This window comes from Styela clava, chromosome 10, assembly GCF_964204865.1.
Source record: "Styela clava chromosome 10, kaStyClav1.hap1.2, whole genome shotgun sequence".
In the NCBI taxonomy this organism is placed as follows: domain Eukaryota; kingdom Metazoa; phylum Chordata; class Ascidiacea; order Stolidobranchia; family Styelidae; genus Styela; species Styela clava.
The window spans coordinates 7,733,211-7,804,850 of record NC_135259.1 but is presented as its reverse complement, the minus strand read 5'-3'; the positions used below and the strand labels follow the sequence as shown (position 1 = coordinate 7,804,850).

General features: G+C 34.8%; 8 protein-coding genes across 10 annotated transcripts; 2 read left to right on the top strand and 6 right to left on the bottom strand.

Moving 5' to 3' along the window:
• The first annotated feature begins 3,536 nt into the window (after positions 1-3,536).
• LOC120337292 (uncharacterized) lies at positions 3,537-13,594 on the top strand. 2 transcript variants are annotated; one of them, XM_039405039.2, is made up of 15 exons: positions 3,537-3,812; positions 4,814-5,112; positions 5,513-5,627; positions 5,718-5,841; positions 6,232-6,397; positions 6,641-6,797; positions 6,909-7,001; positions 7,882-8,072; positions 9,393-10,006; positions 10,663-10,738; positions 11,070-11,180; positions 11,380-11,506; positions 11,854-11,977; positions 12,364-12,522; positions 12,768-13,594. In XM_039405039.2, exons 1-15 carry the CDS (start codon positions 3,652-3,654, stop codon positions 12,936-12,938), a joined length of 2,688 nt encoding a protein of 895 aa, XP_039260973.2. In that variant the 5' UTR covers positions 3,537-3,651; the 3' UTR covers positions 12,939-13,594. The 2 variants fall into 2 exon arrangements, with proteins under 2 accessions (XP_039260973.2, XP_039260974.2); XM_039405040.2 differs by lacking the exon at positions 9,393-10,006 and adding an exon at positions 8,649-9,178 and having other exon boundaries at positions 3,538-3,812.
• A 480-nt stretch (positions 13,595-14,074) lies between these two features.
• LOC144428146 (uncharacterized) lies at positions 14,075-18,621 on the bottom strand. Its single transcript, XM_078116908.1, has 2 exons — positions 18,356-18,621; positions 14,075-18,240 (listed from the first exon to the last, which is right to left on the bottom strand). Exon 2 carries the CDS (start codon positions 16,644-16,646, stop codon positions 15,228-15,230), a length of 1,419 nt encoding a protein of 472 aa, XP_077973034.1. The 5' UTR covers positions 16,647-18,240; positions 18,356-18,621; the 3' UTR covers positions 14,075-15,227.
• Positions 18,622-26,632: 8,011 nt separating this feature from the next.
• On the bottom strand, positions 26,633-43,365 carry LOC120337311 (uncharacterized). The gene is made up of 8 exons (XM_039405070.2): positions 43,009-43,365; positions 41,679-41,841; positions 36,642-36,754; positions 34,716-34,818; positions 33,921-34,040; positions 30,628-30,783; positions 29,723-29,856; positions 26,633-29,029 (listed from the first exon to the last, which is right to left on the bottom strand). Exons 1-8 carry the CDS (start codon positions 43,263-43,265, stop codon positions 28,582-28,584), a joined length of 1,494 nt encoding a protein of 497 aa, XP_039261004.2. The 5' UTR covers positions 43,266-43,365; the 3' UTR covers positions 26,633-28,581.
• A 3,869-nt stretch (positions 43,366-47,234) lies between these two features.
• On the bottom strand, positions 47,235-51,025 carry LOC120337337 (uncharacterized). The gene is made up of 6 exons (XM_039405106.2): positions 50,892-51,025; positions 50,464-50,596; positions 50,170-50,242; positions 49,323-49,452; positions 48,519-48,643; positions 47,235-48,134 (listed from the first exon to the last, which is right to left on the bottom strand). The coding sequence occupies exons 1-6, from the start codon at positions 50,953-50,955 to the stop codon at positions 48,027-48,029; spliced, it is 633 nt and encodes a 210-aa protein (XP_039261040.2). The 5' UTR covers positions 50,956-51,025; the 3' UTR covers positions 47,235-48,026.
• LOC120337342 ((R)-specific enoyl-CoA hydratase-like) lies at positions 51,003-52,427 on the bottom strand. Its single transcript, XM_039405112.2, has one exon. The coding sequence runs from the start codon at positions 52,156-52,158 to the stop codon at positions 51,646-51,648; it is 513 nt and encodes a 170-aa protein (XP_039261046.2). The 5' UTR covers positions 52,159-52,427; the 3' UTR covers positions 51,003-51,645.
• Positions 52,304-53,169, bottom strand: LOC120338088 (SOSS complex subunit C-like). Its single transcript, XM_078116806.1, has one exon. It carries the CDS (start codon positions 53,015-53,017, stop codon positions 52,679-52,681), a length of 339 nt encoding a protein of 112 aa, XP_077972932.1. The 5' UTR covers positions 53,018-53,169; the 3' UTR covers positions 52,304-52,678.
• A 369-nt stretch (positions 53,170-53,538) lies between these two features.
• LOC144428106 (large ribosomal subunit protein eL38) lies at positions 53,539-56,445 on the top strand. Its single transcript, XM_078116807.1, has 3 exons — positions 53,539-53,676; positions 53,863-53,977; positions 56,305-56,445. The coding sequence occupies exons 2-3, from the start codon at positions 53,873-53,875 to the stop codon at positions 56,413-56,415; spliced, it is 216 nt and encodes a 71-aa protein (XP_077972933.1). The 5' UTR covers positions 53,539-53,676; positions 53,863-53,872; the 3' UTR covers positions 56,416-56,445.
• A 2,632-nt stretch (positions 56,446-59,077) lies between these two features.
• LOC120337299 (bile acid-sensitive ion channel-like) lies at positions 59,078-68,614 on the bottom strand. 2 transcript variants are annotated; one of them, XM_039405050.2, is made up of 9 exons: positions 68,324-68,614; positions 67,337-67,472; positions 64,985-65,191; positions 64,304-64,511; positions 63,858-64,044; positions 61,757-61,893; positions 61,095-61,202; positions 60,694-60,833; positions 59,078-60,015 (listed from the first exon to the last, which is right to left on the bottom strand). In XM_039405050.2, exons 1-9 carry the CDS (start codon positions 68,517-68,519, stop codon positions 59,793-59,795), a joined length of 1,542 nt encoding a protein of 513 aa, XP_039260984.2. In that variant the 5' UTR covers positions 68,520-68,614; the 3' UTR covers positions 59,078-59,792. The 2 variants fall into 2 exon arrangements, with proteins under 2 accessions (XP_039260984.2, XP_039260985.2); XM_039405051.2 differs by having other exon boundaries at positions 60,698-60,833.
• Positions 68,615-71,640: the final 3,026 nt, after the last annotated feature.

The following is a 71,640-nucleotide window of genomic DNA, read 5'->3' as shown; positions in this document are numbered from 1 at the left end:
GTTGGAACGTGAATTCCAATCCATTCAACGTTGTTGTAGTTGAGTCCTATTTCTGTATTTTCACCCGCATCCGTTTTGAAGAATTATGCGCAATCTCCCAGCTTCTAGTAACTGCACAACCAAAGTAGTAAAGAGGCAACGAGATCCTTAGAAAACAAACTGTATTCATCATTCTCCACATATGAGTAAAGGGTTGCTACAGCACAGAAACTTGAAGACCAACGATAAAACTAATTTATAACGACACGGATGCACTATAAATAAGCAATGAAATAATGATAATATACCATTCACAATAACAAGAAATAATCGCCAATACTAAATAGGACCTAATTAAGCTAAATTTATATGGCAGATTTCACGAAACGCGCACCCTTATGATTAACTAAATCCAGGGCAAATCTCGGACCTCCTGAAGTATGCGCACCAAGATGGCGCACAACCTGAACTCAGTTTGTGTACCAGGTTAGGGTTCAGGTTGTGCGACATCTTGGTGCGCATACTTCAGATCTACCCAAATCTCAATATTAAACGACACTTTCCACAATTCCGCAGTGTCGTATAGAACAAAGAATCAGAAAAGCGTTATCTTAAAACCCGGGGAAAAAGTTTTATTTACCGTGGCACAATAATGAGTCACTGTCAACAGGAAATTAAGATAATAAAGATAGAACATAATTTGTCGGGCATTGTTAAGATAATAGAGAAATATTAAGGGTCAAAAGTGTGAGGCGCGCGAGGTCAAATCTAACAAACACCATTAATACTGAAACGATCCATAGGTCCACTCACGTGTCCAATAAGCTAGAATTTACTATTCATTTTGAAGTCTAGTTCTGCATAGGTTGTACAGTTGTGTATGCTTCAGAGATAGTTGAAAATGTTGTTCTCTCAAATCAGAATAGAACTTGCCTGCAGTTGCAGTAGATTAGTTAAAAAAAGATTTTTTTTAGATATATACTGATGCAATTCTGTATCGCATTTGGATTGTTGTAGCTGTATGGTGCCCTTCCGTTCTTGTCTTTAAATTAATAAATTTATAATTCCATTGTTTTTGGCAACGTTAAAAAACTGACTAATGAAGAAAACTACCTCATTGGAAGAGAGGCTAGGCAATATTCAACAAATAGACTTGCTCGTTCATACAACAGCGTTATGACTGTTAAGCCTTATTTTGTTGAGAATTGCTAACAAACTGAAGCACATTGACTCTTATTTTTAACCACGACAAATTTTACATAAATTATTCTAAACCTTTGACTACGTGTTTATATGTGTGCGTATCGGCGACCTGAGGGCTCAGCTATAGAAATATATTTTCTCATTTTGTTAGATGTTTCATTTCAATGCGATAGTTGAATGCAAAGAACATTTGAATTTCGTCTGTGCTAGTTGTTCTAATGCAGAAATTTGGTTAGCTTGACTTTTGCATGGAGTGAATAAATTAAGAATAATCAAAAATCAAAATGTGCTTTTAATTAAGAAATGTAGTTGGCTGGATTAGTCGCATGTTATCATTGTTTATACGAATAATTTATGAAATTGCGCCTATCAAGCTTTACTACCCAAAACGTTAAATTTTAAGATTTTATAATTTGGATTAAACTCTTTCGGTATACATTGTTGTCGTTTATATGTCTGCAATTAAACTTTATTTGTTGATTGTTGTTTGTTATGCTAAATAAAGATAATCCATCTATTAAAATATCACAATATATATTCAATCCGTTTTTATTTATTTGTACCAAAACATTTTTGGTATAGATAATGGGGCCTAGACATATATAAGAAAATACAGAATTATGTTTGTTATCTGGCCCAAACGACTGCAGTAATTTCTCGTTCGACAATTCGATGCAATCGCTATATGTGTTCGATATTCAGACATTTTAAAACAACTATTTCATTTCTCATCAATTATTTATATGCAGTTTGACTACCGTTTTATAGGAGAGAAACTTTTTGATAAAATCTCAAATTTTCATTATGCAATTGACAAACTTTAGAAATAGGCAGTACCGTAGATATACTAATTAAACACTATAGATAAGCGAAGACAACGATTAAAACGGGAGAGTAATATTCCAAAAGCAAGCAAAGATTGAATTGTACGATGGCAAAAATAGGCAAAATCGAATAGCTGATTTTTGTTATTATTTGAAATAGTATATATTATTCATTTCATATCAACTTCTTTGGTGTCGTAATCAGATGTTTTGTTTCAACAACGCGATTACCAACGTTTTTGGTGCATTTGTAGATGTAAGCAAGATTAAATACGCCAATTTTTAATATCACTTCGTTCTCACTTCTAAAACCTTAAGATAGTCTTGTTTTTATATGAAGGTAAATACAGAACGAGGCCCCTGACGGATCTTATTACAAATTATTCCAGATAAAAACATACTGTAAAAAATCCTGAATTGACATTCAGTTGCCAGGTTGTCTTTGGCATAGAATCATGTGTGAGGCAAATAAATTGGTTTAACGTGGGAATATTGGAATAAATCATTTCATACTTTATTTAACTAGGCTTTTGTGAGTATTTACTTGTTTCAACGTACGCTGACAAAAGTAATGTACACCAATTTCAATGTAAGTTATTTTATAGCTTATACATACATTTCAGCACCAAGTGCGCCGATGGAATTGTCAAGTGAGTTCCGAATTTCAAAATAGTTATTTGACGTTGAGTTTAGATAGAATTTTCCAAAATAAAAACTTTGAAACATATTGTTGTTACACGAAAATGGTCGTAAAATTGTTGCTTTTCAATATAATATCACGGAAGCTTGCCGATCAGGTTATCGGTCCAGTATAGCTGCGGGGCATATTTATTAATAATATGATACACGTTCGTTATATTATAACACCCTGAGGGGTTCGACGCAGAAGCAACACCGCGCGATAGAAATCTGGAAAACTATTTTTCTGTGATAATTGAATGTCTATTCTGAGGGTTAAGAACTTGCGACAAAATGTACCGATTAGAAATTTTGATTACAGTGCTCGCTTTATGAATTATTCAGAAATATACTCAATTGCATGAGTGGTTTTAAGACAGAACATAATAGAAACTAAAGTACCAAAACTGCCTTTACTGCATCAAAAACGGGAACAAAAATACAGATGTATGTCTTCTTGCAACTAAAGAGCACATATGCAAAACGATTAGGTGAATAGGTATTAGAAAATATACTGTGTGCTGGAAGTTGGTATAGAAAATCATTTATGTAGTTGACAAGATTTGAAAGATAGTTAAAGCAAATATATGCTCTACTATCACGAGCAGGGATAACTTCATATAGGCAGTAATTTTTCAGAAAAGCGTGTATTCGTATAGTGAACAGTATTATGAGTAATGAGATATAGATATGAAGCTTTCATATTTAACTGCGAGTACTGGGACCTAAAAATCAAATATGGACAGGCTAATTTGATTGTCTAGTTTCTTACATACCGGAATGAAAGTTATTTCACGTATAATCTCATAGAATGTTCAAAGTATAACATTTTAACAAAAAACAAATTCTTTCATTCTAGTAACTACTAACAACATCTAAACTTCGGTATGAAATATATAGGAAAATCTTGAATTTTACGAACAAATTGTTGACATTCCATAAACTAAAAAATCCCTATTTGAAGAAGATGACGTTGCTACAGAGAATAAGCAGAAGCGCCAGAAATGCATTGCTGTTGTGTCCACGTTCATTAAGACTAGGGGGAAGAAAACGTAGTCTCAATATTCTTATCTTCATTGTACTTTTATTCACATGCACCGTTTACATTACGGAAAAAAAATCTGTGAGGTGAGTGAAAAGGCATTCTCCCGCATACAAAAACGAAAATAATGGTAATTTTTTGATGACGATATAAAGAAAAGAAATACTACATACTCATTCGGTGATTTTCATATACATTCAAATTTTCTTCAGATGCTAAAAATATGTTTTTTGGTATGCACGAACTCATCATCGATTTTTGAAAATTATGCAATGGCCCTGAGCATAAAACAAAATGAATTTGACAGCATATGTGTTTTGCAGCCAACCATAGATAAATACCAAATTTTGCACTACCTGTTGGTGTAAGGCAATGCCAAGAGAATTTTTTATCAGGTTTGAAATGCTAATTAATGTAATACTGATGAACTCAGATTTATTCATTAAATGAATACGAATTTCATCATAACACGTAAGAGTACAGACGATTTGTTTACGTATTTTTGTTGAATTATTCAAATACCAAAGTTTTTGCGATGCCCGGGGCTATGTCAACTTGTCTAACTTTAAGACATCGATAGCAAAGAATATCCATTTTCCTGGAATTAAATTAAATATTCATTAATTCACGTTCGTACTTTTATTTTAACTGTAATTTAGCTATACAAACATGATTCTTCTCAAAGAATACCATGGCGTTATCTATGTTGATATTCAATTTCGAAAAAAAAAATTCTGTCATCAGTTATATCAACGTTAACCTAAAATACAGCAATACAAAAAATTGGTTACAGGTAATGTGAAATTTGAACTGCTGTTGTCTTGGTGTTTCATAATGAGGAAAGCACTGTAAATTTTACTCTTATGGATCCGGCTTTTTGAAAATGTAACAAGCAATTATGCTTAGATGAACCGTAATCACTTGTGCTCCGAATAGCTTACTTACTTAGTTTGGCGCACCCAGCATGTTAAATGCCCCAGTTGAACGCATTACTGAACAAAATTGGGTTCAATTTTTTTTGTTTATGTGGTACCGATGGTCCATTATTGACTAAAATCAATGTCAATCACACCTTCATTTTTAATAGAACTCAACTAGAAGCAGAACCTCCAAAACTTGAAAAACGAGCACATATTGAGGAAGAACAAACAGAGAAAGTAGAGCAGCCGCAACAACAACAACAAGAGCTTGAACAACAAAAACAAACACCAATTACTTCAATCACCAGTACTTCAATTCTTCTTGCGACAAGCCCAATTGTTAAAAAAGAAATTGTTAAAAAAGTAGATGTAACGCGACAAATCGAAGCAGTTGCCGAAAATAAAGAGAAAGATAAGATATCACAAAAATCTCTGGAGAAATGTAAAAAACGATCGCCAAAGCTGGGTGAGATAAGGATGAGCTGTATATCATTTATTCTTCAAGTGTGTGGATAAAAATATGACTTTATATATTATATTTGAAAGCTACAACTTTTTATGAAACTATTTATAGAACTATGTTTTTAAAATTATTTTGGGAATAGTATAGTTAAGCCCAAGCTGCTTACAAGAATATAATGACGCTATTAAACCGTACTTACAATATGTTACACACATATTCAATCTGTACGTGTATTAAACAATCTGAAGAATTTACCTTTCTTTAAAAAATCCTTGTAAAAACCTAAAAATTTAAACTGATATAAAAAGGTGATTGTGACACCTTTCATTCTTGCAAAGAAATCCATATCCTTTGTTATGGTCACTCTTACTATATATTTATATTACTATGTTTTTCATTTTAGTTGGTGACATGAAGAGCAATCCCAATATTACACCTTCGATGGAAGAAGTTGCAAAACATGTTGGACCAGGTTTATCAATTGGAGGGTGTTATTCACCGAAAGAATGTATAGCTTTGTAAGTATTGTAATAAGCAAAAAGACAGGAAGTATACTATCCGACCCCTGATGTTTACTTTTTTTGACTTGTATATGTAATTTCTTCAAGGCAAAAGGTAGCAGTTATAATTCCGTTCAAGGACAGAGATGCACATCTTAAAACGTTATTGTATCACTTACATCCTATGTTGATGAGACAACATATCCATTACTGCATATACGTAGCAGAGCAGGTAAGTACAAAGTTGTTTAATCCCTTCCTCATTTTTGTAGGTGATATTGCTATGAGTTATTTAACTATCTGAGTTTGTACAGAATTTCAAATAAATCTATTTCCCTAAGGGCTATTACCAGGAAATCTTTTGCAACGTAATTTTCTCTTTTACACACAAATCGAATAAAAAAGGTTATTCAAGTCATTTATCTTTTCCAGTATTTAACATTAATTAATAAATAGATAATAGGTTCAATCATTTATTATATTATTACTGCAGACAACAATTGAAGGCCGTTTTTATCAAAAGCAATTTATCAAAAAAGTCGCATGAATTTTCACTGAACGTAAAGGCTTGGGGCAATCTTCAAACAACAACAGTTTTATTCCTAAATTCTAATTATTTTAGTTTGATAACGGTCAATTCAACAAAGCTACAGTCATGAATGCTGCTTTCGAAGAAGCATTGAAGTTGGATGATTACGATTGTATAATTTTCCATGATGTTGATATGATTCCTGAAAACGATAGAAACTTTTATATGTGTGCTGATCAACCACGGCATCTCTCTCCTGGTGAGCATTATCAAATAATATAAACACATTTTATGTAATCCTTCACGCATTTGATTTGTACCGAGTTTTCTTGGATGGTTTAAAAGTGCTGCCATCTGCATGTAAAGAAGCACAGATTGTTATGATAAAAACTGAGTATAATAAATCGATGTTCTACATTTTATTATGTACTTGCTTACCAAAAAGATAGCGAATCTCGCAGTAAACAAACCGACATTTAAATACAAATTCTTATCGTCCCAGCAATCGACAAATTTCAGTATAAACCTCATTATGGAACTGAATTTGGAGGAGTCACAGGAATTACGCCATCACAATATCGTAAGGCAAACGGGCACTCTAACCGATTCTGGGGTTGGGGAGGTGAAGATAACGACATGGAATTCAGAATACAACATAGGTAAGAGTTATATTACTTTTATATTTAATTAATATCAATTGATTGTGTAAAGTCTAATCTTTTAATAAATATGCACTCTATTGATTAAAAAAACTATCTACCGTTTTGCAGGAATATGACGATCGTTCCTTCTTCGCTGAAAGTGGGGAGATACATGATGATTCCGCATTTACATCCGTGGAAATTTAGTCCAAATAAATATCCGTAAGAAAAGTTTTGCATAATTAATGTAATTAAAATTCTGCTGACGTTATTTAATGTTAGTCTAGTCCAGGGTTTCCCAAGCTTTTTTCAGGACGACACCAAAGACAACTTTCAAGTGTCCAGTGCGACCCCAGGTCTATATATAATTTCTTCATGAAACTTCGGAGCTTCTTTCACTGGACTTTTGAGTTTGGTCATGTGGTGATATTAGGTAAAATAAGCTGAAACCAAACAGTGATGTCGCAATAAGCACCTACATTTTCTATAGCATAGGCATAGAGCGATGCCTATATGCCTGTTTTACAGTAAGACATGGTACAAGCTGCTAAATTTAACAAGATTTATCAAATCTTAGATGTTTTGTACATTCATCCTCCACCATACCTCAGCGACCCCACCGACCTCATGACCTGTTTGCGACCCCACCTACTTATCACTCCGACCCACTTTGGGGTCGCGACCCTTGTTTGGGAACCCCTGGTCTAGTCAGACAAAGCAAAAACAACATAGTATTCTTTTTGTGTATTCTCTCAAAAAACGAAACAAAATGGGACTAAATAAAAATGAGGCTACATGTTAACAGTTAGATGATATTTTTATCTCGACGAGTTCGTAGATTTAAAATACAATTATCAATTGTTGAAGATTTTAAGTTAAGTTTACCAGATAAGTATACACTTGCTATCTGTCGAGATAAAAAAATTCTAGACATTTCAATCTTAATGATTAGTTAAATTTGAATGACTTCAATTGCATAGATTTTTCTGAAAACAGATGACAATTTCATGAACAAGAAACCCTTTTGCCAGTTTTATAGAAACATTGAATGAACTAAAAAAAATACCTAATTGTTGTCTGATTAACTATTAATTATTTTTAGTTTCAAACTAAACCTCACAAGAAAAACAAGAGCAGATATTGACGGGTTATCAGATTTGCAATATCGGTTACTTGAAGTAAAACGTTTTCCAATGTATACAAAATTAATTATTGACATCAGACGAATTCAAGTAACAAAACTGACGCTGTATATTGATGGCAGGGCATCAATGGATATAGACCTGTATCCAGGTATGTATTTGCAATTGCGAGAAAGTCTTAATATATAATCTGCATGTGAATAGTCTTATTCAGCCATGGGACATGGTCGTTGGATTTTGACGTCCAAACCCCATGGTTGAACAGAAACCTACGTCATAATTGCACCCTGTTTGCTTCCATTAACAAATCTTCGTTTGCTTTGCGCCAAATGAAATCGCAAAACTCTTATTTGATTACTAACCTTCTTTTTTATGCACTAAATTTATTAAATTTGCATGCATCCACTCAAACTATCCAAATTTGTCATCTTAAAATTGTACCTTGGTGTCGATGTTTCTCCGCGGCTAGTAATACTATTCTTCGATTTAAGGTAAATCAAACGCGTTGTTCCCACCCGATCCTGGATAACCGTAATCCACCACTCACATTTCTCTTTTGCTTTGTTTCTACTTCTGCAATTTTGTTGTTCATTATAATTTCGTAGCTTGTATTGTTTGTAATGCATCATTTATTGTCATCATCATTTATTATCATTAACTGTTTGCTTTACTTATCTTTTCTCCCTTCCGATCAAACCCCACTTTACCATTATACCTACCCTCACAGGACCGTGTCGTTATGAGAAATTTCCCGGGAAGTATCTGGACTTCGTCATTGAATTAACAGAGAAAAAGGAAGCGCAAAATATTTCACTGTGGCCTGGTACCGTCCGAAAAGACGGCAAATCTTCACTTATAAAAGATAATTTAATTGGTCCAGATGGTAGAAAACGACGGTTTTCAATGTTGCATGATCTCAAACAAGCACAAGACCTGTGCGACAAACTTGTTCCTGAGTGCTCAGGAGTTCAACGTGAAAACAAACAAGAGAATTATAGTTTAAGGAGGGGTAGCATTCCTAGACACTTGGTTATAAGTGGCCCGTCCGCGCCAAAACCTCCTACAGTATCCCCCGACGAAAATGGAGACGAAAGATTGTCAGCTGAACGACGCCGATACATCTTGCCTGAAAAGTATGCATACTTGCGATATTGTCCGGGAGAATTTTCACAGTTCAGGCCGCACAAGTCAGCGTTCATGTGCACAGATGTTTCAAAACCTTGTCCACATCACTATTCATTCGACTTGCATTTTCAAGTGAGTAAATATTTGCTTCGATACAAAAACATTAATCAATATAAATTTTTTTAGAGATTAGATTAAACCGCCCGCGCCGCCATGATTTGTAGTCGAGTGCTCCTTCATCGCATCGCTATTTTTTCTACTAACACTTTCCGGGTGCTTGGGTGATTGTATGAAATTACTATTGCATAACAAAAAGTATAACTTTTAAGTTATATACGTGGTTCAGATGATATTGACATCCGTCGTTGCCGATGGGAAACATATATCAACAAGACCCTTGAGAAGCACGACCGAATTGACGACTCCGATTATTCATACCCAAACCTGACGGCAGCGAAATCGGCTTGCGACAAAATGCAAGCATTATGTGGAGGAATCGTAAAGGAAGTAAACGGGATCAAATACACGTTACGCAAAAAAGGTCCACCCAAGCACAGTGATAAAGAGCTTATCAGACTAATTATGTCCCGTCCAAACGTTAGACTGATGGGTGCATTGGGAAATGATATGCGGCTTGGTTGGATGAAATTGAGAAAACAAGCTGCAAGTGGAGACTTTGTAATAAATAAAGATGGCAAACACCAAATAGGAACTGATACGCGTTTAGTTTTAGACCCAAGTGAAGTTTTAGAAGACGGTGTTAAAAGAATCCCTACACTCAATGAAGTGCTGGCTAAAAATACAACAGCATATGTAAAATACTGCCCTGGTTTTTATGGAGCACACCAGAGTTTGCCAAAACCTCTGAAACAAACGATTCCTCCCGATATAACCAAATGGGTTAATGAAAACGAAGGAAATCATTTTAGACACTACTTCGCTTTTAAGATTGATATAGAGGTATTTGATTTTTAAGTTCCCCATATAAATATGTTGATTTATCTGGTTTTTTAATCTCAAGTCAGTCTTGTGTAAATCTTGCGTAAAGGCTTTTAGATATGATTTTTATAAAGATCGCAAAATATGTTAACAACGAATACAATTATCATGAAGTGCTGATTTAATTGTGTTACTTTTTCTGCAGATTTTTACATATCCCTCCCAAATGTGCACTAATTAATTCAATTTATTACGCGTACGCATTTGCACGTGTAAGAGATGCTTAACTATAACAGATAACAAATGCAGACTTTTTACAACGCACTAAAACTAAATTGTTTCCTATATGATTGTTTTGACGTGTATTTCTTGTAGTAATGCCAACATCAAATTCTTTTTTTTGTGGACACTGAAATGTCCAAACCAAACGAAAACATACCATCTATAGTCAAATTTATTCACACATCTGAATGTCAGCACTTCGATGGTTTCTTGCAAAAGTGTAAATTATGGGTGATTAATCACAAATATAGTTATTTAAAAAATAACTACATACAAAAATGATTGTTTGCCTTACGTCTTGTCAACTTTCCACTCAGATACCGCTTTCAGACGTTTTCAAATCATGATGCAATAAATGCATGTTGATTAAATGTTCATATTTTGTTTACGAACAGGTCGTCTTAAACCCGTCGGAATATCTATATTACACCGATGAAAAGCATTTCGAATCTCATCTTGAGAAAGGAGAAAGTAAGTAGCCCATTGTTATATTTTTTGAACATAGATTAGACGAAATACGATATAAAGAGTGAAAACCCATCTCACTGGATGCACATTTAGTGAGATAGCAAAAGAAAAATTTACGTCATACCATTAAATAGATAATTGAACACCATGTCCCATATTTAACCTAATAATATTATTCCCAACATTTCAAATCATAAACATTTAACGATTTCGATTTTAATATTTCACTTTTTAGATAATTTTATAGGCAAATATTATCGCATGCTAATTTATGTAATTACCTGAAAATAAATCCATTACGCCCTTTATTGTAATAAATGTGATATTTTTCTAGATCATTATACGTTCACTTGGCCAGGGAAGAAAACGCCAAATTTTTCAAATCCCGACATTCCAAAGAAGTACAGCTTCCGAACACCTGATTTTGCAATTCCAAATATACCAGGTAAATTATATATTACAGTAAACATACCGGTTGATGGTATATTTCGATGATCACTTGCGAAAAAATATGACACGCGAAATCACCAAGAAATAAAATACTCGCTATTTGAGTTGCGGTAAAAAACAGTTATTTTTAAAAAATATAACACATTATAATAGGTAGGCTATGCTATGATATTTAAAATCGATCTTTATCTCAGGAACGTATGCAGTCGAAAGCAAAATTGTTGACAAATATAGACAGCCATACTTTCAATGGAACTGGTGGTTTGAAGTCACTTCAGGAGATCCCGTTGTTGATGCTCGCACAAGAGATGTATATTGGAAGTAAGACACATATATTTGTATTTTATAATAGAAAAGGAAATATTGGCATCCACTACCACCACGTGAAAACTAAGAAAGCATGATTCGAAACTCAAAAAAAACAACTTGAATATGAATGAATCACAGATATCGTTACTTGATATATAGGAGTAGTCCACGGACTTGTAGTAAAAACTAGTTGATTCGTATAAAGTTTACGACTGGAATCAAGTTATTGTCTCGTTTGCCTTGAGTTCTCGGAAAAGACATGATGACAAACCTAGCCAATTCTACACAAAAATATTATTTTAAATTATTCTTGCGATTTCAAAGTTCCGCTCAGTAAATATTTTTTTTGTCGTTTCAAGGAAAAAGATGACAGAAAATATGATTCGAAGTAAGGCCCAACGCCACGAAGAAGTAATGAAGGAAAAAGCCAGAAGACAAAGGCAAAATCAAGCTGAATATGAACGCAAGATGGCTGAATTAAAGGTTGAATTTAAATAACTATTATTCAAAACTGTTTTTGTTTTCTATAATGTAGGTTAGTTAGGTTATATAAACAAGAACAAAAATATTTATGTTTATTCCCGAGGAAAAATCATAAAAAAAATTCATGTCCTCGGAACATCTGCATTGTATCCAACCTAGGTTTACTCCGATTTATTTGTTAATTTGTGAATTGCGCCGTTACGTTTGCGCAAAATCTATCTGTTTGTTTTTGTTCCTATACCTAATACATCATAAACCACACTCATTCCCCCTATATATATATATAAATATGTCGTGTCTTCTCTATATGGAAAAAATGAATTCCAAGCATAATGTTAAGTCAAAAATAAATATCTATCTAATATCAAACATATACTTTTCCAAAGCAACATCCGAGCAAGCCAAAACCACCGGTTGTTCACCGCGACGGGAAGAGTGGAATGCCAGAAGGAATAGCAAAATTAATGGAAAAGGTTCAAAAAGCTGTGAATAACGGAGAAGAAAATCCCATGGACATGATTGACACACATGATCCAGTGTTTCAGGTTATAATAACATGAGAGTATTTTCTGGTTTTATATTAAAGCCACAATGTAGAATAAAATTTATAATTCATTTTTACCTCGAGCAGTTACCCTCAAACACAACAGCAGATTGGTGCAATAAATACAATCGTTTATTTAGTATTGCAATCCAAAATTTTACATTTTCAAAGTAATTCAAAGCTTAATTTGATTCCATGCTAGAATTTAGTTTATTTTTATATTCATTTTGTTAAAAAATAATTCAGAGAAACGTAGGAAAAATACAAGAAGAAGAAAATGATCATGATGCTGAACCAAGGCCGACATTAATCAAAACAACTAAAAAAAAACTCGTCCGAGTGGCGGTAAATCAAAAACAATTTCACATTCAAACTCCAAAAAAGAAGAAAGAAGATACAAACAATAACATTGTGTAACCAGACATGCCTAAATAAAATAAAACATACACAAAATAGCAAAGGGATATTACACGACGCCGAGACGAACAAAAACATGCCAAGAGAAGAAGAGTCAGGAAGTGATGCGTTATGTCCATTCAAATTCGATGTACTTGAAATTCAGTTATACTTATAACTACAGAATGATACGCGATACAAACAATGCTGCATTTTTTGAACATTTGAACTTATTTATATTCAATTTGATGTGAAAAGGTACTATACCATAAGGCCACGTAATAGCAAAGAATAGTTGAAACTTGATGGGTGATTAAGGTGATGACTCCAGGTGGCCGTAAATTAAAATACATTTCCGATCATTTTTTAATGTTGAACAAACTTTATGTTGTTAAATGAATACGTAAATCTAATTCACTTTATTTTATGCCAAATTTTTTTTCTTAATCAAAATTTATGTTGATAAATTCAGCGTTTCATCAATATTCACACTATATATATATATATATATATATATTCAAATTTTTTTTTGCCAAAATTGAATTATTTGATGCCAATGATGGAGTGTTAAATATTTAGCCGATAGATTTTTATTCTATGCTTGAAGGGGCAGTCATGATTTGCTGTAATCGACATAAATACTTGACTAGAACTTCAAATACAAATGCAATGCGTTACTGAAACTATATTCAGAGGTAATTGAGTACTGGAACGAAGCAACTTGCTTGCAGTGTTGGGTTTTTTCAAATTGCATTTAGTGAACAGTAACTCAAAAATAGAATGTATACTAAAATTACTTTGGTTTTTAAAAATCTTCAGATTATCCCCGACGACAATGACAATAACAAACGGTAGCAACTTTCTTACGAGGATTCAATTCAGTAACAACTGTTTTTAAGCATTAGATTGATTGAATCTTCTAATATTTCCTCCACGTGCATGATTTGTTGCAATCGCATATAATGCGCGGTAGAGTACTTTTTATATAAAAAATTATATTTTTTCCATGTTTTTCCATCATGGTATTTCGAAAGGGCGCAATTTATCATTAATATTTTCTTTTTTGAATTAAAATGAATCAGTTTTGAAGACATTTTTGTCACATTCTAGGCACCACATTTCTTGAGTTAGCTCCACGGTAATTTTCAACCGATTTCCCCCTATGTATAATACACACATATCGAACAGTAACAATCGATATTTTGTGTGAAACGCTTTCGTAAAGTGTCAAAAATCGTAAAAATTATAAACTATCCCCAAGACCGAGAGATTCTTTAACTAATTTTCATGTATTTCATAATAATGGAAAAATTGACAGATATAAATAGTTATTTTCGATTGAAAAGATTTTAAAAGCACAAAAATTTGGTCGTTGAAATTATCAAAAATTGTCTGGGAGTTTGATCTTGGAAATGAGTCAACCCTAATATGCATTCGTATATATGCATGACATTGACCAGTAAGCTAAACACTACAGTTGGTGAGACGTTTACAACGTGATTCGAATAAAAACACAACTCAGGGAGCGTAAATGTACCACATCATGATTAGCAAGAGAATATTTTTGCTTCTATCATAATAGGTTTAAGTTCAATTTGCTCTATGTCTGTTCAACTATTAAGTCGTAGTTGCGCCATATCATTTTAGGTAAAATACCTATCTCTTCACCTATTTACAACCTTAGTTCTCATATACAACTTATAATTACCAAGAGTCATCTACGAACGCAAGCTAATAGGGAGGGCGTAACAAAATTTAAGCAGATATTGATTCTATATATTCCCACAAAACAAAGAAAATCAAACAATATTCTTGATTCAAAACCTCTCATTATGTGTGTTATTGTGAACAAACAACTTTGATTTTGCTTCTTATTTATATTGTCTATGAACTTTCAGCGCACTAGCTATTCTACAGAGCGTAATTGATTATTAATTTAACTTTTGTGCAACTTTTCAATTTAAGCGTGACGTGATGGCTTTTTGCCACATTCAAGAAAGTACGCGGTAGAAAATACAAGCTTGAACATCAACTAACCTTCAAGTTCGTTTCAAAATCATTTTTATTTCAAATAAAAGTGTAAAAATTAAACATATCAATAGAATATACTATACAGATAACACAATTCGGATGAAAAGTCCATGTTATATTACGCAAATTGAAATCCGAAGTGCAACTAGACTATTCAGCATAAAGAGTTTTACGCGCTCTAGCAATATATTACACCAAACTTTATTATTAAAAAAATAGATGAATAATGCATATTGCATAAGTAAAAAGATTCCTCTGATACATGGTGTGTATATATAATCAAGTACCAACGTCTTTTAACGTGTATTTGGTTCCCATAACAGTATTTGACCTTTGACTAGGACGACGACTGTGCTTATGCCGTCCTTGTCGCGCAGAAGAACGCCTGTTGCGTATGGAGTTTCGAAATTCTTTTTGTTGATGAGACGGACAACACCAAGGAAATAACATCTGCCTCCAGTTTGCAAACGTGTAGATGAGACATAGCAGATTCAATGAAACATTGAGGTTGTATAATAAGCTTAAAGCGAATATAGGTAAGTCATCTGGCAAAAATATAGACACCACGCCTCCGACTACATCTGTGGTAATTCCAACGGTCGCGCCGTGGAGAACTCTCCTGATGCATTCCATCAGTCTGTCTGATCTTCTTGATTTCACCACTGGCGCTGTAGTGACCCGAGATTCAGATGCAGTATCGTCGACTCTTGCTTTCACTTTAGTTGCTGAATTTCGCCTTTTCATTTTATGGACAATGAGCGGATACAAAAATAGTGATGACAGTAAGACTTGAATAGTGACCGTGCAGGCAATTAGAACTGAAAACGGGACGTACGAAGGTAAGTTTTGTTTTTTTGAAGCTGCACAAAATCCCTCGTAGTTTTTGTAGTCCCTCCACCACATGTATAAAGCGAGAGTTAGGGCAAGAGTAATTGGCATGATTCCATAAGCTGCATAGCTCACAACTTTTAGCTTCTTTGATTGTAGGGGTTTCAGCACCGGATTGGAGTAGAAAGTAAGTTGCCTGAGCCATAAAAATACGTGACAACAATGAAGGGACACTGCAGTGAAAGTAATCATTAGTTTGGTTAAAATATCGCAAGCGTGGTCAGACCAATTTCCCATAAGTATAAGACTCTGTTCGGTAACGCAGCGTAGTACGACAGCAATGACGCACACAAGTATGCTTCGCAGGAGCCATTTTCCTTGATTAGTTTCCTTTTTTCTATGAACGCTTATAATCTGCCCTTGCGTAAAATTAAATTCTGGTTTCACACCAACAGGACTTCCAACAATCAGGTTGCTGTTGCTTTTTGCACTCTCAACACTAATTTGTTCGTTATAAGGTATTTTTACCGGATTTGGATTGAACGTGTCATCTTTTTGTGATCCGATTGAAACGTCTGGGAGTTTTTGATTGGTATTTTCATTTGATGAACACTTAACCTGAGAAGGAAACATCATACTGTCTCTCTGTCGCTTTGCCAACCTTGAAACGCTTTGACTTCTCGCATGCTTTATCAACACTGCCGCAATGTAGATAGAAATCGCAGTTAGGCAGCAGGAAGTTGATTCGCAGAGTATCCAAATTGGTAATAAGTCCTCACTTATACTCAGCGGGCTTCTTATTCTGTTGCTAGAGATACCATCGTATGCTCGTGAATTAGTCTCCAGCGGCCATGTCGAATTGACCGACATTCTGAATTGGCAATAAAATATTTTTTGCCAGGTATTGAGAAGTCGAACAGTTAATATGTCCGGTTTTGTTGAATTGCTAAACCTGCTGTGTTTCTTCAGGTGTTTTAACACACAGTTATGAAATATACTCTCTTCAGTCGCTAATAAAATTGAAAAATATTTCTGGATATAAATATATATAAAAAAAATAATTTCAAGGTTTAGGAAATTGTAACTGAATAACTAACGTTTGCAGATATATTTCCGCCCTATCCTGAATGTATTAGTGCTTGCATCCGCGCGCTGCTTGTGCGGGATGCAAACGCGACTAAAGATGTATTCAAATGTGTATGAAAAAAAGTTTTCTGACTGTTGTCTATAAAATTATGCAAAATTATAGAGAGATTTGGTTGTCACAATTTAGACAAGGTAGCCGAGCTACAGGAAGTGAATAAGGAAACCATGGTTTTAAATAAGGAAGTTGAAACAAATATTCTGTCAACGGTTTTATTTAGTAATATCACAAATCTGTCCAAGTTTCACCTCTGCTTTTCCTGATAGTCACTACAATTTGTTATTGCTGAGTTTCACAAGCTTGCCTACCAAAGTTCGACACTAGTGCAGTGGTTCTTAAACTTTCCTGATCCATCATCGCCCTCCCAAAGACTCTCAACAATTCATGTCCCTGGTCCTAAAATTAAATGATTAAAAAACTAGTTTTGTTTAAGTGGTACCCATCAGATATTTTATTTGCCACGTTCAATAATAAAACGCCAACAAACGACAAATCGCAGTTAATTTACTTTAAATTAATGTAGTCACCGCGAATGACACTTGACGAGAGCCTTTGGGACCCCAAACGAACACTCCCTGGTCCCCGGAGGGACCGAAGGGCAGGTTTACGTAACCATACACTAGAGGTGTGCCCTCTCTCCCCGAACTTCAACCAGATTAGGTACTAAGAGTAAGCGTACATTACAATTACATAAGTCCTCTAATATCGTAAAAATATAGCTATCTGCATGCGTCATATTAAAAAATGAAAAATAACGTCAAAATATTTCAGAGTACGTGCTACAACCAATACTGTTTTAAATGACTGATGCGTCTTCGTGTTCATTGTTTCTCAGAAATAATTTTGTATGGACACTAATTTGACAACATGATCTATATATATCTAATATTCAGTTCTGACCATAAAAGGTCGCCAATATCCATCATACCACATAATCTTATACGTCTTTAATAAATGCAAATTACTCATAATAACTAAAAATATTGCTCATTAGGAATGATTTGATTAGTAGCAGTCTTCTTGTGTACAAATATGCCACCCCCTTCGAGTGATAGAAATTGTGTAAGACATGCCTTATGATCTACATATAGAAAATATAATATAATCTCGACGAATACCCTTATTTGTTTCAGTCACACGTCACGTCAGAAACACGCACGAAAGCAATTGTTCATTCCATTCATCGATGCACTGCGACAGCACAATGTAAGACGAATTGAAACGCTCAAGTATGACAGCCAACTTTACGTGCATGATGCATGATATTAACGTGTCGAGCGCTTTTATCACGAATTCGTAAAATATTTTCTCATGAACTCACTGAAAAATAAAATATCCCGTTCTCCATCTTGCCTTTGAAAAGTGGCGTCATGTAACATTATCCTAGAATCTTTCGAATTTTATACCGAGTATTGGTTTACTTGGCGAATCTTACCTTGAAGTATACCAAGTATCCATTGCGTCGTTTCAAATAGATTCCGTTAACTGCCAATACGCAGTCAATTGAATTATATTTCAATCTTCTGATGTTTTGAATTTCCGCATTATCTTATAAATTGTACAAAGCATTTTCAACATATCAGCATTTTGTAATGTTATAAATATAACTACACCTCACAAAGATGCTTCCCCTCGCATTTTCTAATATATTGTACAAACCTTATTCAACATTTCAGCATTTTCCGATGTTATAAATAAAACTACACCAACAAAGATGCTTCCTCAATTACTCTGAGCAAAGAACATGGGCCCACGCATCGATACATTACTGATTCCGTTATCTGACAATTGGATTCGTTTGACAATTTTGTTTTGTGTAGTTAATAAGCATATCAACCACGTGAAAAACAGCTCATTCTCTAGGTGTCTATGAATTGCCATAATTTGCTTATCGTGTTGATAGAACACGGCTTTAAGCGGTGGGCGTGAAAACATCCGCTTGTTGGACATGTAGTTGTTTATGGAATTTTCGAAACGCCTGACAATATATTTTTATACAATTTGTACAATTTTTTCAAAAACCCGTTATGATCCTTCAGTCAAACGCAAACTTCAAGTCGTTATGCAATATAATCACTATAAACTCAAAATAAAAGCATCTTTGATTTTAAATCTATTCCACACGATGCAATCATCTGTTATTCGGATGACCGCTCAATCAGATTATATATTATAAAGAGATAAGTTACATAATACAATGCAGTCATACATTAAATAACAACAATAACATGACTCGCTTATTTTTATGGCTCGATTTGAAACTGTGTCAAAGTTTCTTATTTTAGTTGTTAGGAATTTTGTTGCAAGACATAGTGATATAATAATCATTACTCTATGATGTAACTCCAAGAACACGTATTGCACCATTTCCGTATGATCTTATTTCATACAGTCATATTATAATACTGACTGCCGTTCACTGTTGTTGGAGGTATGACTTGTACTGATAGTGTTTGACCGAAATAAAAAAGTTTACCCCGGGAAGATTTTTCATAAATCATGAGTTAGAATGACTAGGTTTTATTACGGAAAAGTTCTCATCATTGTCGTAATTTAGAACGGCTGCTGAAATCTACTATTCATACAAATATTTTAGGGGCATTACCATGTGTAAGATTATAAAGAAGAATAATCAATATTCGAATTTATATAAATTGTAAGGATACATTAAATTGCACTAGTCGAAGGGGAAAAAATCGTCGACTACGTCATACGAAAACGTTTGTTCAATTGTGCGCGACAGTGAAGTCACGTTCATCGACACAAGAATAATACGACTGAATATATACCAGTGGTCGGCAACCTTTTGGAAGTGACGGACCGGTAAAATATGGCCAAAATTTTGACGGACCACCTTTATATAAACGAACTAAGCCTATGTAATAAATTCAAACGCGTTAGAAAATATATGTTGACAATATACACAAAAACGAAGGTGATGATATTTATTGCGAGATCGGCATTTGCGCTATTGTTTCCAATCCGTAGATTGTATGAAGCATGGTAAATATCGCTATTTTCAGTGATTTTCAAACCGCGAAGCACTTTTTATATCATGAATTTTTCACGGAACAACAAACGAAAATTTCCAATTTCGTGAAAACTATCCGAATAAGCAATAATCACTGTCAGGTTTCGCGTAGGAATAAAATTACAACAAGACCAATGACTCAAGTTGTAAGAAGACGTAACAAATTCATTACCTCGGAGAACAAAAGTACACTGAACTGACTGTTCGTAGCCGTTAATAGCAATGCAATTTTAATATGATATATTAACTTGTTTAGATGAGCACGCATCGTTTATTTTGGTCTGAATTTAGAAAAGGCAAACACCTAGTTCTCCTTCAACGGTCATCTTTCTGGCGTCTAAAATCCTACTTGTACTTCTACCATTAAATGATTTTATCGCTTATTTAAGGGTATTCTACGAGTCGGGTTTGCAAACTTCAAACTGTTTCAAATTTTCCCAGCTTTAAGCAACTTTTATAATTTACATTACGAAAACGAGTCAATGTTCCTGAACATGATTGAAAATGGGGGTCTGAGCGATGATTAAATTTAAATTAATACGTTGCCGTTTACATTTAGCTGTGTAGTCATTGCTTCAACTTTCGGAAATTCTTGCAAACATTTATCACAACAAACAAAATCTTCTTGAAAACTGTGTCATAAAATATGCCAAAATATAAAAAAGAATTTGAAGACAACAACACGGAACACCAGCTTTCAATCGTAAGGTTTGTAGATATTAGATTGTATATATGTTATAAGGGTCTTGTATGTTTTTAGGTCACCTTTCTGCGGACCGGTAGTAACCTTTCCGCGGACCGGTGATGGGCCGCGGCCCGGTGGTTGCCGACCACTGATATATACGACTCTGATGAATACATAATTCACATGTGATGAGTTCAACTCCCAAACTGCGGTTCAGATTTATACCTCAAGCCATAGGCTACCCCATATTTTCTTATTTTTCCGGTGTGTGCTCCAAACTTCTAATATGAGCTATAGAGCCGAAATCCAAAATTTGAAGTGTTTATTGATAAGGAGGTTGTGTTTTTAAACTTCAGGTACCAGAGACCGGAATTACTGATTTTGAATGGTGGCAATCCAAGTCAAAAAACCTCAAGAAAGCTGAAAACCTCAAGAAAGCATCAAGTTAGCTATAAAATTTAAGAGAACATTAAAGTAGGCCTAGATTGTGCATATTTTTTTGTGATCAAAATTTTGGTTTTCTTAAGATAAAGTCAGGGTTCCATTATCTTTGAACCCGCGTACATTTGAACCCGTACATCTGAACCCGTAATTTGAACCCAGAACAATTGCACCTGTATACTATTGCACCTATGGACATTTGCACCTACGGACATTTGAACCCATACATTTCCACCCATGGATTTTAGCACCCGCATATAGATTGAACCCGCGGACATTTGAACCCGTGTACGTTTGCACCCGCGTACATTTGAACCCATGTACATTTGCACCCGCGGACATTTGAACCCGTGTACGTTTGCACCCGCGTACATTTGAACCCATGTACATTTGCACCTGCGGACATTTGAACCCATGTACATTTGCACCCTGGACATTTGCACCCATGTACATTTGAACCCACGAACATTTGCACCCGCGGACATTTGAACCCACGTATATTTGAACCCGGGTACATTTGAACCACGGACATTTGAACCCGCGTATATTTGAACCAACGTATATTATATTTGAACTCGCATACATTTCAATCCGCGTACATTTGAACCCACGCACATTTTCACAAAAAATGTTTGCCCCAACGGCAATTTCCAGTCGCAAATAATTTTCATGCTACAGGCTCAAGCTCAATATTCTAAATTTCAACACTGTTTCATTTGTAGTTAGTTTTGGTGTATATGCATTTACCCGCTTCTACGAAGCAAGCATTTTTGAGTGTCATTGTAGTCCGAGAGATAAACGTCTCTTAACGATATAAACAACATTGTTCTGCCAAGGTCTTTATTCTTTTGCTGTTTCTTTTTACATTGACATTTGTAAATCATTATCTCATTCGTTAGCCGCGATCTCCAAAACAGACGATGACCTAGAAAGCGGTATTTCGTTGAAATACCTGAAACCAGGGCTAATACGGAACAAATATCTCACAGACCAATGAAGTCTTAAATGAGGGTCTTACTATAACTAGCTTTACAGTAATATTTTTAGTGGTCAAGTCCTATAAATTTGTTCTAAAATTATTTCACCGAAAACGCCTACTATGATATCCCGCCCAGCATGAGATTTGGGAGCTCTGTGGCCACTTCATGTTTTCTTGCTAGCATGTTTACAAAATTGTTATATGTATGCATACACGACCACGCTTTACTGTTGAAAATGAGTGTTGTCTCAAATCAGGTTTTGCCATTTTTCCTAAAATCAATCTATAAATTGAATACTATTGTCTGTATATAAATAAATAAACGCACAAATTCTTCGTTTCTAAGAAAATATGAAATTAAGATAATGAAACTATGCCATTTTTGTAACAACATGTTCATAGCCAAATGCCAGTTTTATTGAAGTATTGTTTCATTAGAATGTCAGAACAAAACTATACATAGAAATCGTGAGTCATGTAAATATGTTAAATATTCGAAAGTGAAGAAGTTTTAAAATCATTATCGTGGCCAAAAATGGTTTTTGCTGTTTACACTATTTAGAGTAAATCGAACATATTCAGCATATAGGGTCTGTTAAATATGATATTGCAATTTACAAACGACGTCATAGGTTACGGATTACATTTATTTTAATATATCAATAAAGTTATCACTCACAAATTTGTGTCGAATGGGCGATCAATTTTGAGATAGAGTAGCTATGGACGTTTCACAAATAGGAATTTATCAATTATGATACAATAGTTAAACAACAAATCAAAATAATGACGATAAACGAAATTTTACTATATCACGATCAAAGTCAAATAGACTGCATTTGAGCTATTGAGTGGAGATACCTCAGCTTGTCGGTTTCAGTTCCATATGAAAAAACTTTAATTGACAACCTAACAGCAAGTTGTACATACTTTGATCTTTGATGGGCCGTAACTCCTACATGAGCATTTGCCACAGTCAGTTTGTGGACCGCAATGTCTTTTTGTAGGCCATTCAGCAAACCCCATATACTCGGATGAAATCCTTCTACAGCGTTTGTTGTTCTTGGGGCCGAAGGCATCATTTCAATCTCTTTGGCATAGTTCCACAACCGAGGGGGAAATCTTGCTTCTCTTGGACGTGAACCCACTTGAGGTCCACGAATGTAGGTAGATTCAAAATATTGAAAAAGTTGATTGCATTCGGGCAAATCTTCGAAGGTGTCGCAAAGCAAGGTGAAGACTTCGGCAACCTCGTTAATGGGAACAAAAGCCAGAGCTGCCAAACTTCTAATTTTCAGATTGAAAGAGGGTAAACAATCAAACTTCTCTTTTAATCCGATAGAACCAACTTTTCGAATTAGAGCTTGTGACAGGTGAAAATAACATCCTTTAATATCGGCCAGAGGAAATTGTGCATGGAATGCATTGATAGCTGCTATTTCAAAATCAACAATGATTTTGGTGGGGTTAGCATTTGGGAAAATGATTTTCAACACTTCCAACATCTGAACGTATGTTTCTTGTCGCTTGTCTCGTAATAGGAAATATACGCATGGTGGATAGGATGCTCCCACTTTACAGTGAATTGTATACAACTGGAAGAAAATATCAGGCACCACATCAAATGTACCGTCGCCAAGATATGTGTCACTATCTAGATGTGCAAGTAGTAATCGAACTCCGATGGCCATTATCCGATGACGATCCTCCGGGCCAGTGTCATGCAAAATGATATCTAAATATTCGCTCGGAATATCAAAGCTAGCACTTGTAGGATTGTTACGTGAACACTTTTTCTGTCGCCTTACTCTGCGTATATTGGCCTCCAGAGTCGACTTGCCTGGCAAGCGCATTAGCACATCTGTTGATCTATTATTCAATACTTCACCTAAAATAAATCTTGTCGATGTATTTGATGGTGTTGATGCTGCTTCTTTTAATGTTGCACGGATGATCCCAACTTCAGTCTTAATGCTGTCGCCAGAATGACTGTGATATCCTAGTTCTTTTATTACATTTTCACCGATCGTAACAACAGTCGATTTACATCGAAATTTCCTAAACTGACGGCAGCGCCAATGAGTAGCATCTGAAACCCGATCATTTCGCTTACAATATTCGTGGCCTTTGTAAATCAGTAAGTCGTTTCCTCTTGTGGTCTTGGAAAATGTAGGCACCAAGTTTCCAACCTATTTTTGCAAAGGGACTTGTCATCTTCACAGCTGCAACGTCCTGAAGAAACAGTTTGGAATTGTCTGCGAGGGAAAAAGGTCATTGATGCGAGGAAAAACTTTGCGCGGGATCGAACTATCTGCGAGGGAAAAAGGGCATTGATGCGAGGAAAAACTTTGCGCGGGATCGAACTAACATATCAATTAAAATTCTTGATCGCGCTCTTCAAGAGTCGTCGACCGTTCAAAGCACAAATCATACTCCCCAATTTTGGCTCGCATTCTACAGCGGAACATTTTGTCCATTGAGTCTTATGATATCGACAATTGCGATGACAATGACAGACGGAGTATAATATAAATATATAATATAATTTAAATATATAGAAAATAGTTGTAATAAAGCCTTCGAGTATATAATCGAGAATTCCATGGTGTTTTCGAAACGTATGCATTTGGAGAAAGAATCCTAGGTGTACCTTCCAATCCTATATACTATAGTATATAGCATGGAAGGATAAGGGTGTATATGTAAAGACGCTAATATCCGTAAATGCAAATGCCCATGGGTGTAGATGTTCATGGGTGCAAATATCTGTGGGTACAATTGTACGCGGGTGTAAAAGTACGCGGGTGTAAATGTATGTAGGTTCAAATGTCCGCGGGTGCAAATGTTCGTGGGTTCAAATGTGCATGGGTTCAAATGTCCGCGGGTGCAAATGTACATGGGTTCAAATGTACGCGGGTGCAAACGTACACGGGTTCAAATGTCCGCGGGTGCAAATGTACATGGGTTCAAATATACGCGGGTGCAAACGTACACGGGTTCAAATGTTCGCGGGTTCAATCTATATGCGGGTGCTAAAATCCATGGGTGGAAATGTATGGGTTCAAATGTCCGTAGGTGCAAATGTCCATAGGTGCAATAGTATACAGGTGCAATTGTCCTGGGTTCAAATTACGGGTTCAGATTTACGGGTTCAAATGTACGTAGGTTCAAATGTGCTGTCACCAAAGTCAGAGCCAGTGTTGTCTATCATTTGGCATATTAGGATTTACATATTTATCCCATTTATTTTATATTACTCGGAGTCTATAGTGTAAATCTCACCTGAATCGGATTACATTTCAACACAGTTCACCAAGATTATATCACTATAAAAATAGTCAATTATCATAACTCAATACTATTATGCCACTTTGTCAAGGTGAAAAAAGCAATGTCTGTGCTCGAGTCTCAACTACTTGAAACGAGAAAATCGAGAACCAACGAATAATACAGTATGATTTGACTCAACGCCCATGTTGTAGTATCGTTGCCACAACCGCTGCTTGCCAAAATCCGTAATTAATCTGATTGGATGAAATCAAGGAAGAATTATAAACACGATCAGTCCAAAACTAATTTCCGGCATTATAAGTTTTTACCATCTACGAAGTGCGACTTACTTGTATATATATTGAACATGAACCTATGGATATGACAAAAATCGGTGTCAAAGACAACATTCTTCATTTGCATAAAAGTTGCAACGACAAAATATGACGAATATGGTTAATATAATTAAGTCACCTTTATTTTTTTTTCGTTCTACCCGTTTTAATGTTAGCCTCCGTTTTCCGGAGTCGAAGGGCCTTCTTTAGTGTGATACTGTCTAATGCAAGGAATGGCGACAATTGATGGACAAGCCCATTCCAAGTAAGCTTGTTGATTGTCGTTATACAGTGACCAAACAGCGTCCCCTGCTTTCAAGTTTTATATAACACACTTGTATATATTATGCACCCGACAATTGGAGCTTACTATCGCATATCTTATTACCAGGAACGGATTTTGCATCCTTTGTGGGATAATTGTGCGCGAAAGGATTGCTGAACTTCTCGCTTATACCGAAAAAGATAACTGGTTCACTATTGTCAATTAATACCCGATAGGATTTACATATTTATCCCGGGGATTAGGAACCGTTAGGACGGCCCAATCATTCGGTCAACCACGGCATCTCGTTCAGTTACCTGTCAATGTCGGGTATGGGATTAGCTTGAATTGATGTTACGAATGGTACCTGTAATCAAACGAGAGGCCTGCGGCTCGCCATATTAATTACCAGTAAGCAGTCTTAATGATAAGAAAAGGTTCTCTTTTGTGTCGAATTCACTAACAACACGTACCTCATTTAAAAAAAAAAAATGAGGAACCTTCATCTCTAAAAAGAGATCTGTTCGCTGATTATCACGCCATCCCAAGTACAGGTTCGAAGACTTCCCCAAATCCAATCGTCACTCACATCCCCCAATAGGAATGATTGAATTGCGCAAGCCACTATGCTTTTTCAATTTCTTCTCACTAATAGGACTAGACTGACTGGCAGACTAACTCAGCTATGTCTCAAAGTCCTCTGAACTTGACAGGCATACTTTGTGTGTATTTAAACAGAAAAAAAAGTAATTGTGCACTGGCAAAACATAAACAGCAAGGCAACAATATTAGAATATTTTAAAACAAATAATGTTGTACGAAAAATGCTGACCGACTGTACCAATACGCACACAGCATGGCAAAAGAGCCAAAAAACGGCAGTAAAACGAGTTGTTACAGCAAATACAGAATAAGCTATGTTCAAGACAAAAAGTCATGTGACATGGTGTTCAAAGAGAAGAATAGATGAAATATGAATAAAGTTTTGAAACACAATAATATTCATCACCAATTATATTTCCAAAATTTCAATATAAAACTGAATTACAATGCACCAATCTGGTTTTCAATAAAGAAATCTGGGTGTGAACATAAATATGCAAGTGTGTTCATGTTCATGAGGTCATGAATTTTTTTAAATTGCAAAGGGAATTCAACCATACCATATATGGTTTGCTGGTCCCTGCCCTTTATCAAATGAAGTAAGAAACTTAATAAACACTGATTAAAATAAATGGAGATATTGAGAACTGACTCCATAATAAAATTGAAACAGGACTCTATGACGGCCCTGTATTATTTAATGTATCAAGGTAAAGTCATCATCATTTTCTCCAGACAAATACCCTAAAAAGGGGGGACACTAAACTAAAACAAACTCTTAGTTTACACGAGGCTTTGGACCTAAAGATGCTTAAAAAAAGTTAAATCGAAGTTTTTTGCAACATATGAAAAAATCCAAAGTTTTGCTACACTTTCTAGCCGTCCTAACAGACCTGAGGTATATTAGTTCTATATACGCCATGCCCTTATTGGGATTGTTCACTTTGGGCTTGGTTTAAATGTTACAAATAATAAGAGGAAAAAAAAGAAACATATATATGCAGATTTAATATACAAGACAAAAAGTGCATGATAATTTAATAATTGAACTATTATATTAGCGCTTGAAGCACAGGGTAATCAAATTAGTGATATTGGTGAACTATTTTGCTTTCGGTTTGAAGCGTATGTACTAGGTATTGCAAAATATTTCAAATATTAAATAGAAGTCTTTGATTATAAATATATTTTCTTGACACATTTGTTTTGCTTGGAGTTAGTTGCACTGCATTACAAACTGCTTAGCAGAGCTACCAATTATTTAACTTTATACGCCAAGTATTATTCATGCAGGTAGCAATAATGATATATTATGTTCTAGTTATTTCAGAATTCTTTTCTATTAGTTAATTGAATGAAATACGATGATAGGTTGTTTATTCGTGATATTATTGATGTTGCTCTATATTACCAAACTATTAATCAAATAATTTCTACTATTTAGGAATATAATTTCAAGATAATAGTTTGGGACGTGAAAAAGAAATGATATTGACAACAATTGTGTGTATAATTCTTTGTTACTAAATTTATTAAGCACGCGATCAACATAGTTTCACGACTCTGTGCAGTATACTTGTGAAAATCCATGAAGTAGAACAGTTGACATACCAAAAGTATCATAGAGTCATTTTTTTAATTGACAGCTCTAGTGAATATGAAACCTAACGTAATATAAAAAATTTGGCGCTCCACATGAAGGTAACTAATTTAGTTCGCCTACTGTACATTAAGTTATGTAAAGGGACAGAAGCCTATGGGCTGGGGGTATACTCACTTGGCTAACACAGACAGTCTCCGAACTCGTAAGAGGATTAAAATATGGAAAATTGGAATAAAATTATGGCCTAAACCTAACCTGGTACATGCATTATGGGAGTACCAAAAGTTTCACTGTAATCATAGCTTGAGTTGGGTAGTTTTGTATAGGCAGGGTTTTAAAAGGCGTTTCAATGATTGGATGATTGCAACATTTTGTTGTTTCGTATGCTAAAATAAAACGACAGAGGTCTATAAAGATTTTTTTTCAAAAAGTTTGTACCATACTTAACTCTACACTGACTGCATTGTACCAAGTTTGAAACGCAATTTATAAGGAAGTCTAAGATTTTTATCCTGCGCATCATGTCGGTCAATTGCAGATTTTGGAGATGTATCACAACTCGCTTCGTATGAAGTAGATGTATAATCACTGCTAATATTAGTTAAATCTGTTCCAGAGTATGAACGAGTATGCAGCGAGATCAGCTTTTCATTAGGTTCTTCCTGTATACTACTACGCTGCTGTTCAGCCTTTAGATTAGGAATGTACTTCACATGATAAGTTTTACCTTCCTTGTGCATATCATTATCATGGAAATTGCCATTTTGCTGAGAGTTTACTGGATTCCTGACTTGATAGCTTTGTACAAAAATGTTTTTTACTGCTGATGGTGCCTGGAGGTCAAAAGCTCTGTTGGAATCGGACAAGGTTTTCTGGACATTATCGGGAACGGAGTTTCTGAAATTTGAAATAACATAAATAAATTTAAGTTAGATTGGATATAAGTTACAAGTAAAAATTAATTTTTTCATATAACACTTAATCACGAGGGTCCCGTAACAGCATCCAGAATAATCCAATATAAGGAGCTTTCTTTTATTTAAAGGACCAGAACTTTGGTCAAGGTGGTCGGTATGAACACTGGCCAAGGTGGTTGGTATGGACTCTGATCAAGGTGGTTGGTATGAACTCTGGCCAAGGTGGTTGGTATGAACTCTGGTCAAGGTGGTTGGTATAAACTCTGGTGAAGGTGGTTGGTATGGACTCTGGTCAAGGTGGTTGGTATGGACTCTGGTCAAGGTGGTTGGTATGGACTCTGGTCAAGGTGGTTGGTATGGACTCTGGTCAAGGTGATTGGTATGAACTCTGGTCAAGGCGAATGGTATAAACTCTGGTCAAGGTGATTGGTATGGAATCTGGTGAAGGTGGTTGGTATGAACTTTGGCCAAGGTGGTTGATATGAACTCTGGTTTGGTCAGGTAGTTGGTATAGTTTTGAAGATGTAATCTGTTACACATGACAACAAGATAGAAAAGAAAGGTCAAATGCGCAAACCATTATGTCATTGCTCAATGCTCACATAGTATATTTTGGTAATAAATTATAATGAACACTGATTCAAGAAGCTCAAGTTAACTACTGCAGACTTACTGTAAAGGTTCAGGACATTGACAATCTGTGTTATTGGATTCAGCATTGCATGAAACTTCCATGAAGACAGTATGATTCAAAACTTGATGCTTCCCATCAACGTGAGATTTAATCTCTTCGTTTATAGAGGAAACCTGATGAAAAATAATTGATAACCTTGAAAAGCAACAGATCTAAAAAAGCCAAATTATTCATATTGTTTCAATTTAGCAACTGACTAACCAATTAGGAAAGGATATATTTAGATTCAAAAGTTCATAAGGGCTTCTTGATAATTGTAAACAGAAGCCCTTATAAACACAGAATCCTATACGACTTTGGCTAATAAGGCCCAAAATAACTTCTTAGTTTATTATGGAAATGTTAATAAGGAGTTACAACATTAAAAACATTTGACAGAAATGGCATTTCAACAAATTTTCTCAAGGCTTGATTAACTATTGGATTTGCAACATATTGTTAGATACTTCAATGAGAAAATTTGTAACATACGGGAGTATTTTAGAATTTGATAAAATAAACATATTTTTATTCATCTTCAGAATCCTAATACAATATTCAGTGGAATAGGACTTTTTTCAAAATATATTTTGCCTAATAATGTGAAATTCTTCATTCCTCCCTATCTTAGCTTGGCAACTCTAGTTTTCCTCTGTTGTTCAGTTTTTAATGAATATTAGCTAGCTATACTCGCAATTCGTACTCCGGCTTTTGTACGGTCGAACAGTTTATAAGGTGAATGGATATGTATCTTCAAAATATTGAATATGTTAAGAATATTAGCAATACTGCACCGAACACACTCCCCAAAATCATCGAATACCCCACCTGGGGAGCATTGTCTTGCTGAATGGAAAAGATAATAAAAATTAATCATAATATAAGGATATTTTCATGGTACATACTTTTTCATGTATCCCATTTTGTATTAATGTATTATGCATGGTTTGACCATTAACATTTTCTGTCAGTCTACTTGAGCTTGCTATACCATTTGTTGATGGTAACTTAGTCTCTCCAGACTTCGCCAAATGAAATTGTGAGCTTGGTTGCACATGAATCTGTAGTAATTGAAATAAAAATTTTAAGAATGTGAAGGTAATCAAATTTTAGCACAAAGGATTCTGCCAAAATATTGTTTCATTTCTAAGTACAGAATTTCTTTCTCAAGTATTGAGCCTGATGAAAGTAGGATAGGATCTACATATTTATCCTGGGGGAAAGGAAAGCCGATAAGCTGGCTTAACCATATGGCGAACCACGGCCTCTTGTCCAGTTACCATTCCATGTCGGGTATGGAATTAGTTATTTGTTTTCGGGAGCATGGACTTGATGGTGGAGGAAGCCGTAACCGACCAGCGGTTGCGTGAACCACCCTACAGCGACGGGAATCCAGCAATCCTCTCGCACATAACTATCCCCGCATGGGATTCGAAACCTGCGAGCCCACGCAGAGTAATCAGAGGTGTGGTGGCGAGCGTATTCCTAACGATTAGCACGGTGATCTACACCCCCGCGACTAGTAAGTAATTAGCGGGATTGCGAACAAAGTTCTGTTAAATTTTTATGGAAAATCTGTTAGATTAAAAATGAGACATGACAGAATGAAATGATGAATTTCTCATAAAAAGTGGATTGGTGCTATTAATTTGAGTTCCAAGACAGAGAAAGTCAAATGTTTGAATTCTCATTCGGACATATTATAAGAGAATGGTGCTTATTATCTAACTGGTATCAAATCATAGTTTGAAGTAATAGGCTATTCAATTCAATAAAAATTTACAGAAGTTAAGAAATAAAAAATTAAATTTTTCTCATTATCTCAAACAGCTTTTTCAAGTTTTTGCCCTTCTGGGTAAAATCCATCGGATTGAAATGTGGAATGTTTTATTAAAAATTTTCATATAATGTAATTTATTATAAAACATATAGAAAAAAAAGCTGATAAAAATATTGCGTAACAATCAACCAGGCAAAAAAATTAAATATGCTTCTACGAGAATGGTAGTGTAACTATAGGAAGTAACAATAATAGTATTGTCGTTGTCGGCGGAGCTGCCAAATAAAACATGGTAATTCAATTTGTCCAAATTAGACTACCGTGTTGAATTATACATAGATCACTGATCTGCATAATATTTAGGTTTCATACAAAATTATAAATTAAGCTTGCTTTCCTCGTCACCTGAAATACTTAAATGTGTACCATATAAACAAAAATCCCTTTTAATACAGAAAGTGAAATATTTTTATCATCCTTTGCGATGCTTCATTTTATAAACGAAATATTGCCAAGTTTGGAAATTATTCTTGGAAAGTAACACAGTATTTCCTATATTCTTGAGTATTTCCTCGCACATATGAGTCGATATGACTACTGTTTTTTATTGGAAAAATCAAATTGGCTGAATAAAAAAAATACTTATTTTTGATATTGGCCCATTGAAAACGAATCTAAATCGAATCGATCCCTGAATACTTGAAAAAGAAACATTTAATTTTATTAGAGAGAAGAGCAGGAAAAGACCAGCAGTTTAGATCAATCAATTTGTTTTTAACTTAGAAACAATTTCATCGCCCAGAAGAGGAGAAAATGACTTTGTAAATAAAAAATATTGCTATTATCAGAAAAATTTCTGTGTAAAAGTATATTGCAAAAGTTGGATGTAACTAGAGGAGCAGAAAAATAATGAATGTGATGTAGTGTTATTTTTATTCCAGTAATTATTCTAAAGACATGAGAATTTGATAAAAGTCACAGATAAGTATGTAATGTATTATCTCCAACAATTGAGTAGAAGTTAGGTTATTTACTTCACCATATGGAGAATGAATGATAAAAAATACCAATATAGATGTCGGTTGAATATTAATTTTATTACTAATCTGCGTGTCATGGTAGCAATATCATCACCATTGACGAATTGATTTTCTCAGTCGTCACCACATATCACATGAGATAAATGTAGATGGCTCATTGGGCCCCAAAAGCAATGTGGATTCAAGTACAACCAAAATTTGATATAACATACAAATTGATAATATTATGTTTATTATTACATAAATAGAACAATGGCGCACAATTAAGGCAGCATTTTTCGATTAAATGTAAACAATGTGAATACATCATTAATAACCAAAACAAAACGACGGTGTTTATTATTTGTAGTGCATCTACGTTATTCTAGAACAGGGCTACTCAACTGGCAAACCGCGGTCCGACTCCGGACCTTTCGTCAAGCTTAACCAATGATTATTTGTTTCCATGAAAGGTTTAGGTTACAGATTAAATAATAGATTATATAACTAACATCATAGGTTCATAATATGGTGTCCCGCTCAGGTTTATTATTTTGAAACCCAGGTTTCGAGTTTTCGTAACCTCAAGCCAGGTTTTCAGATTTTTTTGAGCATTTCACTTTCATTTATTCCCTCATTAAACTCAGTCTAGCTCTAGCCTAACGATACGCCTACGAGCAGCCAACAAATACCGTCTAAAAACAGTGGGCACAGCAAATATTCATTTAAATTCTAAACTTTCCATATCTTTATTTGTGTTGACTTTACTACGGACAAGTCAATTTTGCTGGCGTGACAACACTAAATCCAGAGCGCATAATAAGAATTTCTAAATGCAACACCGTCCCACGTTGGCATTGCAGGCTTGGCTGAAAATGGCCCGTTCCAGATAATTTCAGACATAAGAACAAGGAACGGGGATTCTAGCATGCATTAGAAAATATGACGAGCCACGCTTCGAAATTGTTGCAAGCACGCTAGAATGAGATTTTCCAGCGGAAATGGTGTATGAATGGCGGTCGCAGTTGTGCACCTTAAGGATACCTTGCTTACAAGTTACAATATATAGGCCTACTGAAGTTACCAGAGTAGAAATGCAAAATTAATACTAGTGGTAAAAGTAAAATAAGGGTAACAAGATACCCGAGACTTTTTTTTATTAACTTTTCCCTTTTTATTTAACAGTAGTTATTGACAGTAGTTACACAAAGTATTCACTGTCATTTATCAACAGTTATTAATGCATTAAATATTGCCAGTCCGACTTTGTAAATATGCTCCTTTTTAACTTTTTTTCTGAAAATCGTTATTCAATTGTGAAATGGAAAAAAAAAGATAAATTTTGAACACTTCAGCATGCATGCATGACTGCATCCACGTATAATAAAAATTAACCTACCTCTTGCAAATCGAAGTTCATTAGGTTGAGACCGTCTTGAATATCGGCATGAAGTTCATGTTTCCTCAAATACTTATCTATTTCTTCAACTTCTGATGGATCAATTTCATTGTATTTGAGCTGTGAGGAATTATGCATTTGCGATATTTATTTAATAAAATTTGGGAACTCCCGAAGTATGTAAACCAAGATAACGGACACTGGAACGTAGTATATGTACCAGGTTAGGGTGAGGACATAATTTTATTCCGATTGTCCTTATTTTAGTTTTATTAACAGTTCGGGGACTCGCCGAGTGACTCCCGTAGTATTTGTTCCTGAAATTATGGCCTAACCCTAACCTGGTACACATACTATGTTCTGGTGTCCACCATCTTGGTTCACATACTTCGGGAGTACAAAAATTTGCATACAATGAACTTATTAATCAAAACAATAAATTGTTTTTAGAGATAAAAAGATACGAGTATGGTTTGTGGCTAAAATTAAGTCACTGATCCAAAAATAACCTGTTATTATCATACAGTGACTTGAAGACAAACAAGTAAGATTACCAGTTTTGGATTCTTTAAAAATGACGGTATTGTGGTGGATAAAACTAAAAACTAAACATTATGATGGTATTAGTATTCTTGTTACTAAAATTTCCAAACAGAAGAAAGACTACAAACCTCCAGGAGGCTGATAACGCTACTAACAAAAATAAAAGGTTACAAAAAAATCAATATTAAAAGCATGCGACCATCAAAAATTATATAACTATTTTTAAATTGAAATTCATGAAAAATAAAATACTTTAACTGCTAGCAGCTCTCTTTTCAGTTGAAAATTTTCTTTTAATAACAGTAATACTTTCTGGGCCAACACCAGATCATTGGTCCGTCTTTTTTCTCTCGATCTGAAAAAAAATAGATGTTATGAGAGTCTCCGAACATACAATTTGACTAAAACATAAACATGGGACAGTTGGAAAATCGTCTCCAAAATATGAGTCATCTAAGCCTTCTAAGGTACACAGACGGGTGTATTTTAAAAATAAGGCAGCTGAATTAAATCAAAAAATAAAAGATATATTTGTGTTTTTGGAATTTCACAGATTCAAAATAAATCCTGGCAATCATCAAGGATGCATTTTCAAAACAAACCAGGATGTGCATACCCTATTAGTTGAAATAGGTTATATAATAATGGGATTCTGAGAGTAAAAACCTCGTTAAAATGTAGAAGACCATCCAATTACAATACTGTGTAAAAAATGGGGATCATTGCACGCTTTTATCTGTGGTATTACAGTTCTAGCGCATGAGTTTCCCATTCTCCCCTTCATTAATAAGCTTGATCCAGAAAACAACGTTTTTAATTGGGTAAAGGTTTCAAATTAAATAAGAGAAAAATAAACTGGCCACCATCAATTGGCTCATTAAAAGTTCCCAAATAGTATCGGCTGTTATGAAATTAATGATGTGAATACCACATATATATTATATTCAATTTAATTAAAATTCATTACGAAATTGGATCAAGTACCATAAAAATAAAAATAAAATAGAAAACAAAACCGCCGACAGGAGTCAACAATATATCATTATTTCCTCAATATACATAATCAGAAAATCTAATAGCAACCAAAAACTTGTCATTCAATGGGTGAAGAATAAGTGTCTCCAGCAGTGATTGCGAAGCAGCAAAAAGCGACAAATGTGTATTTGCAAATTTAAGTACCGTATTTCTCCATGTAAATATACCAAAGATAATACGCACCCAGGTTTTAGTACATTTTCAACTAGAATTTTTTAAACTCCATGCATAATACGCATATCAAAATTCTTTTGCCTTGTAGGTGTTTTTCCCGGTCAGTCGTTTCAGGCATTCTGTCTGCTTGCCTTTTGTTAACTATATATATATCTGGTAATATGTTTTGTATTTGCCTGTGATACATCTGTCAATCATGATGTGATGTTATTTGACATTAAAGTACCTTGAAAATTCATTTGTCCCTTCCCATTTAAAAGCTGACAAGGCCTGATATCAGAACCTGTTTTCAGACATCACACTTCAGAGAGAAGTTATAGGTCACTCATATGGTGATTTATTATGGTAAAGTTTTGCCAATTCGGCGAAACGAGAGAAATAGACCAGACAATGACAGCAGTTAAGGGTGTGCCTTCATCCACACTATATTGTTGAGGACTGGGTATGCTTCTACCGAATCAAGCATGATCTGATTTTAACAGACTTTGCCACATTAAATTAGGAACTTAAGATTAATAAATGTGACAATTATTAGCCAGTTAAAGCATAAAATGAGAATTAATATTTTTTATATTTTCTAGACCAATGTATAATACGCAGTACGCACCCCCATATTTGTGAGACTAAATTTGACCATGAAAGTGCATATTATACACGGAGAACCACGGTACTTAATTTTTGTATGATCAAGCTATAAGCCATGCTTCACAGTCCCCAGAAGGTCCGCGGACCCTACTTTGGGAACCACTGCTCTAGCTGCTTACCTAGCCTATTTAGAGCTTTGGTTAAGAAAAGTTTATAAATATGTCATATAAGAATGTATCATTATTCATACTATACAATATTTCTCTGATGTTGAATTTATGAAAGGTTTCTAGAATATAGTAAAATAGTAAGTAAAAGTCTTTACTTTCAAAACATAATAAATGCTGAAAAAGTAGGCTACTATGCAACTGAAAAAATTAATACCTCCTGGCAGCCTCATTGTTTTTCCTTCTTTTCATCCAATAAAATTCATCCTTTCTGGCTGTAGGTACAAAACGTCGAACTCGCCTCATCTTTGATGAACAAGGTACCGTCATCTTGGTGTAAAAAAAATCAAAACAATTACATAAACGCATTAATTTATATTTTGTCAATAATTGTTCTGGATTTTACAGGAAATGCTATTTAAACTATTTGTGTTTACTTGTAACAGCACACCAAGTTCAAAATTTTGCCAGAGCACTCATAAACCATAAAGACAAAGCATGCTCACAAACTCGCTAGAGGAAATTATTAGGAACAACATGCAAGTATGTACATACTAAATACAGAATAACACAAACATTCATACTCGATGACACATAAGAGATAACCCCAAAACAGAACTCATCAGTTTGTTATTAATTACCACGGTAATTTTTTCAACACTTGAACTTCCATCTGTGTATGATTGTACCCAAAACAATCAGTAATCTAGGCATTTTTACAATAAGTTTTGTTCTCCCTAGAACTGACATGGGCCAACTGCGGCCAGTGGTTCAAATCCGGCCCGTTGGGTGATTCAATCTGGCCCTGCAATATGCTTGTTAGATTATGATCGTAGTCTGTGTAAGTTGTATTTTAAGTTGCCACAGACTTTCATGATATGGGGACGCTAACGAAACTTCACATTTTCTTGCTCACTCGATTCGACAACATGATTTTCACGCCTCTTTCTTTCACCCAGTGCGCTTGTTGTGTAGGCTATGGTCACATGTAACTTTTCACGTCACACTTACATGGCACGACGATCTAGGTGGGCAAAATTTTTTTCCCCTTGTCAAAAACCTTGCTAATAGTGCTATGTTGGATCTCCCCATTTTCCGCTATCAAATTTATTGTCCAAACTTTTGAAAATTTGAATAAAAGCCAGAGAGATGATTCATGAGTAAGATGAGAAATAAGAAGAATAGAATATTCAAATTCAATTACAGCAATAGTAGTTGGACAAAATTAGAGCTACAATGTACTCGCGTGTCGTAACTACACTTTCTTGGTGAAAGACTCTGAAAATTATATTGTCACGATGACTGTATTGAAATGTTGCACTCTAATATACCCCGGTATCTGAATGGTGCGGAGAGGATTAGATAAAACAGTGTTCCGGACCCAGCAGAATTTCTTCCCTTCGAGCAATTTCATTGTTTTGAGAGAAGGTATTTTACCTCGTATTTGTGTGTAGTATTAACAATGTTCATTGCTTACTCAGAAATATTAAAACATATTTTGATATTTATGTACAAATAGTAAACAGAGTACTAGTGAATGTAGTGATCCATTAAGAAATGAAAAACAACATGGTTTTTACGAGCAGTGAAAAGGGAGAGATGAGTTTCACAATAGGAAAAGGGAAGGAAGGAATTTAGCATATAAGGTTGGGAACCATTCGGTTAAAACAAATTGACATTAAAAAAACAAAATTCAACAACAAAAAAATATGGAATGGATCACATGACTGATAAATTTCTGTTTGAGTACAAACAAACTTTCACCTGTTTCTAACATGTCAATGTGCAGCAGTATAATAGTTTGGCAATATGACACAGGAGTTGATTGAGAACAAGAGTTTTGTGCAGGAATTTCTAGTCCCCTCCGTCACTGTCTTAGCATTATTCAAAAAACCACTGGTTGCTTACTACTTATTCTATTAATAAGCTGCCTATTCCCATATGAGAATAGGGAATAGTGAACACAAACGAAGCTATGGTTTGACATGTAATTGGCTTTTCTCACCATCGAGATAGATATAAGAGAATTTTTTTTGAAAGTGTGTAAAACTACCTAATTAAAAATATTAGTATTTGTTAAGATTTGATCTTGCCCGCCTTTATATAATATTTTAAATATTCATATTTCTTCATTTTAAATATTTACGTTCCATCCACATATTTTCAACATTTTATAAAACATAATTTTGCCTCACTATCTGTGTTTCGTAACTCTTTATTAGCTAATCATTTTATTGATGGGGCGCGGGAATTGACAAATTCTGAAACACGCGCGGCTTAAAAGATTAAGAACCAATGCTCTATAAAGTATGTTCATAAAATGTTTCCTTTTTGCACTCAAGTAATTTTGAGTTTTTGTGAATACCATATTATATTATATCATGCATTTTGAACACAGATTTACTCAAATTTATGAAGGTATCATTCTGGTTTAGCTGCATTTCGCAATTTCATAACAATAATATTCCAACCAACATGTGTCAATGGCACCTGTTCTTAGTTTAAAAAAAAATTTGATATATTCATGAAGGCAAGGCCAACCTATATTTCTTAATATGCGACAAAATTGGTATGAGTATTCAAAAGCATGTATTTTTATGTGCTATACTCTTCTTGTATATTTTAAATTATGATTTAATGTACCAGTATGTTATACAAAATGAAACGAAAATTTCAAACCAAACAAAAGATGACTCCTTAAACAAAAATAATTCACACTGTGTACGTTCGACTAACCTGTCTATACAAAAAAACAAGTTTGATGAAATTTTAATTGAAAAGGGCGACCATAACGGCCAAAAATTTTGAAAACCAAACGATTATTAACTTTCATAAATGAAACACTGAGAAAATTTATTGCCTGCAGGCACGATGTTATTGTTATGTCTCAGATTGAAAGAACATAGAAGTAGCTGATAACACTCATCTGATTTTGTAATACATTGGGGTTCAATATTAATAAATTATGTAAGAATGAATATTTAATAATAAATTCTGCTTCTTACCGGGTAGAAAAATTGAGCATCTAGATATGAATCTTATAGTTCAAATTTATAACCTCATTCCAATTTTAATGAAAATTACATCAGGTAAATAAATTAAACTTTCACATAAGTGCCTATCAATTTACTGTTGTGTATCCTCCCCATTATATAAATTATAACATGATTTATAATGATTTGGTTTCTGAAGAAGTCTGACCTTGGTCAGACGAAACGTTACAGAAATATATTTGTGTTAGTGTGCAGCAAGACTCTTGAATCACTTGGGATGAATTTAATATTAAGTAAACATCATAACTTAATGAAATAAAAAAAATCCAACTGTTCCATTAGTTGTGTCTGTGAAAAATTGTTGATAGCCAATCCAGTAAAGAGTAGGTTGGATTTAAAATAGGTAATAATCAGAACACCAATTCATGAGATGGATAGCATAAATCGAGGCTGCCCAACCCGGCGGCCCGTAAGTAAGTTTGTAAATAAATGAATGTAAATAAATAAATGTAAATAAAGTTTGTAAGCAGATTTTTTATTTTTATTCTATGTTATATATCAATATATAGGCTTGAATATGTTTCGTGATCTTGATGTGATTATTCCTGCCATCTATCTACATTCAAATGCAGATTCTTATTATTACGTATGTGTCAAGTCTTGCACCCTGGTGGACATCGACGTCAGTTTTTTATTTCTCGCCTAACTGAGCGTTCTGTTCGAGAAACTCTAAAGATATTGTGCGGATCATTGAGGACGAACGCTGAGTGCAATTATAGGAATGAATTTGGATCCTGAATTTGCAAATTAATTTCATTCTGATTGTTTCTTACTTGTCTGCTTTGGTTGTCTTTATCGCTAACGTTAAATAAAAAGTCAACAATATCTTTGGTAGGCCTACTTACTGGTCCCGGGACTCGTTGCCCTTTTATGTTTGTATTTTTTTTTATTTAATGTTTAGGTTAAATAAGATTTCGGAAATCGCCACTGTCTATCCGTCAATATTTCTGATGAAATATGATGACTTAATGGAATTGCTGCATATTGGTTACAAATCAGTATATATAGGCTATTAGTCCAGAAATCTTTATAATGTTACTTCAATAAATACTTGTATTGGTGTTTCAAATTGCAAGAAACTGTCCACTCAAACTTGATATTTCTGTGACATTGGCGCACATTATGCTCATTTGAACATTGAGGCAGTATCATAGCTACTGAAAAAAAAAAAGTACAGGCGAATATAACACTCAATTTCGACGTGATGTGTGTGTTCTCGTGTGGTCGTCAAAAAAACGCAAGTGTCATGTCCACGCCCCGTGTTACCAGATATTCGAATAGTAACCTGCTCTTCTTTTATTTGACTTAATATTTGAATAATTTGCCTGCCCTACTCAGTAACCAGAAAGCAATTATGAAATTGATTGATTTTATGTTAATAAACTTGCCTTTTATGTATTATGTGAATTACCTACAGCGAAATCAGGACTTAGCTGATATTAATGATAGGTACAAACGTTTGCGGCCCGCAACGAATTTTGTCACGTGAAGGTGGCCCGCGAGGCGAAAAAGGTTGGGCAGGCCTGGCATAAATAGTGCAGTTGCCAGTTACGAGATATGTTTGGGGTATCCGGTTGAAGTTCTGCTTAACCAAATTGTCACCCTATACCAGCATTTAGCAAACTATGTTCCGTGGAACACTGGTGCTCTGTGAACCTCTTCAGAGTGTTCGGCAGAAGAGTGATCAAAATTGCGAATAAATTGGTTGCCATGGCGATCTCAACCGTACTCCAGCATTTGTCTCCCGCCTGTCGACAAACAGGTGAACAGGCCTTGCGATCTTAACAAGAGGACAGGCCTCGTGCCAGTCTTGAAAGCATGGAGTTTTAACTTTCGGCCTAATTTTTTAATTGTCAAGTTAACAGCAAACTTTTTAATTTTATCATAGGCCAAATTTTTTAAAAACCAGCCAATGATTTTACCTTTTAATTTCTTGGTGTTCCGCGAGGTGAGATAAAAAGCGTATTTGTTCCGGGACACATAAAGTCTCAAATCAGATCAGCATATATTAAAATCGAATGTATGGCCCTATTCCATCATAATGATAGCTTGGAAGGAGTCTTGGAAATTAAAATATTCAGAGATCATAGTAACATTGTGAAAACGTTATCAATTAAGTACACCGAATAATTAAGTATGTCATCAATTACCGGTAAGTAGCTTCTGGAGAGCCTCATAGTACTTTTTCTAATTTTCATTACCTGCACTATATTTGGAGAGTCGCACTCTGGTTCAGTCTTGATGTTTACTGTTGTAGGAAGCTTGACTTGCAGGTCGTTTTGCTTTATGCTTGGATTTTGTTTGGATGCCCAGGACGGTGACACTATGACATTGTTATTTCTATCATGTGGTACAGTACAGACACTAAAACAAAAAAGCAATCTGTTAGCCCATTAAATAGGAATCTACCTGGCAACAAATATATGCACTATCATATTGTTTTTTATGTAAACAAGTTAATTGGAGGTGGCACGAAAAATATGAATAATAGAGTTAAATTTTTCTCGTAGAAAAGGACAATGTCGGATATAGAAATAGTGAACCAGATTATGGTGGTGGAGGAAGCTGTAACTGACCAGTGGTATCATGAAACACCCTGCAGACCAGAAATCCTTATTTCCCATGATATTTTAACTTGCAAAACCACACATGATAATCAGCAGTGCTGGTGTGTTCCTACTGTCCTAGCGCATAATATACATAATGTGCAAATCTTCGAGCAAACAGCAATAAATTTTTCATTTTGACAAGCTTGATATTCAACCTGAAGCTCTTGCCGGTGTTGGTTGGGCCAGTCCATAAACTCACAAGTATCGGGATAAAGTTGCAAAGAATCAAGACAAAATGGTGTAGCTGCTTAACATGGTATATGGCTCAATGTCAGCCATGGATCTAATCATTTCAAATACAAAAAAATCATACAAATTACACACTCTGGTATAGCCTATTTAATCTATGATATGTATGGATTTTGGATGCGCTAATATTTAAAAGACCAATTTTCTGAAGTTGTTATCAGCAATTTGAGCATGAATTCGACACTAATGACTATTGAGCAGACAAGTCCCATTTCTTATACTGCCATAAATTAGGTTTTGATTTAGAAGACTACGGTATTTAAATTTCCAATTAATATTCAGACAATTTGTGTAAAATATAGCAAAATAAGTTTTCACAACAAACCTCACTGGAAACAATACAGCAATAGGTCATTCAAATTGATAAAAACGAAAGGTTTTTGTATAAACTTCATGCATCCATTAATAATTTATTTCCAAAACAATATTGAATTAATGGAATTGCTGAGTGGTTTTAAATAAACAGTGGCTTTGCAGTTTTATTCAGATAATGCCATTTTTCTTGACCTCAGTGCCTCATTACTGACTGCTGGACTGTGGGAGCATGAAGAAGTCAATCACAATACCCACTGTAATACAGATTGGGGTACATTATAATATTGACTCTAGAAAACTCTACTAAAATTGAGTATTATTTATAAAATTACTTTTATATTATATCAAGACCACTTACTTAGGTGAAGGACTTCTATCACCCATCAGCGCTGACGATGTCCCGATAGTCGAGGTCGTCAAATTTCCGCCAATTGAAGATTCAACTGATCCACAAATATGAAGAACTCTGGGAGGATAATTGTCCGAGGTTTGCGTTTTTGTATAATAAACTTTCTTATCCATAACTATTGCACAAAGACTGGAAAGATTACACACACGCCTGCTGCGCTCACCGTCCAATTCGCCGGCAAAATAACCAGCGGCGTCGCATTGCATGCAGTTCTTATGTCAGAGGGAAATCGTCAACATAAACAATAAGGCCGGCTCAGTGTAATAGCGCCTCACGTGAAGCACGTACACTCATAAACCGAGGGTATGAAAAATGGGATCTATAGGCTTACCATATTTCTGAAGCAAAGAACCGGGACGGCGCGGATTGGACAAGTCAAACTTGGTTGGATTCCGCGGGTTAGTAATAGTTTAAACGTTTTCTTATCATTGTGGGTAGATTGCAGTCATCAAACTCTATTGGGCTTCACTTCAAATAATGGGAATTGTTCTCATTTTTGAACTCATTAGAAAACTTGCACTTTGTTTCCGGCATTTTGATGATTCAACGACATTACAGTTGGGTGTTAAATTAACGCATGGTTCATACTTCATGTCATGAAGTGAGACGCAAATCAGTGGTAAATCGGCTGTCTCCGTTAAAAAATTTTGTTTTTGTAATAGTATCGAATAGATAAACTATTATGACTGTCATGCTGCAAAATCGGGACATTTAAGTCTATTGTCGGGACGGCAGAAAAATATGCTAAAACCGGGACTGTCCCGGCTAAACCGGGACGTATGGTAAGCCTAGATCTACATATTTATCCCGGAGAAAAAGAGAGCCACACCGCCGCGCCTGCATCGTTCCGATATTTCTCCCCTGATTAATAATATCGGTACGATATACCAGTTAATATATTATTTGTATAGCTTCTAGATACTAGTTGGGTTCCGAGTAATTTCCATTTCCGTCAGATGAAAGTTGCCATGAACTATATTTAAAGCGATGACGACCTTTTTACTTTTAAGTCTCGCTTCCAGTATCATGTCTCGATGATTGTGTGTGTGTGCGTGCTTGCCTTAATTAGTTTTTTTTTTTACTTTTGGGTGAGCGAACACGTACTACTTCTTTTATCAATACTTTTCCATCTAAAATCTGTACGTTTCAAACCTTACTCTAGGTTTTGTTCGCTTTCCCGATTCTATAATCAGTTACTTTTATCTATTTTTTTATCGTCTATTGCTGATTATGGAGTCGAAATAAACTTATAACTTATTATGAATGAGTCTGTTTGTTAGCTTACGACCGGCCTTCTCACAAAAAAGAGGGGATGCAATGAAATAAAATTAGGTAATTTAAATTACAAGAGAGAGAGAAATTTATTATTTTGTCAACCAAAAATACAATACAATAAAAAGTAACAACCATAAAATTATTTTGGTATGGACAGGAGGGAGCGATACGACCATACACGCGGTCATCGAGTTCAACGGTATGTTAGTCGTTGAGTTCAACTTATTATTGGACACGTAGTGGACATAACGATCGTTCAATATTATGTTGGTCTTTGACGCTTTTTGGACATCTATTGGAAAATCTAAAAATCCGCTTTTCTCTTTCATTACTGGACCGATTGCTTCGAAATTTCTACTGGTGAAAGATGAAATTTTTCTCCAGAAGGCTATTACTTTTATTTATTTCAAATATTTCTGTTAGCTCTGTGAGACTTGTTTTTGTTTGCTATGACGTCTATATATTTGGATTACAGTTTTGAGAAATTTATGCGTTTTAACTCATCATTTTTGCAAGGACACCTAATGAGGACTGCATGAGATCAGTAACAACTAATGGAAAGCCTATGTTAAATAAAGGTGCGGCCTGCGGTTTAACCCAGTTATTGATATATGGCCCGCTTGCAAAAAAGGTTGCACACCCCTATCCTAACCAATCCATGCAATGGTATATATGCCACTATCTGGACTAGAACGGCGGAAAGCACATTAGAATATTATCCAATCAGTAGAGTTTATCATCGGCTGATACCTTTTGAGGCTCAGCAATATTGACTCTGTCATAGAGGCAACATGCTGCCTTCACAATTTTTCTAGAAGAGATGTTACTAGAGCGGCAACAGTTTACGAAGATGCCAGAGTGATTCCTGATCTGCGGCGTGAAATACCCGGAAGTGATGGCTGTGCAACACAGAGCACACCTTCATCCCACAAGCCGCAACATCTTTTCATAGGAAGGTGACATTCACGCCGATTCCAGTCATTTTTATTCTCACTGCTAGCCTTGTTTACGGTCAGCTTTATAAAAATCCGGAACCAGTCGATACTGCAGCTTCATCTCATAGTGAGTCAACGCAACCGCCAAAGAAAATCAATTAGAGTTACTCGAGGAGAAAAATTTACAAATCAGAAAAGAGAAAGATGAAGCTTTTTAGCTAATTTAGAAAACTTTAAGGCGAAACTTTTACAGCATAGAATAGAGAGAAGTGAGGCAGTGAAAAAACTAGAAAATTTTTACATTTTTAGTTACAAGAACTTGAGCAAAAAGCCAAAGAAATTAATTTACTATACTGATTTACCATTAGAAACATTTGATGTTATGTCCAATTTCTTCTGCCCCTGTTTGCCAGATCCGTGCCATTATAAAATGAAATATGTGGATCAAATGCTCATGACCCTCATGAAACTACGCCTAAACGAACATTTTGATACGTTAGCAGACATATTTGATTTATCTAAATCCAATCTCGACAACGTATTCTGGCGCTGGATTGATTCAATCGAAAACAAAATGTCGTTTCTGATTTGTTGGACTGTGAAGCGAGTAGTAAAACACTACCACCACTTTTTCGACAATACTTCCCAAGATTGGCATCATAGGCTGCTGTAGAAATATTTATCAATAGACCGAAACGATTACTTGTCCGAGCCCAAGTATACTCTAATTACAAAAAACATTCCACCGTCAAATTTTTAATAGCTTGTACACCGAAGGCTGGAACGGTTCAATTTTGTATGCTTCCAAACTCTTCCTGTTTTTCATGGCCTCCTCTGTGTATATTCCAGGTGTATTGATAAGATATTCATATACGTCAGGGTATCAACCTCTGGCCATACTACAGTACTAGAGATGTTTCATCCACCCATGCATCCTGTTGTGACCCATCTTAAGTTTTTAAAAGTAGGCTAGCGTTTTATTGTATTGAAATCCGGGCGGTGAATGCTATATACAGAAGCTGACGACGCCATTGTATGGATTATTGCACAACAATAAAAAGGAGATTATTTATAGTCTACATACGCGTTATCTACAGTATGTACAGTATGCTGTTAAAAATCTGGAAATGACAGACAAAAACTGTTACAGATCCAGGCAAACCGAAAATAATGCAGTGCTAACACCCTGTCTCGTCGTAACATATTATCATAAAGCCTTGCACTATTAAGCTGCAGGAACAAACAAAAGAGACGAGATGCAGACGAGAGGCGCAGTTCTTATCACTTCATGGCAGCTCCTGCCACGAACGGCGCAGTTCTAATCACTTCATGGCAGCTCCTGCCACGAGCGAACCGCGGCAGCTCTTGCCCTAACCCCATATCCATCAAAACTGTATCCATAAGAAAAACGTTCCAACTTACCCAATATTTGTCACCATAATGGACAGCCCTGTCTTTACGGCCCACCTGCCGTGGTTACGGCAGCAAAATTTTACCTGCCATTGGTTTTCAATTTGCTGCCGCGGTAACGGCAGCTCGTCATTGGTTTGTGGCAGCCAAAAAGTCAGTCGCCATAGGTTTGGTCGTAGCGGCCATGGTATGGAAATACCGCCATGGTTTTGCGGCAGCTGTAGACGCCACAGAATACTTAAAACTGCACTTGGCAGACGACAGCGAGATATACCCGCAGTTTTTGTCGAGCGACTTTGTCACGTGGTTATGATGTCACGCGAAATTTGAGAATTAATTGCCATCAAATTCCCCACTAGGTAGATTCTAGGCGATTCACGCTAGCCGCTGGTCGGTTACAGAATTGAGAGGCCGTGGTTCGCCATATGATTAAACCCTCTTATCGGCACTCTTCACCCAGAGAAAAACATGTAAACCTCATTAGTAGGAAATTACCCACCTGTTGGAAATCAATAAAGACTGCTGAAAAAGCCAAAGCAGTGATGATAACTCCTCTACCATCGTAACGCTTATTTATTTATTAGTCATAAATATATTTTCAACATACCAACAAAACAGACATTAACATTGCACAAAAAAAATTCTGTATCAGGTGTAAATTACATGATCGACAACCAACTATAATTAAGGAATTCCATGATATATAATTCATGAAATTGAGTGTCATAACGATCTCAAGTTACACATATGAAAAAAGTTGTGTTTCTTCATGTAACAAAGCTAAATGGCATCATATCTGAATACAGTCGAGGCCAAAATTCATATGCTACCTGAATGGATAGAGCATAAACATTATTTGAATACCCGAATAACACAATTTTTGTATCATATCACTGGTACACTGTTTAAAATTGCAGTGTATACTCAATTAAAAAATCATGGCATATCCCTACTCCATTATTTCAAAATTAGGAATTTATAAGCTATATTACTTCTATAATTCGTCTCTATCTACATTCAACATTTTTCGAAAACGATTGTTTTATCATATAATAAAACTCTTTTATTATTCTGTATCACATTTAAAAGAATAAACTTAATTTGAAACATCATTGGACCAGGGTAAATGATGTGAACGACCCTGGATATAAATAATACACTCACACAACGATACAGAAAACATCCTAAATCTCAATGAAATATGCCTCGAGACGTAGCCCATCAATGGTTTCATTCTTGCTTGATAGTGCCAGAGTACAATTTTTGACCAAGAAAAATCTTATTGTTTACAAACATTGAAGGACGGAACTGAATCTATAAACAAGTTCAACTATCAAGATAGACTTATTATGCCATGTTCTCAAAGTTTCCCATTTTTGCTTTCGAACTTGCTATTACACCAATAATAACTCCAAAAAGTCCAATCGCACTTCCAAAGATTTCAACAATGAGTACCTGGAAAAAATATTTTAGTTTTTAATTTATGATACAAATGTAGATGTACAATCTTCATCCCCATAGGGCAATAGAAATTGAAGACCTAATTAGGCATAGTGGTATGCAACAATGAAGAATTTTAGTTTATTCAACCTCATTCAGAAGAGGAGGTGATAAAATGATTACTGAATACAACAGAATCAGGATAGAAACAACATCGATAAGATCTTAAATGCATAAAATTTAAATGAAAAGGCAATACCAAAAGTAGTAGTGAGTGCTCACTCGGATGTATGCTGTATTCCTGTAGATATCAGTTTCAGCACAACATTTTCTTGTAGAAAAACTGATATCCTGACAATACAAAGAATAGACTTTTAAATGAAGATAACAGTATCTTACTTTCACGAACAAAGATTCATTGGCAGCATCTGCTAGAGCTGCTCCGCTTCCAACAATTCCAACACAAATACCACAAGCTAAATTTGAAAGTCCAGTGATGATGCCAGCAGCAAATATTGAGAAACCTATTTGTAACAAAAAAAGTCAAAATAACAAATAATTGTCAGCATATCAATGCAATACAGGCGAGCTATTTAGTTATCATGTGCTATCAAATTCAATCACCAAGTATCAATATAAAACATGAACTGAACTTACATTTAGTTAAAGATAAAAACATGAAAATGAGCAATAAGGCAAACAATTAACAGACCCTGCTATGAAAAATCGGCGCTCCAGAATTGTGTGTACCAATATGGAGGGAACTAATTTTGTTCGTCTGCTTTACATCAAGTTGTGTAAAGAGGCTGAAACCTATGGGCAGGGGGATATTCACTTGGCTAACACAGACAGTCCATGAACTCGTAATATAACTAAAATAGGGAAAATCGGAATAAAATCATGGCCCAACACTAACCTGGTACACACACTACGGGAGTACTAAAAAATCAATTTAATATTATTGCTATTTGAACTGCATACAATAGGTAAATTGTGCAAAATCTAGTCATTTCTATTCACAGTACTTCATTTGGAATTTTAGGACCTACTATCGTGGAAGTAGAATTGCTGTGAATGGTCTGAAATACTCCACAACCCATTCAATTTAATAACAATCAATAGTTTGCACTTTGACTGGTTTATAACATATTGATTTCTAGGCATAAACCGTAAGTATGTTTTATGATTATGGTCGATACATACCAGCATAGTAATTCATAGCCCTTTGATTTTCATTGAGATTTTCCCAGTCATAATTCTCCAGTAAGTTTGACATAACAATAGCAACAATAATTCCATAGATTGCAACAGCCTCACAAAATATGATGCTCACCTAAAGATTTCAAATAATATAACACAAAGATATAAAAAGCGTTGAACTATTTCCCATTTATGTAGTTGAATAACACGAGTGGATAATACCGAAAATTTTATTATTTCGAATACATTCTAAAGTATAATTAATATTTTCGAATACGGAATATATTCTAAACCAGTGGTTCCCAACCGCCGGTCCGTGGCAACCTTTCTGCCGGTCTGCCAAATATATTCCAATATTTTATCTCAATTGCAAAATCTCCCATCATGAACAAACGGAGAGGTCAACTCTCTGCTCTATTTCACCTTGCAGAAATTGTATTAAAACTGCATTTAACACATATGATTTCGAAAACACAGCAGCAAATTTCTCATTAAATTGAATTTTCTGCTTCGTAATTGCATATTTTTGTCGTAATTACATTCGTTTAATAATCATGTTTTGTGTTTTTGCCATCTTTAGTTGATTTTGAACATTCACTGGTCCGCAAAATAATTTTTAAATTTTACCGGTCCGCAAACTAAAAAAGGTTATGAACCACTGTTCTAAACAACATCATGCTCAAAAGAGAACATGTAGAACTCGATGTATATCCCACGGATTTTAAAACACAGTAAAGTTGAGATAAACAATGATTTCATTGTTTTTCCATTTCTTATTAATATGTTGTCTAGCCCCGTAAATAGTAAATACCAACATTCTAATATAATTCTGAAACAAATATGTCAGTACCAAATTTTTAGAATATATTCTTGGAGTCACTATTCCTGCTCCCATAATTGTGGATCCTGTTGTGAATATTCCCCTGTAACAAGAATTGAAAGAAATAATAAGAAGTGTTCCATATCATACAAGTAGCAATAAAAAACTAGTAGGCCAACCTAATCAATCATTCGTGATGGAAAGATTGAACGAAGTACATATAATCAGTCCAACCAACATATAACTAAACATGTAAAAAATATTTCAAACATATTCATATATATCTCATGTTGTTATGGACATGGTTATGCTGAATGAACTTACCAAGCTGCCCCAACAACTGAGAGAGACACCGCCAAACCGACACCGACGGAAGCATATGCATGAGGTGTAATTGATGAAATTAACCATCCTATGTCAATCCGAAACTGCTGCTCCGTGAATAGGAAATATAAAACTGAAAAGAAAGTTGGCGAAATGAATATTTCAAAATCATTAAAGAGATCAGGTTCTGTTGGGTTTATCTAATCTAATTCAACCAGTGAGATTTAATAGTATTGTCTGACTGTCATTGCAGTCACTTCTAGCAGTCATCTCTGCAATTTCGGTACATAGCAGATCATTTTGAAACTCTCAATTTTGATATTTCTTTAGCAGCTACAATGGATTCATTAAAAAATACAATTCTATTTTTAAATTTCTACCAGCAATGATATAGACATCAATGTACAACGTATAAAAAAAATAATTACCGAAAGATGTGATAGCAAGAAGAGCTGATCCAGAAATGAATGAGTAAATCGCAACTTTAGACATATTCAATCCTAATATATATATTTAATGAGCACCCAAAATCTGCAACGTCTAAAAAGATTTCATGTTATTAGCAACACTATGAAAAATATGTTGATAATAATGCACTGCTTCCTAGCAAAAATAAAATTAGTTTTTTAAGCTTTGCTTACAACATCAAAAAACGCTCCAAAAAATTACTTCAAAGGCATTGAGTATATTCAACGAAAAACTTGTTCCATGAAAGACATGAACAACAATTTATTTCTAGTTTATATCCATGACATACTGCAACAGTACATGAACAAATGCGTTCAAGTAAAATTCAAATCGTGGTATAACAATTTTGAATGCTTGTAATGTGAAATGAATGAGAAGGAAATTTATTAACAATTACAAAAATCTAAGTGAAAAGAAGGTACTTTTTGTCAAATTACCCTAAATTGCAGCAAAATGAATGAGTTTGTTACTACAATAAAGTTAAATATTCAATCAATTCAAAACTGACTCAACAAATTTGAAAATCTTTGATAACACGAAATATCTCAGCATAATACAGCAGCACTAAATATATGTCTATTAACAAACACACTGAACAAATTTTTACAAAACAATCAATGAACAGTGTATGCATCACAACATATATATTTGACTTAATAGTGAAAAAAAGTCACTTTGTGGCAGAATTTTTATCAATAAAGAGAAAAAAACAAGTCAATTCTTTTTTGTCATCATAACAGTCACTTTCCCAAGCATAACCTTTTTCTCTTCTTCAGCATCCATATTGATACATTCAATTGCCAAATCCAGAAATCGTTTTTTGATAGAAGTTATGATAACTTCTACTCTGACAGTGTCTCCAACATATAAAGGCGCCAAAAATCGTGACGATTGTTCAACTACAACACTTCCTGGACCAGGTAACTGCGTACCAATTACGCCTGAAACAAGGCCGTTAACTAATGCACCATGAACAATGGGTTTTTGAAATACCCCTGATTGGTTAACAAACTTGTGATCAAAATGAAGCGGATTATCATCTCCTGTCAATTCGGCAAAAGTTTGAACATCTTGATTGCTGAATGTTTTAATTGTGGAAGCTCGTTCACCAAGAACCGGTTTCAGTACAGGCGAAGAGGATGATGACACTTTTTTTAATTGTTGCTTGTACAAGATTGTAGCTGGCTGAAATTTGTTGACAAAGTATGAGCTGAAGTTGCGAAGCATTTTGGAAGTTTGGTAGCTTGGCTTGCTTTCTTCTTAATTTCCCTTCGTGCTTTTCATGCTTACATGACTTTTTCGAACTCGCTGGAACAGATTATCAATATCGCTGGAGTGTTAGAACAGTATGGTAATAGAGACAAAACTACAACTAGGAAAAGTTTAATTTCAAGTTATGTTTAACATAGTACAATATTGATGAAAAAAGGGCTAAATTAGATTGTGGAATCCAATTTTAGAATTTAGTTTGAAGCTCTGAAGACTATAGCGATATTTAGCTTAACTAGTCTACAACTGTATAAGTTATAACCCTGTAACTGACAACAAAGGCCTATTATGGCAGCTTTTACATATCTGCATATTCAGATATTGGTCAGTTTTTTCTTGCGAACTAGCAAAGAAAAACACCTGATGCGTTAGGCCTGTCAGCCTACGATACTCCTGTACTCTGTTAAATAAGAATAGAGTACAGCAGTCAGGCAGTAAGTCTACCAAATTATCATGTGGCACTGCCATTTTTTCAAAATTAATTAGGGCCTATACGAGGCACAACTGGCAAAATTACATTTCCAAATGCAGAGTCTTGTGGAATAAAATATCCAAATGATGAATTCTGAGCAACTTGCATGGCATTTCTTTGGTTCGCTCCAATATGCTGGGAATTTTCAGCTGAGGCAAGAGATGGATTAATAGGAATCCTTGACGATCCGGGTGCAACAGCACCACCCCCTTGTTGTAACATTCGAAGTCTAGCTTTTTCCTTCTGCAAGTCTGACAATATTTTTCTTGTTTGATCTTGACCGCCGATTGGCATCTGTCCGTTATTTGCTGCTGACATATCACGCAAATTTACAGTCCTCTTCATTTCCAGAAAACTTTGACATCCATAAAAACTGATATTCAACCAGCAAAATGTAAATAATACCGTATTTACTAAACGATGCAAATATCTTATTATAACAAATTGGAACTCCGTCTGACAAAACTTTAGTATTCTAAATATTGTTGAAACTCTGGCAAGTCAAATCCCGTGACTGAGCTTATGAGAATAGGGATAATCGATCACACGCAAATCCGGAAGACTCAGACCTCAACGCATATCGTTATATAGCCTATTTTCGCGTATTTGAAGGCAATACCTACAAATGCAGCGATAACAATAATATAAATGAAATATTCTATACAATTAGCGCAAAATAGTAATAAACAATAATGAACAGATATTGATAAAATTCTAAGTTATGAATAAGGTCATTGTGATTTTACATGTATCCGGTACACCGAAGTCCAAATAAGTTTGGGATATAAATTAAAAGCACCGGAAGGCGTATTTATAATCAGTGTGAACTGAAATATTTTTGAATTAATATTTGTTTGAACAAAAATGAAAAATTTGAACTAAAAAACATACCGGTACGAAGAATAGGAACTCCGTTCAACTGTAACATATTTTCTGCCTTTTGAACTTTCACCTCATGATCGGTCCTTTCTCGTGGATCGATCTCGCTGGCTGTTTGTCATTCGGTATGGATTTTAGTATCATTTTTTCATATCAGTTAAAGTTTGTTTTCTCGTTTTTTTTTGTTAGTTTTTGATAAAAAGAAGTTAGTTTTAAAATTTCCAAACATGAGCCTGAAACCAGGCCTTATTACCCTGGTGCCTTCCATCAGTTTATTCAACTGCTTTATCAGTCTATTGCTCTTTGTTTAGAATCATCAAGATGCCTAAAGAGATCAAAGAAATAAAAGACTTCCTTCTTACAGCAAGGCGTAAAGATGCAAAATCTGTAAAAATAAAAAAGAACAAGGAGAATACTAAATTTAAGGTCAGTTTTCATAATCCCTGAATTCGTTATAACCTACATCAATACCAGAATCTAAAAACAGTTTCGTTCGTTCAGTATCGTCGATTTGTATGCATACTAGGCTAGTACCGTATGTTTGTGGTTCATCTGCTATGATTTTTTCATTGTTGCGCACATTCATATATTTTATAAATCTTGTGTCATAAGTTTCAAAATGAATTGTTTGCATGTTCTCAAATTGCAAATTAAAAACTGAACGGAATTAATAAAATATTTTCAAAACTACTAATCTATTAGTAAAACTTTGATTGAACAGCCGAAAGTTTAATTTGTTCAATAAATCAGTGTTTCCAATGCTCACTTCGAACCACTTTATCACCTTTTCAGCAGTGCGCAATCGGTTTAGTTTTTCATGGCTTTTGATTACAGGATTATTCTCATCACTTTATTGAATTGTATTTCACACCTCATCTTGTATCAGTTTGAATTGGTCAGTACTGACTAATATTAAAAAGTAAACAGCCAAACGTTCAATACATTCTGGCCCTGGCCAAGTTTTTTTCTTTTTTTTGTTTGTGCTGGTGAGCAGGCACATGATATTTCTTGTGTTTCAAACTTTTTTAAAGGTTTTGCTTGCTTTCCAAAATTCTTCTTTTTTAATCAGTGTCTATTGTGGAGTTTTCAAAATAAACTATTTATTTGGCATTTAGGAATTAAACAAAACTAAGTTACGTAATACCTTAACACTTGATTATATGTGAATACTAAAATATGAGTCAGCTATGAAACAACAGATTGATTACATTCATATCTAGTTCAAAGTTGTGTTGCTCTGAATATGGTGTGATAGAAACTGGCATGAGATTGAATGATATTGATCAATACATTGTCGAATTTTTACAAACTGCATAGAATAATAGATTAATCTAGCTCTAGATGGAGGCATTCACTCAGAATATAGGCATCATCTTTACGCGATTGACTCTATAGAATAACAAAGAGTGGTTAGTTACGAGGTTTGAGACAGTTTAGTTCAGGGGTGTCAAACTCGTGGGTTTTCGAGGGCCGCATTGCAATTTGGGAATAGTGTAAAGGGCCGCAAACAGATTTTGATGATATATACCTAAAGCATATTTTTAGATAGGTGTAGTTTGTGACATATATTGTGATGCAATTGAAGAAGTTTTGTTATTTTCTTAATTTTCATATTAATTTTTGCATTTCACTATTATTGCAATGGCTGTATTTATTACAAAAAATCATAAATTTTGATGTGGAAAGAATAATACATACGCAAAGAATGAGTCAATCTAAATATAAAGACCTAAAGTTGACAAAAATACTACAGAATAAACTCAGTTTTTTTTTATTACATATGTCCTGACATTTGGCATCTCTTTTGTGCCACCAGCTTACTAATATCAGGCTGAAATGATTTTACAGTAGCCTACCAACTCTAATTAACAAGGTCATATGATCATCATTTAATCTGGATTGTTGAGAACGTTTGATTAATTTCAGTAACACAAAAATATTACCGGTACGTTTATCATTTCATGTATGGATCAGTAAACAAATAAATGACAGACTTTTCAATTAGACATTTCCTACCATTACGTGGCATATGACCGCTTTGAGTTATTATTGATATTGATTTTTAGTAGTTAGGTAGTTGTATAATAATAATAATATACAAACACAAAAAAGGTTTGTTCGAAGTCGATCTTAAAATTTGTCATATTGAATGCTGAGCTTATTCTGATAATGTCTACTTATATTGTATTTTTTCATTGTACGCCAATTTCTGTAGTATGTTTAATGGATCTTCTGACAGCTACAGTGTTTTCATGTTTTGTAGTTGTTTGGTATTCAATTTGGTCCGTATGCTCTTGAAACTATGGATATTTAGATTTTATCTTTTGTCTCATATACCTAATTCGATTTTTTTCATGTTAAATTTATGGATTTAACTAGTGCAAACCTATGCATATGCTTTTTCTGTCATATTGCAGTTGTGCTGGTTAACCTCGGTTATGATTTGATAAAAGAAATCTATTGATTTAATTTATATTAGGTCACTTATATCAAATCATTTATTAGGTGATTTTCATATTCCATTTAACTATGGCAATTAGTCATTTCTTGAACTCAATGACATTTCTAACCAATGTACTTAGAATATTTTTTGCGGAAGATTTAGGTGTTGGTTTTCCATCTAGCCAACTACACTTTTATAAAACTGTATGTATCGTATCCAAAATGGGAGACTCTGTAGCTCTTATTCAACATGTGATAGTCAAAAAGTGAATCAATAATTAAATATAATTTTTTTCATTTACTTGTTTCAGGTCCGCTGTAGCCGATACCTGTATACCCTGGTTATTCAAGACAATGACAAGGCTGAAAAACTCCGACAATCGCTTCCACCAAGCTTGAGTGTCAAAGACATCAAAGGATGACTTGCATTTTAATAAACTAGCTCAAATGCATGTGTTGAGTTGTTTTTTGTCATTGTGAGCAGGTAGCGACAAGATTATAACATAGGGTTTTAACTTGGTGTTCCCTTAACCTTTTTGGATTATGAAAGATCTTTTATTAATTTTCAGATTTGTCAGTCTTTAATATAAATGTCCATAATGAATGTCAGGTACTATGTGTGCGAACAGCGGAGCATTTCAATTTATTAGTGTTTGACTCATGGTGGGCCACTATGCAGTTGTAATCGCGGCGATGGAATCCTGTTGGAACACAAGTGGTGGGATTCGAAAGGTTCTCTTTGTGTTGAACTCGCAAACAGTAAATGTTTGTAATTCTATCAGGCTCCATCACATGCTTGCTTCACACAAATTTAATACATAACTTTCGAAACACCAAATAAACCGGTAACGATAGTTGTCAGCTATGGTGCACCTTTGCGGACGTAACTGGTTTTCATAACATTCCAAGAGCGGGTCCACCCCTGGATTTAAACATAGCCAATCAGCAAGATGCGAAAAAGTGACGGACTAAAATGACCACGTAAATATTGTGTGGATATCATAGTTGGATCAATCACTCCGTGCAAAAATATCAAATTACAACAGAGTAATGCTCAAATATACGGACACGTTACAAAGAGCGAAGCAGTCCTTACCCTTGACGCTACCCTCAAAAAGATTCCGAGTTTCGCGTAGCAAGAATTCACAGAATCAAACCAGACAGCCAGTGTTTCCATAGATTTAACCTATTTTATCACAGCTATTTCTAGACTATGTTTTCATTACTATTAATAAAACTACAACTCGTAACCCCATAAATACCGGTACCGGGTACCTATGCTAACCGTAGAGGGATGTCAAATATGTCTGTATCTGGACAAAGGCGTACAACTGGGTAGCCTATATGACATGCTTTCAGTCATAATAATAAAATATTTTAGCAAATGATAAAAACATTTGACCAAATTGTTCAAATTTATTTCATGAATTAAATTAGAATCTCTTATAATAGAGTACCGGAAGATTAAGTTTAGCGCACGCACAGAGTGGATTGAGACAAAGAATACCGGGACAAGCTGTTCGGTACGATGTACGGCAAACTTAATGACTGCTTCTTGGAGCTCCTCAGGATAAAACCATCTGCTCTGGTATGATGGGACAAGCCTTCGCTGGTAGCATAAAGAGGAACTTAGAAAGGATTCTTATAACTCAATAACACCGTACGCACACGTCCATAATTTAGGCTCAAACTGCTTATACTGCTCTTGTTTCAATACAAACCCGGATGGTAATGGACAGTAACATTAAATTTACTGGCCAGAACATAGTCGGGGTTAAAAGCAAAGTGTTCTACGTCGTTAACAAGCTTTTGGTTACTTTCACGAGTAAATTTTGGCAACACATTTTTTGAAACCAAACCATAATGAAAATCCAATCCTATTTCGTAAAAACTGCTTCTGAGTTAGCGTCCATTAATACTCATCGTTTGCCATGGTCCTTCAGCTACCCAGGATAAAGTTGGGTCTGCAAATAGTCCACGAGTTAATTACTTCATATGCACATAGTTAGATACTGGAACAAATACCCTTTGGCACGTGCATACTTCAGGCACATAATTATCTTCCGAGGCATTGAAACCTGCTTCCCCGCGTGGGTTAATCAGAGGTGTTTTTGAAGGTCTCTATCTGCTGTAGAGCACGTTTTACTATTTACAATCGTATTAACCTGGATATGCACCCTTGATTATTTTTTTCAGTCTACGTTGTTGCATTCGACTACAACCAACGTAGTCAAAAAACAATGTTTTCTTGATAATTATCATCAGTATAGGCAACTACTAAAATTATTACAGTAAACAAGTGTGAATTCAAATATGGGTTCCTGAAAAATTATGAATGAGACATGAAGAATTCAATTAATTCAGATATAAAATAAAACAAACCCCTATTTTTTGATAATAGAAAATATATAAATTTGAGTTGGGTTGCGCGAGACTAATTTCCTATCTTTTCTCTATGCCTTTATGCTAGTGGATCCGTATGCGTATACTGCAAGGATACTGTAGCTGGAATAAACATGACTATTCTATCCAATTAAAGAGTCCAGCTGCACACTAACACAAATGTATTTCTGTAACGTTTCGTCCGACCGGAGTCAGACTTCCTCAGACAAGCAGTTTACAACAATGGCAAGAAATAAATTTGGTAAATGAATTTGAAATATCAAATCAAGTATGACGTAACAATGCATAAATTTTCTTTCTTGCAATCGTTGTCGAGTATTGATACATGTTGATTTATGTTTAAATGTTGGTTTACTTCCTCGTGGTTCTCTAAGTGCCAATAATATTAATTTTAATTACATTTAGTTACCCATCATTTTCGTAAATGCAATATTAAATTTTTTTTTTTTTTTAATTACATCTGAAATGAGTTCCACTGATATTTGTTGTTCTAATTTTCCCATCATTACTTCTGCGGCTAAATGCAAATTAAATGTTTATGTATTGTTACGTCATACTTGATTTGATATTTCAAATTCATTTACCAAATTTATTTTTTGCCATTGTTGTAAACTGCTTGTCTGAGGAAGTCTGACTCCGGTCGGACGAAACGTTACAGAAATACATTTGTGTTAGTGTGCAGCTGGACTCTTTAATTGGATAGAAAATATATATATTGAATATGCAATAAGCAGAAATTATACTGTCCGTATATAAAAGAGACGTCATAGATTTAAACAATGTATGTTTCAGTGAAAAATTGCTCCTTCATATTTTCCAAAATGTGGGACGATATGAAATTTAAACATGTAGCACTCGTATCTGAACCTAGGTGATTCAGGATGCTTGATTTTATAAAACCCATGTACGAAAACAAGGATTTGCCTGAATATAAATGAACGATAGCTTTCATAAAAACAACTTTCATGTCATATATATATACACAGGATTTGATTAAAGTAATTCACATATTCTTAGATTGAGTTAAGACCGGCCTTTTCACAATTTTTTGTACTTTACTGGGCATCATGCCGGTCATTATTGAGACAGAAGTCAGTGATGCGGCATCTCTGGTACATAAGATTTTAAATAAATTTGTGACATTCGTCATATTATATATAGGCTATATAATATGTAATTGATTTTGTCGCTCTTCATTGGGTATGTTCGATGTGGTTCTCGCTTGTGTAAGAGGTTCGCACGGTGTACGGTCGTGTCTACATCTTTCTTATAACATCATACACTATGCTTGCAAGTTTAATTTTAAAACAAAAAAGATATATAATATTTATTGATATAAAAACAATGGATTGATTCAAGTTCATTTATGAGACCCATAGGCCGTTTTCAGGAGTTTTTATTTTAACAAACTAGACAGGACTAGGCGAGTAATTATTACAACACCGTCGATAACCATCAAGCGTGTATAGTGGCTCCATTGGTGTTTTGGGTCCTTTTTCTCCTCTTTCGTTTTCTGTTCTGTATTCGTGATTTCGCAAAGTATCCTTTGAGAAAGAAGAACTGAACAAATTCCGCTAAAGTAACAAAACTCATTCCAGACCACAATCCAAGCTGTCCACCTGAAAAATATCAAGTTATAACAAATTGCAGCTATTACATAAATATCATGATATATAATACAGGACAAATTTTACTAATAACCAGTCTTTTTGTTAAAGGGTATACGGAATATTTCGTACCACACAACTTTATGCACGGAATAATACGTACGATACCACTGCTTTATTCATGGACTCCTTTGCAGACTTGAAAACGTTAAATATATATATATACATATTATGATGATACGCGCGCAATGATAAGTTTCTGTGAAGCAGCATCTCATAACCAAGTTCAATAATCCTATTTTGAATGGGCGGCAGAATTCGGTGCATGAGCATAGCTTCAAAATATTCTATCATTAACAGCCATATTGACTTAGTTCTGTCCAGGAGTAGTGTTCTGCGGGTTCCCACTGGAGTGTCGTGATAATTATCGAACCCGTTCTGTTTTTGTTGTTCGACAATGCAGCAAATGCGTAACGTGCACAGCACCTTATGATCAGAATTATTTTTGGCAAAAGGTATGCAATACATTAATGTAAGGCATGTCGTGCTAATGCAGCTTGCCCAGTGACATATATACATACATTTTCTGAAATAAGCTACCTGTCGTTGGAGAGTTCTATCTATACAAAATAGAACACAGCACCGGTTCTGTCTAATGATATGTTTGTCAGGTTGATCTTGGATATATACCTACCGACATCACTAAGCAGTCCAGATTCATCAACTTTCTTTGACTGTTTGAAAGTACGATAACTCATACGACTGAAATATACTTCAAGTTTCACCATGTTCTCTTTTATATATTCTTCGTCAACATCCCTTATTGTTTCCTGGTTATTCAGGTGCACCAAACGCGGGAAATAAATAAAATATTAAATAGTTTATTTCCAAATTTTGCAAGAAAAGATGTTGGTCATAAAAAATCATCTTCAAAATCTTCATTTCAGTGTTTTTATACCAGACTTTGCACTATTTTGTTATCTTACAATATTATAGTGCTGGTACAGATGCGCCACCAGTATGGATAATTCAACAGAAATGAACAAACATCAATCAATAGTAATGGAATTGTGTGGGATAAAGCAACATACCACAAGGTAATTTCTTGTTGTGTATCCTGGAAATGTAGCATACGCGACAGTCAACTCATAGTCAGTGAATGTGCATGGAATAGTACAGTTACAGTCGCTTGCAGAATACTAAAAAACAGTTTTTTATAATGATTTACGTTGAAAAAATTCTGACGTTCAATTATAATTAGATATAAACTGACTGAAATTTTTTGCATATATTGCAACTTTGCATTGCTCACGATAAAACTTCCTCAGTCAAAATGCATGTAATTGGCTCCAAGCGTACTGATAGCCTACACTCTACAGTAGCCTACACCGCAAACTGACATAGCCGCTATTTACGTAGATCGTAGGCTACACCAGTTAAATTTTAGTAATGAGTGTGCTTGACTAATTCTTCCCGCACTCTATTACAAGATATTCTACTTCACTGGACAAATGTGTTCATGCTTTGCTAAAATATTTTATTATTCTGGATCCTTTCGTTTATAAAATATAAGTTGGGAACGTCTATTTATTGATTATATTCACTGCTCATGTTTCAGTAACTTCTAATCAATATATTTTTCAGTGAAGAAACCATAAAATTCCTGGATTAATATAAACGCACCGAACCAGATGTATATATAACTGATATATAATTACATATAAATTATATATATATATATCACAAATCTCACGTTTTGTTTTACTGCGACAAGATGTTCCGCAGCACATTCAAATAATTGCAATGTCGTACATTCGTCATGTTCTGTATCCCAATACTGTGTATGCAGTCTACATCCACACTGATCAACAACTGCATTTGTGTAACACTCTGAAAAAGATGATATTACTATCAGTAGAAGTTACGCGAGACTAACTCCCAATCCTTCTTCAATACCTTTGCGCTAATCACACTAGTCGGCAAGTGCGCAATCGTATGCTTGTCTGGCGATGTCTGATTTTGGTCAGACCAAACGTTACAGAAATACATTCGTGTTAGTGTGCAGCAGGTATTGTAGCGAATGTGCATTGTGTAACTATGGATTATAATGTATTTAACCCTTTCATATTAATAGCATGTAATATTTCACAAAATAGGCCGCATTATGTTTCGCAACAGCGATAGTGCATTCGCTCCATGTATTGCCTTTCTCGTTTCGACCACGTATCGTTTCCGGTTTGCCGAGAATGCTCTATAACAGGGATGGCGAACCTTTTTCAGAGAATGGGTCAAAAAATTATATTTTCATCGCGGAACAGTAGATAGTGGGTCACAGATATTTGATCAATGTTTGTATCAATAAGAAACTTCTGAAACATATCTTATTAGCATGTCTTCTATCAGGGACTTTTATGGCACTCGATTTTATGGAATTAGAGTACGAAAACACGCATATGAATTACCAAATACGTTTAGGATGATGCGCAAATTACTTACGGTGAATTCCAAAGAGTTTGGAGGGAATTCCACTCTGATAGTGTTATACTTTTCGATCAGCTTTATACCACATCAAGGCACTTTTACACTGCCCCATTGTTATTTCTAGGTTTTTATTTCAAGTCTGAAAAATTTTGTTTTCTAAACGGCATTGTAGGCGAGAAACTAATAAAATGCAAAGTAGCTTCTACTTCTCGCAAATGACATTGTTTAACGTCATTGTTCTCGAATAACCCCTAAAACAGTCTGCAAATGCACTTCCTGAAGAGACAAGACGTTGCGAGATATGAATATCAATTGCATTGTCATGTCATAAACGATGTCTGAGCCAATAGCTAAATAAAGGATGCTCCCAAAGTATGTGTACCAAGATGACGCACAACCTGAACATGGTATGTGTACCAGGTTAGGTTTCAGGTTATGCGTCATCTTGGTACACAGCGGTGCAGACATGCGTCAAAGATTGGGGGTTTTGAAAATTACCATACCGGCCAGGAATTAACAATTTAAATATGAGCAATCGCAGCCCTGACTGCCCAACTGACGGTACATTATAATAGATTACTTATTGTTAGATTAATTTAAGGCCGGTTTTATCAATTATAATCGCAGATATGTTAGTATTTTATTTTATTCGTGCCTTAGTGGGTCACGAATAAAACGCGGTGGGTCACTTTGTGACCCGCGGGTCAGTGGTTCGCCATCCCTGCTCTATAATATTGTGTTTTTTGTTTCACTCGTGATATGACTTGTGATCTGACCGTAATATTGCATTAAGAATTAAGTGTGTACAATTTTATCTGTATTTGGAATTTGGATCGTGCATCTTTTCAATAATTTACAACAATTCGACAATCACCATCGTTTGCTTATTATCGTCTGAGGGAATCCAGATTGGAGTCACATTCCATAACACGTGAAATTAATAACGTGGGAATCGAACTTTGAATATTAGGGTGAACAGTCTTTATCCCTAAGGCCGCATCTTGTCTCCCTATAGTATTACTTGTACAGTTTTAAATTTGTAGTAATTTGTTGATGTTTAACATGTCTAACTGATCAAAATTTTATGATCAAGTCTCACCAAAGTTTCACCACCTGAGAAACATCCATTGGTGACAAAATCGGCGTCGTTCGTGATATCTATTCATATATTGAACAATAGGTTGTCTATTTGTCTTTTTCTCCTGTGCAGGACATCAATAAAAAGTTTCTGTTTTCTGGTTTGAGTTTTATTTTGGATCTGTCATTTGCTCGAAAAGTGAACCGACTTACGAATTCGCTTTTTGCGATATTTTAGTTTGTTCAGTATTTATTATATGATTCCGCTCAAATTACGCAAAATAGAAAAATCATACCATTTAGGCAATTGTTCAAAGTGTACGTCGAGAAGTAGTTTAAAGACTCCTTTGAAGGGTCGCACCTTCCCCATGGTTCGTACATCAGCCCGTTGTCCACACGCGTAACCTCTATGAATGCTTTTTGCCCGACAGGCACAGCAACACCGTACGTTTCGACGTCAGGTTCTTCATATGGAGGATGAACCTGAAGCAAAGAAAAAAAAAGACGAAAAGTGAATATATATATTAGAAATAAATTTGAGACATGTGGAAAATAAGAAAAAGAGAGACAACAGTATGAAATTATTTTTGTGAAGGTATTTTAACGATAGAAATTTGAGATTTTATCGAGAACATAAAATATATGATCACCCACTACGGTGAATATGCTCTGCAGTGTCATCGTTCACGTTTTGAAAACTTAGTCACACAGTACGGACTTAAAACCAATTTACTATTATGACCTGAACTTTAATTCCCGCTTCGTCGATTCCAGCTAAAGGCTCCTCTGTATAAAGGTATTGTTGCACGTCGATGATCATACTTAGTCCATGTCCTGATCCAGGTATATTTTGGGTGCGACTTATATTTCCTTCATTAAACGTGTGGCATCTCCCCAAAGACGTAATGATTGGAGTGAAGTCACTCTCAGAGCAATGTTCAGTTTTGAACCTATTTCGAAATTAAAAAATTTAGTGTTATGGATTGTATATATGATATTCCAACATTTTGTGGATCATATAATGATGGATATTTGCGTATGCCGAGCAAGCATTGGTTTACATTTTCTTGGTTCCCTGGCACCACCCTGTCATTGAAACGTTTAATTAATTATTTCAGTGCTTCCCATTTCCCAACCCAATGTTCATTTTGGGATCCAGCGAAAAACATTACGAAAATACGTTAAATTGTGGTCTCACTCGTATAGGATGAGTGAGAAAGAGAGATATTTATTTCGTCAATCAGAATACAAGCATTAGGGCAGTAAAAATTATATACAAAATGACAAATCGAAGATAACTCTGTGAAGCATCAAGCTACTGAGTAAAGTGATTTCCCCCATTATTATGTTTGTTGACAAAAGGAGATTTCAAATTTTAGGTTGCAACATGAAGACAATGAAAAAAATAAAAAATTCGTCTTACGTGCAACGTGGCATGACCGTCGAATTCAACGAAAATCCGTACCGATAACTATATTCTGTAACATTAAAATCAGGTCCCAGATTAGAGAGTGCGTCATGCGTTCTTTTGTCATTATTTTCGGATGCAAATGCTAATGCTGATGATGTTGACAACTGATTTATGGCATAGATACCTGTCAGCTCACTTGTTGTTGCGTTGAGAAAATATCTATAACAACAAATGAATAATATTCATTTTTTTTGGAATTTGTCCAGCCTCAATGTTTGTCGTGGTATACGTAAATACATGACTATTTTTAAGTTTATGAATCAAAATAAATCATTGAAAATACATATTCATTCGCGAAACTATTGAGAAACAATTTATCTGAAACGTTTCGGATAGAAATATTGATTGCTTTCTGTACGCCCAGGCAAGTTCATCAGATAATTCTCTCAAGATGTATGATGTATGAGCTCAAAAATTGCAGCTTGTTCGTCAAATTTCGATTTTGACCTTGGTTGGTTGGTGTCTCACCGGCTTATTGAACAGCTGTTAATAGATACCTCATTAAAACCGGACAGGGATCTTTCTGAAAAGCCCCTAATGTAATTAAACATTTTGTAATGGTATTGCAATGAGTTGACTATACTTGAATACTATACTTAAACTCCCTAAACAAATTTCTTTGATGACCTTGTAAACGCCAAAACAAATTTACGTGTTTTTTGTTATCATATTTTTCGATCACATACAGACTGATACTGATTATCTCTGCAATTTAAAGATAATGACCTATCATTAAGTTTTCATTTTGTATGAATTATTTAAGGTTTTCTGAAGTTCTACTTGTTTCATTTTTGTGCGATCTGATTGATATTCGTAAACAAATATTTAAATTTTTCATCAGAGACAAAAATAGAATATTACGATTTTCTACTAAGTTGTTTTGTGAAGGGATAAAACGTAATTGCGTTCTCTATTGAATGAAGCACTGATCACAATGATAGACTGTTATAAAAATTATGTTCACAAAGCGGATAGGTGTGACTTTGCCTCTGCCATAGCATCTGATTTTATGGAGTCCGTGCAAGTTTAAAATTGCAGAATTGAAGCATTGAAGAATTTGAAATATATATATATATACCATAGAGGTTATTCAAAGTATGCAATACATTTTTCAATAGCAGTTACTTCGCCAGATAAAACTTTCTACCAGGCTAAAATTCACAAGTACCACCGATTTAAATTTCGAAAAAAGACATGAACGTTGATCCTTAACGCAATCATAATATGTAGATAAATGTATGTTCTTAAACCGCGTTATAGGTGAGGAATTAAATTTGTCAATTTCATCAACGAAGTTTCCTATGCGACGAATCAAACAAATGGTGATCAATTTAGGTGTCATTTCGGAGGATTTTTAGTGTCTCTGTGTTGGGCTTCCTTGTAGGTTGATAGCTGGTTTTTTTTACATTGCAGGGGGGTCGGTCGGTCAACGAAAATGCGGAAAAAAGGTTATGCTAAGTGAAACATTAAAGCTTCGGTGTTCTGTCGTATACAAGTTGCGAATTTCGCTTCACTAGCCCTTTCCGACGAGCTATAAGTGAGATTTTGAATCGACACCAACTGAGAGATATTGATGAATAAATTTGCTATATAATCCTAACACTTCCGATTCTATCAAAAACACAATTTAACACTGAAATCAGGTGAAATCAAACAGGAATAGAGATACCTCGTTTTCTATACATCCATTGATAGATAGAAACTTCAAACTTCCGGAATCGTGTCTTATTTTTATACATGCAATGAGCAAATTGGTAAATCGAATACTAAACTTCATCAAAGGGTTTTAAAACGAAACAAATCAACGTAAGGTCACGACTTATCAGGCGTTATTATTTGATAGCTTGCCAACCCCTCTTTCCTATGGTAACGCTGTCCGTATTTTGCATTTGGCCTCAATAGTGACAAATATTTTGCTTAAGGCAATTTTAACATATTAAGATGTGTGAATATGTATATTTTTATAGAAAAAGCGCAGTAAAATTTACCCATTCCGGTGTAAATTAAAATCCATGCAAAAATGCAACTTCCAATGTTTGACAGCCACCCGAAAATGATGACATCAAAGGGCAAGTGAGACAGATACCTACAATAGCAAGCGCCTATAAACCTTACCGTTGCATTATTTATGTGATATTTGTTAACAGTCAGCGCCCGAATTGATTAACTTGCAGAATTTGCGTTGTTTCACAAAAGCGGATTTAGAACAACAATTATACGGATATACAAAAAATAATTCCAGAACCAACGTTTCTCAACGAAAAATTACCATAATACATAGAACTCCAATAAACATTTGCATACCTGTTGAAATTGCATACTGTAACAGCCGGAAAATCCAAATACGAAACGAATTGTTCAGAAATATCTGTGCTTGTTTCATATAGAAAATACGTTTGGATTCTTAGAGTGATTTGGTAAGATAAAACGCCAACAAAACCTGGAAATAAACATTGTAGTTGCTAGATGATATAAAAATAAACAAAATCAGTATCCAATCAAAATATATAAAAAATTATTCAATCATACAAGAGACTATTCCAAGGTATGACCATTTTGTTTTTGGTAAATAAAATCCAAAACAGATTGAGATTCGGCAAGGTAATTTTCATATTCATTATACCTAAACTCATTCTATTAAATTTTATTTGCCACATGTAAAAATGAACGGGATACCCTGTTTGGCATCTTTATCACAATCCTTAAGATTAAGAAATAATCACATTTTTAGAGAACCATTGTGAAACAATTCCGAAATGAATATTGTATTATTTATTTAACTCGGATATTTAGATCAAAGTTATTTCATCAAACTGGCGGAACGTGTAGAACATTATAATTATGGTACGTATTTTAAATCAAAAAGTATTCGGCAATGTCTTTAGCTTCCGTTGAACCCCGTAACCCAACTTGCAATTTGAACCAAAATTGGGGACAGTAGTTTATAGCTTATACCAGGCTGCTCAACTATATTTACCGAAGATCCGCATACAAAACTTTAAAACTATTTGGGTCCGGTCTTTCCAGAAATTACATTCCGCCATTCTTGAACGCGCACTTCCTCGACCGGTTCATGATTATCAGCTAATCAAGATTGTTTCGTGTGTGGTGTTATAGTTCTTTTCATATATATTCAAAACAATGAAAGTCATTTTATAAAATGAAACTTTAAAAGTGAGGCAAATGATCCAAAAAAAAGAATGTGATGCGGTCCGAATCAAATACTCGAAAGGTCCGGATTCGGACTGCGGTCCGCCAGTTGAGTAACCCTGGCTTATACAATAAACTTACCAAGAACCAGAAATATCCAGAAAACTTTCAAGCATCTACATTTACTTGTGTACCAATACTGTACTCCGTGGCATGACGTGGATGTAGCGAATTCTTTGTTAATTCCATCCCAATCACTCTCAGAGGATAGTTCGTCTTGCCTTTGTTCTGTCACTGCTATTACTTTGGTTTTCGTCCCGTAGCAACAAGAAGACATGTGTCTGCATTTGTGGCCCGCTCAAGTTTGTTACCAATTGATTGAGTAAATTAAATAATTCACGTTACTTCTAGATATCTATAGAAATAGTCTTATTAGTATCACTGAATTTTTTCAAAAATATAGTTGTCATGAATTCAAACAAATGATACCCCTGAACGTTCCGTGGCAACACGTTACACATTCCTCATATCTACCAGCGATAGAACATATTATTTTGGTATATATATATTGCACTGTTCGGCTGGCCGTCGCTGAGTTAATCGCACCTTGCCTACTTAATTAAATAACGGTGCACGGTAAAAGAGCAAGACATACCGGTGTGTGCTTTTAAGACCCACAGATTGATATAATTCCAGAAGTAATAAATAATTGAGTAAATGTTAAATATTTTCTAACTAGAAATTATATTCTTCAGCTGCTGCGACGTACTTGTATTGATATATTGTTTACGAGTCGCATGCATAATATTCACCTCACGTTCCATAAGTCATTACACATAAGGCAATTTACGATTGGCACGATTACTTGTTCCACAAGTACTCTACCCTTACATTGAACTTATTTCTACACACGACGACACAAATGAATTTAGTTTTAACGATAACTTTAGCTAAACGTAGAATTCTGACCTTACCACAGTTGCATTTTAACTTGAAAACCAATATATATAACGTGGGAGGTATTTAAAAAAAACTCTTATTTACAGTTGCCACCTATAAAAATGATATTATTTTGGTTTCACGGCAAAATCGCGTGGGAGCATACGGTTTCGTTAAATTTGCTAACATTTAAGTGATTTTAAAAGTAACTAAACTCTTTTTTCTCTAACCTGACTATAACGAAGCAATTGTATTGGATATGTATGCTTGATTGTGGCATGCACATGAATGGCAAAGAAACGCCCCTGTTACCGTCTGTGTATAAATCGTTGTTCAGATAGTCCCCATGTTTGTTTGAACTTTTGCTAATTTACTTAGATCTATTATTATTATATCGTATTTTTAGATTGAATTTGACGCCTTGATATATTTTCTCCCTTTTCCTTAGCTTACCTATACGCTAGTGTCCTTTCCTTATAATGCCCTGGTGAAGTTTTTTCTGTATAGAAATACGAAACGTCGGCTTTTTTTTTTTGCTTGATTTATCCTCGATAAAACTATTTCCTTGTTGAAAAAATAAATGTTGTCATGCGACTATGTATCAAAATATTTCAAATGCAGTTGTTCGTTGTCAAAAACAATACAAAACACCAGACGTTATGATGTGCTTATCATTTATTATTTATATCTCTTACGACACAAAGTAGACAAATGAAGTTGATTGAATCAAGTTCTCGAATTCCATCAGTGATAAATTATTCTTTTCATTGCAAATGGATCGACTGCTTCTTTGTATTATATTACCAATTTTTATATTCTCTCTGGGAGATTAATTTGGACTTTGTTTTTTAAAAAGACGGTTCATCATTATATTGTACCGTATTTGCTGTACGTTTTTGATGCGGATTCTACTACTTCAAAATATGAATGTTTATCATCAACCCATTTTTATACTTCCAATACTTCATATATGACTGTATTTCACTTATGTCTGTTTAAAAGTCAAGACTACTATTCTAAACGTAATTTTACAGTAATAGAATTTATTTGGACTTGAACGCTTATAATTTGATTTGTCTCTGAATCAAAAATGCTATGGTTTTATTAACATATTTGTAATGTCTTGCGTCTAAAAAAAAGTAAAAGATAGGGCTTTGAGCGTTCATTATGAGAGACTCACCGACGCTCTCGAGTCCCCTGAGTTTTAGGTTAAATAGGTGACTCATTTTTGATAGTTAACTCATTGGGTGTGTCCCAAAGAGACAACAAAATTTGATGACGACAATTAAAAACTGGAATCATAGGGTTTCTATAGTGACAAGTCTAAAGAGCATCTTCATCTATGTAATCTAATATTTGATAGAACTCAAGCATACGCTTCTGCAAAGCCACGAGTGAAGTTTAGGAGCCAAATATAAATTTGTAAATGGATCATACAAAATGGACTCAAGGTGCGGAAGGTATGGGTCAATAAAAGCCAAGCGTATTTAAATAGCTGATATCTGCAAATTTCTATATCATCCATGTTTCACAACAGAATTGTATGGCAGGGTACGGTTTTGTTTATGTCTGCTAGAAATCAGGCCCAACCAAAATTTCTTTTGTATATGACTGAACACTACTATTTTAGAGAATCAATAGTTTTTGATATATATCTTTGTTTGTTGCAGACATCGAGATTTTTACTTCATCGCAGAAAATGTGAGGAAATCGATCAAATTACCCCTTTGCCGAAACGAATGTTGTCACTCGACTATGTATCAAAATATTACACACGCATTTCTTCGTTGTTGAAAACAATACAGAACTTCAGACGATATAATGTGCGTATCATTTATTATGTCTAAGACGACACAAAGAAGAGAAATTTAATAAAGTTCTCGAATTCTATCGATGATTCTATCAGATAACTTATTCCTTTCGTCACAAACGGATCGTCTGCTTCTTTGTATCATATTACCGATTGTATATTCACCGTAGGCCTAGGAGATTGATTTAAATTTTGTTGTTGGATAGGACAGGATTTTTATATTTATCGAAAAGGAAAGCCGACAAGACTGCGTAATCTTATAATGTACTTCGTACTCTTGTCCGCTTATCAGTCCATGTCGTGCATTAGATTAGTTAGCCAGTTATTTGTTCAAATTCACGGAATTGATGGAATCCTATTTTACACATCAACATGAATAACAACAATATTTTAACAGATTAATACAAATGTCGACATTTTACATCTAACTTTGATGTTGACTCGTATCTTTTGTATTGCAAAGAGCACACAATACACCACCTCTGAATCACTCAACAACATAACCGCGAGGCTTTTTTCACAAGTATTTTGATAGCAATTTTTAGGCTAGTTCTTTGTCAAGAGTTGTTGAATACTGAATTTGTCGAAATTATTTGCCTCCTTACCGCAATAGCTCGGTGAGTCGAATTAGGGATAGACAACAGTAATTTCGACGCATTAACATTGAATGAAACATGGAAGCCAACAGATAGCGTCATAGTTTTAAGCT

What these genes read in the sequence shown, in the direction of transcription:
- LOC144428146 (XM_078116908.1), bottom strand. Translation starts at nt 16,646, where the DNA reads ATGTCGGTCAATTCGACATGGCCGCTGGAGACTAATTCACGAGCATAC.
- LOC120337342 (XM_039405112.2), bottom strand. Translation starts at nt 52,158, where the DNA reads ATGCTTCGCAACTTCAGCTCATACTTTGTCAACAAATTTCAGCCAGCT.
- LOC120337299 (XM_039405050.2), bottom strand. Translation starts at nt 68,519, where the DNA reads ATGTCTTCTTGTTGCTACGGGACGAAAACCAAAGTAATAGCAGTGACA. An exon ending in CTGGATATTTCTGGTTCTTG is followed by an intron (nt 67,473 to 68,323) that starts GTAAGTTTATTG and finishes GTTTATTTCCAG; the next exon opens with GTTTTGTTGGCGTTTTATCT. An exon ending in CAACAAGAAATTACCTTGTG is followed by an intron (nt 60,834 to 61,094) that starts GTATGTTGCTTT and finishes CTGAATAACCAG; the next exon opens with GAAACAATAAGGGATGTTGA.
- LOC120337311 (XM_039405070.2), bottom strand. Translation starts at nt 43,265, where the DNA reads ATGCAATGCGACGCCGCTGGTTATTTTGCCGGCGAATTGGACGGTGAG. An exon ending in GAGAGCTGCTAGCAGTTAAA is followed by an intron (nt 34,041 to 34,715) that starts GTATTTTATTTT and finishes AATTCCTCACAG; the next exon opens with CTCAAATACAATGAAATTGA. An exon ending in CAATGTCCTGAACCTTTACA is followed by an intron (nt 29,030 to 29,722) that starts GTAAGTCTGCAG and finishes TTCAAATTTCAG; the next exon opens with AAACTCCGTTCCCGATAATG.
- LOC144428106 (XM_078116807.1), top strand. Translation starts at nt 53,873, where the DNA reads ATGCCTAAAGAGATCAAAGAAATAAAAGACTTCCTTCTTACAGCAAGG. An exon ending in AGGAGAATACTAAATTTAAG is followed by an intron (nt 53,978 to 56,304) that starts GTCAGTTTTCAT and finishes TACTTGTTTCAG; the next exon opens with GTCCGCTGTAGCCGATACCT.
- LOC120337292 (XM_039405039.2), top strand. Translation starts at nt 3,652, where the DNA reads ATGACGTTGCTACAGAGAATAAGCAGAAGCGCCAGAAATGCATTGCTG. An exon ending in ACGGAAAAAAAATCTGTGAG is followed by an intron (nt 3,813 to 4,813) that starts GTGAGTGAAAAG and finishes CATTTTTAATAG; the next exon opens with AACTCAACTAGAAGCAGAAC. An exon ending in TCATCTTGAGAAAGGAGAAA is followed by an intron (nt 10,739 to 11,069) that starts GTAAGTAGCCCA and finishes ATATTTTTCTAG; the next exon opens with ATCATTATACGTTCACTTGG.
- LOC120337337 (XM_039405106.2), bottom strand. Translation starts at nt 50,955, where the DNA reads ATGTCTAAAGTTGCGATTTACTCATTCATTTCTGGATCAGCTCTTCTT. An exon ending in TCTTGCTATCACATCTTTCG is followed by an intron (nt 50,597 to 50,891) that starts GTAATTATTTTT and finishes CTTTCTTTTCAG; the next exon opens with TTTTATATTTCCTATTCACG. An exon ending in GAATATATTCTAAAAATTTG is followed by an intron (nt 49,453 to 50,169) that starts GTACTGACATAT and finishes TGAAATCTTTAG; the next exon opens with GTGAGCATCATATTTTGTGA.
- LOC120338088 (XM_078116806.1), bottom strand. Translation starts at nt 53,017, where the DNA reads ATGAAGAGGACTGTAAATTTGCGTGATATGTCAGCAGCAAATAACGGA.